Source organism: Ascaphus truei, unplaced genomic scaffold, assembly GCF_040206685.1.
Source record: "Ascaphus truei isolate aAscTru1 unplaced genomic scaffold, aAscTru1.hap1 HAP1_SCAFFOLD_765, whole genome shotgun sequence".
NCBI lineage: Eukaryota > Metazoa > Chordata > Amphibia > Anura > Ascaphidae > Ascaphus > Ascaphus truei.
In genome coordinates, this window is record NW_027457100.1 from 79416 (window position 1) to 151504 (window position 72089).

Sequence of the window (72089 nt, forward strand, 5' to 3'; positions counted from 1 at the left end):
AGCTGGGTGACAGTTAGAAGGGGAAGCAGGGGCAATAGGGAGAGGCAGGTCGTTTCTGAGCTGACACATCCCAATAGATTTGCTGTGTTGAGTGAAGATATTGGGAATGTTGGGGCAGAAATGGCAAGGCTGGGGGAGACTAATTCCTCTAGCAGCCAGGGGAATAGTTCCTCCAGCACAGTGGGGACTCAGGATGCTCAGATGCAAAGAAAGATTGTGGTAGTAGGGGACTCCATTATTAGGAAGGTAGATAGGGCAATCTGTTGCCGGGACCGCATGAACCGAACAGTTTGTTGTCTCCCGGGTGCTCGGGTTCGGCACATTGCGGATCGGGTAGACAGATTGTTGGGGGAGCTGGGATTGACCCGGCGGTCTTGGTACATGTTTGCACCAATGACAAAGTTAGAGAAAGATGGAGGGTCCTAAAAAATGATTACAAGGATCTAGGCCAAAAGCTTAAGGCAAGGACCTCCAAGGTAGTATTTTCTGAAATACTACCAGTGCCATGCGCTACCGCAGGGAGACAGTCAGAGGTCAGGGAGGTTAATGCATGGCTAAGTAAGTGGTGTAGGAAGGAGGGGTTTGGGTTTTTAGAGCACTGGGACTCCTTTTCTGAGAGGTGCCATCTATATTCTAGGGACGGATTGCACCTCAATGAAGAGGGATCTTCTGTGCTAGGGGGGAGAATGCTAAAAAGGTTGGAGGAGATTTTAAACTAGGATGGAGGGGGGAGGGGAATGAAACAAATAATGAACTAAATGGAATAGATGAGGATACAAGGTGGTATGGAGGTAGAATGGGGCAGGTGCAAATTTGACAAGCAGTGAGATACCCATAATAAATAGAGATAATACTAGAAAACTTCTAAAGACTAAACCAAGTGGGAGCAGAAAGGAAGGAGCAGATAAGATAATAGTACAGGCTGAAAAAAACCTGAAATGCATGCTTGCTAATGCAAGAAGCCTGACAGATAAAATGGGGGAGCTTGAATTAATAGCTACAAGGGAGCAGTATGATATCATAGGCATTACTGAAACATGGTGGGATGAAACTCATGACTGGACAGTTAATTTAGAGGGGTATTCTCTTTTTCGGAAGGACCGAACAAATAGAAGGGGAGGTGGAGTATGTCTATATGTTAAACCAGATCTAAAACCTATTATAAGGGATGATGTCTATGAAGGGAATGATGAAAATGTAGAGACCTTGTGGATAGAAATTAGCAGTGGAGGTAAAAGTATAAAGAAAATGTTTGTGGAAATATGCTATAAACCACCAAATATCTGTGAGATTGAGGAAGCTAAAATACATTTGCAAATGGAGAAGGCATCAAAACTGAGTCATGTTTGCATAATGGGGGATTTTAATTATCCAGACATAGACTGGGGCAATGAGATTAGCGTTACAACAAAAGGAAACAGGTTTTTGGGGGTGCTTAAAGATAATTATATGACCCAAATTATTGAGGAACCAACCAGGAGAGGGGCAGTTCTGGATTTGGTCATATCAAACAATGTAGAAGTAATAACAAATATTCAAGTCCTGGAACATTTGGGCAACAGTGATCATAACATGGTCTCATTTGAAATAAATTATCAAAAAACAGATTACTTGGGTTCAACAAAGACTTTAAACTTTAGAAAGACAGATTTTAATAAACTGAGGTCTAATCTAGTAGTAATACAATGGGATGATGTTTTTGCAGGGAAAAATGTAGAAGATAAATGGGCAGTCTTTAAAACATTGTTAGAAAAGCACACTTATCAGTGTACTGTATACCCTTGGGTAATAAGTATAAAAGAATTAAGTCAAAACCAATGTGGCTAAATAAACAGGTAGGGGAGGAAATGGACAAGAAGAGGAAGGCGTTTAGATTCTTTAAGTCAGAAGGGACAGAGACATCGTATCAGAATTATAAGGAATGTAACAAAAATTGCAAAAGGGCAATCAAATTAGCAAAAATGGATAATGAAAAAAGGATTGCAATAGAAAGTAAGGTCAACCCTAAAAAGTTCTTTAAGTACCTTAATAACAAAAACATGAGAAAAGAAAATATAGGATCCTTTCAGTGTGAGATGGGTAGGCAGATTATTGGAGATAAGGAAAAAGCAGAGGTATTAAACAAATTCTTTGCCTCTGTGTTTACCAGGGAAGAATCAGGTTCAATAGTAGTGCCACAGGAGGAAGCCACAACCTCCATATTAATGACCAATTGGTTAACTGAGGAAGAAGTTCATAAGCGACTTGAAAAAATTAAAGTAAATAAGGCACCTGGCCCCGATGGCATACATCCAAGAGTTCTCAATGAGTTAAGCTCAGTAATAGCAAAACCATTATATTTAATATTCAAGGACTCCATTTCCACAGGCTCAGTACCACAAGATTGGCGTAAAGCAGATGTGGTGCCTATATTTAAAAAGGGAGCTAGATCACACCCAGGGAATTACAGACCTGTAAGCCTGACTTCAATAGTAGGGAAACTACTTGAAGGTTAAATACGGGATAATATTCAGGAATACCTAATGGAAAACAAAATTATTAGTAATCGTCAGCATGGATTTATGAAGGATAGATCTTGCCAAACTAACCTTATTTGTTTCTTTGAGGAGGTAAGTAGGAATTTAGACCAGGGTAATGCAGTTGATGTGGTCTACTTAGATTTTGCAAAGGCTTTTGATACGGTTTCACACAAGAGGTTGGTGTACAAAATAAAGAAAATTGGACTCAGTAATAATATATGCACCTGGATTGAAAACTGGTTAAAGGACAGACAACAGAGGGTTGTCATAAATGGAACTTTTTCAGGTTGGGCTAAAGTCGTGAGTGGAGTACCTCAAGGATCGGTACTGGGACCCCTGCTTTTTAACTTGTTTATTAATGACCTTGAGGTTGGGATCGAGAGCAAAGTCTCCATCTTTGCTGATGATACTAAATTGTGTAAGGTAATAGAATCAGAGCAGGATGAAATTTCCCTTCAGAAGGACTTGGAGAGACTGGAAACGTGGGCAGGTAAATGGCAAATGAGGTTTAATACAGATAAATGTAAGGTTATGCATTTGGGATGCAAGAATAAAAAGGCGACTTACAAATTAAATGGAGATATATTGGGGGAATCCTTGATGGAGAAGGATTTAGGAGTGCTTGTAGACAGCAGGCTTAGCAATAGTGCCCAATGTCATGCAGTAGCTGCAAAGGCAAACAAGATCTTATCTTGCATCAAACGGGCAATGGATGGAAGGGAAGTAAATATAATTATGCCCCTTTACAAAGCATTAGTAAGACCACACCTTGAATATGGAGTACAATTTTGGGCACCAATCTTAAGAAAAGACATTATGGAACTAAAGAGAGTGCAGAGAAGAGCCACAAAATTAATAAAGGGGGTGGAAATTCTAACTTATGAGGAGAGGCTAGCTAAATTAGATTTATTTACATTAGAAAAGAGGCATCTAAGAGGGGATATGATAACTATATACAAATATATTCAGGGACAATACAAGGAGCTTTCAAAAGAACTATTCCTCCCACGGGCAGTACAAAGGACTCGGGCCATCCCTTAAGGTTGGAGGAAAGGAAATTTCACCAGCAACAAAGGAAAGAGTTCTTTACAGTAAGGGCAGTTAAAATGTGTAATTCATTACCCATGGAGACTGTGATGGCAGATACAATAGATTTGTTCAAAAAAAGGTTGGACATCTTTTTAGATGGGAAAGGTATACAGGGATATACCAAATAAGTATACATGGGAAGGATGTTGATCCAGGGATTAATCCGATTGCCAATTCTTGGAGTCAGGAAGGAATTAATTTTTCCCCTTAATGGGGTTTTTTGTTTGCCTTCCTCTGGATCAATAAGTAAGTCTAGATATAGAATAAAGTATCTGTTGTCTGAATTTAGCATAGGTTGAACTTGATGGACGTACGTCTTTTTTTAACCTCATCTACTATGTAACTACAGCTGTATGTAACTATGTAAGTGGAATCAGACCCACATTAAATATTATTTAGGGGTTCAAATAACAAAAGACTACTCATCCCTATACAAAATAAACTTTAAACCTTTATTTGACCAAGTTGCAAAGGACTTGTCCACCTGGAATCCATTCATCATATTTTGGTTCAGAAGGATCGCCACTATTAAAATGAACATCTTACCTAGAATACTGTACCTCTTCCAAACTCTCCCAGTAAAGATTTGTCAGAAGGACCTAAACAATATTCCAAATAAAATTCTGAAATTTGTATGGCAAAATAGACGTCCTAGAGTCCGCAAAGATATCCTTTATAAATCTATAGAGCGGCACAACTAGGGCAACTAGTTAGTTGGCATTCAAACCCAACCGAAAAAAGATGGGTCGAACTAGAAGAATCGATCTGCTCCCCATGCGAAATTAAGACTCTCCTCTGGCTTAATAGAAAATCCAGACCAGCTGAGGTTTACACAAACCTGGTGTTATCTTTTGCATGTAATCTTTGGGACTCCCTTAAAGTTAGGTTCCAACTGACTGGTACCCCATCCCTCATGCAACCCCTGTTTTCAGATCCCTCCCTCCCTTTTTACACTAATAACCAACAATCCAACCTTTGGGTCCAAAAAGGACTCCTAAGAGTTAATGATATTCTCATCAAAGGTAAATACCCTCCGTTCACCTCGTTACAAACGAGCCACGACATTCCCTCTTCTGAATTTTTCAGATTTCTCCAAGTTAGGCACTATATTCAATACATTTACAAGCCAAACCAACCACATGTGTTAACGCTATATGAAGACTGGTGTGTACATCAGCCTGTTATGAAGGGCATTACTTCCAGGCTATACCATAGTTTGACTCCCGTCAAAAATAGCCATACTCCTGATAAATATATGGTGTCCTGGGAGGAGGAGTTGAATATCAATTTGGACCTTGATGTTTGGAAGGATGTCTGGGAAGCCGCCTCCAAAAATTCTTCCTGTGTGGTGATTAAGGAGAATATTTACAAGCTAATATTTAGATGGTACATGACTCCCACCAGGTTGAACTCCTTTCTCCCGGGTGTCTCTCCTTTATGTTGGCGTGGTTGTGGCGAAAGGGGGAATATACTGCACATATCCTGGTCGTGTCCAAAAATTCAGCAAACATGGAGGGAAGTGTTTGCTTTAATACACAGGGTTCTGGGAATCACTGTCCCACAGGACCTAATATATATAGTATTGGGAAAACCAATGGCCAATCGTAACAAAAAAGAAATTAAATTTATCTCCCAAATCCTAAATGCTACTAGATGCACCATCGGCAAAAACTGGAAACAACCGACTCCCCCATCCTTAAACCAAATCAATAACAAAATCTGGCACATAGACTACATGGAAAAACTCACTGCCTACATAACTGGTTCCACTTCACAATTCTCAGAGACATGGGCCCCTTGGTTTAGACACGCAGGTATATCCCCATATTTAGACTAGATTATTCTGAACAGAGTGATTTAAGATTTATGATCTATGTTGTACCTCACCTGTTATTTAATATGTTACATGGTTTCAAATGCTGTCCCCTTCCCCCCTTCCCATAATCTCCCCCCTTCCTAATGTGTAATCAGACTATTTGCAATATTATACCGTTGTATGGTTCTCCCCCTTTTTTTTCTGTTTGTAACCCTCTTACTTTTGGAAAAATGATTAATAAAAAACTTAAGTAATAAAAAAAAGAAAAGAGGCGTCTAAGAGGGGATATGATAACTATATACAAATATATTCAGGGACAATACAAGGAGCTTTCAAAAGAACTATTCATCCCACGGGTAGTACAAAGGACTCGGGCCATCCCTTAAGGTTGGAGGAAAGGAAATTTCACCAGCAACAAAGGAAAGGGTTCTTTACAGTAAGGGCAGTTACACTGTGGGATTCATTACCCATGGAGACTGTGATGGCAGATACAATAGATTTGTTCTGAAAAAGGTTGGACATCTTTTTAGATGGGAAAGGTATACAGGGATATACCAAATAAGTATACATGGGAAGGATGCTGAGCCATGGAGTAATCCGATTGCCAATTCTTGGAGTCGGGAAGGAATTTATTTTCCCCTTATGAGATATAATTGGATGATGTGACTCTGGGGTTTTTTGTTTGCCTTCCTCTGGATCAATAAGTAAGTAGAGATATAGGATAAAGTATCTGTTGTCTAAATTTAACATAGGTTGAACTTGATGGACCTACGTATTTTTTCAACCTCATCTACTATGTAACTGTAACCCATATCCCCCGCCCCCCCCCTAGACTCATCTGCTGTATCTAGGGTGCGTGAGGGCGGATCACATGCGTGTCGGTGGTGCATACCTGTGAGGAACAGGAGAGCCTGAGCTCCCCGCGATGTTATTGGGGAGACAGGACCAGGCTTCTGGGTTAGTAGCCTCCATTCTTTTAGTGGTGGTGCAGTGTCTCCATCTTCTATAACTCCCAGGGATATGGGAGAGGACCCGTACAGAAGAACAACCCTGGTCCCAGGGTGGATGCTCCCGAAAGACACAATAGTCTTTGGTAAAATGCAACGTCTCTCTTTATTGCGGATATTATACACCAGCGGCTTTCCAGCATGCAGCTGCAACAACAACAGCAGCAGTAGGGATAGCACAGCCCACAGAATCCCCCAAGGTGTACAGTGTAAGAAATCCAATTTAGCAATAATTATATTGTAATGAATGAATCTGTTATCAAAGGCAGAATGTTAAAGTATACAGTATAATAGTATGGACTTTCCTTCATATCTATATATTATCTGATTGTGTGTTCAGTTATTGTTACATACAGTATGCAGTATTCTAAGTAAAAGGTCAGATCTATTCTGACAGACAGAATTGACCCTAAAGGTCAATTCGTGGCCTCAAGTTGTTGAACAGCTGCAAGTCCTAACTGGGAAAAATGCTGCATAAGACTTTCCCATTCAGCAAGTTTGAAACTACTTATATGTTCAGAAGTAGTTCATACGACATCAGTAATGTAGGTGAATACCATGTTGGGATATAACATTTTAAAGGTTAAAATGGCTGACTGGGTGGGTCTTTATGGATAAATACAGCAGTGAGCTTAGTGAGTTTAGGAGAAGATAGGCCAGAGGAAGAAAGACCAGGCCAGAGTGATGATATCATGAAGAGGAGAAAGAAGGTTACTATGTGCAACTATTCTTAAGAATATCAATCTATTTGAAACATCATCGTCATTCTTACTATTTTTGTATGTAAGTAATTATTTTCAAAATAAATGTTTTGTTTTTGTGTGCAAACGACAAGAATGCTGAATTCTGTTATACTGACGTAAATCTACAGAAACAGCGAATTTAAGGACATTTAACATACAGTCTCTCTCCTCTCCTCTCCTTTCCTCCAAGCACGTTCTCCTCAGGATGGTCTGAGAGGGGCCTCAATACCCCGATGCCCACCGCAGAGGACGCCCTCTGGGTGGGAGTAGACTTTCCCTCTCACCCCTGCATAAGGGTGAGGGGCATTGTTCCACTGGAGCCTCAGCTCTTCAGGCTCTAACCGCATTGGCCAGGCGCTGACTATACCTCCTCCGCTCCTCATACAATCAAGCCTGAGCTCCTCCAGCCTCAAACTGTCCACTCCAACTCCCAGGACAGACCAGAAAGAAGACTCGTCACTTACAGGAGTTGGCTGCTAAAATAGAGTCAGCCCCACCTCTCATGACGTCAGCAGAACCTCCCCTCTGACTCATGCCTGCAGCAGAGTCCTGGGCCTGTCTCCACCAGTCAAGGTAGGGCTTGAAGGGGGAATATCCCATGATTACTACTGGAGCCTGCCCTTAACAGGACTTACAACAGTAGGAGAAAGATTTTATAGCCCGTGCTGTTTACAGGGGGCTACATAACTATGTCACTTTATTATATTATATATTTTACATTTATTATTATTATAGGACACTATTCACTAAAGTAAGCGCCGTTACAATTAATTGTTTTGAATAGTGTGAGATCTGGATGCTGCTGACATGACTTGCTCCTCTATAGGGATTCTGGGAGGAGGATTTGTCACGGGAGGCCAGGTTTATGAATACCTTTTTATACCGGGATCATTGATTGAGCAAAGCAAGGAGGTACAATAAATTGTAATTTATTTCAGGAAAAGACATACACACACAATGTAACACAATTTACAGGGTTAACACACTTACTGCAAACGGGGTTAACGAATAAATCAATCCTTAGAACCAAGTTCTCAAAAATGACCTCTGTAGGAGCCCTCTCCAATGACCGGGAGGTACTCACAAAAGTCCTGGAACTGATTTCGGAGTGCAATGCCAGGCGCGACCGTTACGTCCTCAAAAAGCGTGACTTAGAAAATGTTCCATCCAGCAGAAGAAAGGCAGTAACCATGGAAATGCGGCCGGACTTTCACGCCAGGACAGTCCCAGTGAGCCAAAACCTCAAGAAGTGTCGGCCAGTTAAACCGCCGGACAAGGCGGTCGTAACTGCACCTGCATCTTAATAGGGGAGGTGGGGTTACCCCTGATCCGTGTGTTGAGATTCTAGAGTGTCAGCTCTGGGACCTAGATGTCAGAAATACATTACTGTGACTGTGTGCAAATTATGCGACATTAAAGATTTTTCTGTGTTTTGCCTTTCCCGGGGTGCTGGGACCGGGAGATTTCTAGGCTGTAAGTTTCAGGGTGGGTTTGCAGGAGAAAGTCTTCACAGAATGTGGCTATGTATCGGGGTTCCGGAGTTCTGGGATACCCCAAAAGTTGGATCCGGGAATCGAGTGAGATTCTCGAATGCAGCCAAGTACATTGCTCCGGGCAAACTCTGACCCTGAAAACGTACCTGCAACCATACAGGGGGTCCCTAGTATAAGGAGGGGTACCCAGGTGCATGCCCAGGTACCCTGAACCTAGTTTAGGGGTTCAGGGGGTGCTCCAGCGAAGTGATAAAGCTGAGAGTGATTGATTGTAAAAAGTTTAAAAGTTATTTGTAGAGTGTGCCAAGAATGAGGCGAGTGAGTGTAGGCAGTTATACCCTCACTCCCTCCCTGACACTAGGACGGGACTTACACATTTTATCACACAAGATACAGGACACGGTATATTTTATTAAAGGGTTATGTTTAATAGGCATATGCACTGATACACAAAAATACAAAAAACACAGCGCACAACGCTCATAGTGCATTAAATGATATCTTTAGTAACCAAAATAAGGAGGTAAGTATTGTGCGTACATTTAAATAAAATAAACAAGCATTTCAGGGTTATTGTTACCCAAACACCAACGGACGCCCGTGATAGTCTCGTGGCTCTCTCCTTCTCACTCCAACAGCCTCGGTGTAGGGTCTGGATAATCTCCACTCCAATCGCTGGTATTTCAGCCTCTCGCCTTGGGGTAAGGCTAGTACAGTCTCACGTTAGGTGAACAGCAGTCCAGAATGACCTCCGCTTGTGTGCGCAATGCCCGTCACTGCACAGGTCTCGTTTGCAACGGAGCAGCGGAGCACACGCTGTTTGGAGTCATGGTCGAGCACTTCCGGGTCTGTGATGTCATTAAACCGCGAAAGTTCGTCGCAAGTCTACAGAACACCGGACCGGTTCTCTGGGAGTGCTGGGATATAGAGGGTTCGCAAAGTTCTTAGTCCAACGCGTTTCGAAACCACATGGGTCTCTTCATCAGGGAATAAAGACTGGCATCTATTGGCATTTAAATACCCCTCGTGCGTCACTGATTGGTCCCTCCATTAAGGGGTTTGAGCCAATCGCACCGCAGCGGGGAGGAGTCAAAGAGCTCCTATGGCAACTGAGAATGCATCCTAACAAAACAAACTAAAATCAACTTTATTTATACACAAATTGACAAACAAATCATATACGATGACTCTAGAATAAAGAAAAAAGAATTAGTACACACTTATATGAACAGATGCATTTGAACATGGGTAGTGATTTACACATCACCAATATAATTTAATTTAATTTATTTGAAAAAGAAGCACGAGCTAAAAAATCAATGGATAGGTTAAAACCATAAAATTTATAGAAAAATTAAAAGATTTAAAAATGAATGTATTATAAAAGAGTGCCAGCTCAAAATATAGATACACATAAACCTAGCTACATCACCAGTAAGAGGTGGTCAGTACAGGGACCATATATCTATATCCTCATTGAGGCCTCCCGGATATAATGTGCCCAATTTATATATCCAGAAGGTCTCTTGAAAGGATAAATCCTTTACCCTATCCCCACCCCTTCTGCTCTTAGGGACATGTTTAATACCTTTGAAGTGCAGGGACATGGGGTCTTTATTATGATGTAAGGCATAATGCTTGGAGAGGCTATGGGTTAACAGACCATTCTTTATGTTTCGTATATGTTCTTGTATACGTGTTTTTAATTGGTGCTTAGTGCGCCCTACATAGAACAAGCCACAGGGGCATTCAATTAAATATACAATATGATCCGAATTACAATTAATAAAATCTGATATTTCATAAATTTCCTCAGTTTTAGGACAGACAAAAGTTTTTCTGTTAGAGTGTAAGTGTTTACACACCGAACATTTTCCACATTTGAAGTTTCCACAAGGTTTTTTAGTATTTAACCATCTTTTGTCTCCCACAGGTGCAGTTTTGATGTTAATGTCACTAGGGGACAAAGCATTTTTTAGATTTTTTGCTCTTCTATATATGAACCTTGGGAACTTAGAAATGTGTGTCCCCAAAATTGGGTCATTTGACAGGATTGACCAGTGCTTCTTTACAATCTTCTCTATATATGAAGTCATCGAATTAAAATTTGTAATAAAGGCAACATTACATTTTTCCTCACTTATAATTTGTTTCTTTTGTTGATTGATTTTTGGAACTAGCATTTGTTTTCTATCTATTTTTCTTACCCTATCAAGATCATCAGTAAGTTTTTTGAGGGTATAACCTCTTTCTAGGAATCTTGAGGTTAGATCACCAGCCTGTTTTTCAAAGTCTGAGTCCAAACTACAGTTTTTTCTCAACCTGTAAAATTGGCCCCCAGGTATGTTCTGAATCCAAGATTTTTTATGGTTACTTGAGGCCATCAGGAGGTTATTTGAATCCACATCCTTGAAATGGGTTTTGCTTATAAGGTCCCCCTCATCAGACACCATCAAGTTCAAATCCAAGAAGTTAATCTCCTTGACACTTTCCACATGAGTGAAGGTCAAGTTTCTATTGTTATTATTTATGTACTTCAAAAAAAGACTTACAGAATATTGGTCCCCATCCCACAGACATATAATGTCGTCTATAAAGCGACGCCAAATAATGATATTTTCTCTGAAGGGATTATTATTTAAAATGCACTTTTCCTCCCATTCTCCCATGTACAGGTTTGCGAAACTGGGGGCAAATCTAGTGCCCATTGCAGTTCCGCAAACCTGCAGGAAGAATTCCTCCAGAAACATAAAATAATTATGCTTCAAAATAAAATGGATGGAATCCAGAATAAAGTTTTTATTCAAATCATGTAATTTAACATCGCCAGATAGAAAAAAAATCCACAGATGCTAGGCCCTGTTGGTGTGGTATATTAGTATATAGGGCCTGCACGTCACATGTTAACCACCTGTAAGAATCCTTCCACTCTATATCTTGTAACAGGTTGAGCAGTGACGTGGAATCCCTTAGATGGGAAGGGAGTTTTTCAACATAGGGCTGCAAAAAGTGGTCAACATACTGTGACAAGTTGGCTGTTAGACTATTTATTCCCGAGATTATCGGTCTGCCTGGGGGATTTGTTATTGATTTGTGGGTTTTTGGGAGGTGATAAAATATCGGGATCTTGGGGGAGCTAGTGAACAAAAATTCATACTCAATCTTGGTGATAACACCAGAGGTTAATGCTTGATCTAATAAAGTTTTGAGTAAATTTAGAAAGTCCAAGGTTGGATCTTTTTTAAGCCTAGAGTATAAAGTGGTGTCATTCAGGAGTCGCAAAGCTTCTCCTTCATAGTCCTTTCGGTTCTGTAGAACGACACCACCTCCCTTATCCGCCTGTCTAATTATCAGGTTATTATTCTCCTTTAAGAATTTTAATGCTAGCGTTTCTTTTTTAGTGAGATTATGCTTTATGTCACTCGACTTCATGGTGTTACTCAATAGAGTGAAGTCATTGTTAACCATGTTGAAAAAGGTCTCAACATGATGACCTTTAGAGTGAGAGGGATAACATTTTGATTTCCCCTTAAAATGAGTATGCCTCAAGCTTTGTATGGGTATACGTACCTGGTCTCCCGTGACAGTAAGATGCTTTGGCCCCTGTCTCAGTAAGATGCTTTGGCCCCTGTCTCAGTGAGATGCTGTGGCCCCTGTCTCAGTGAGATGCTGCGGCTCCTGTCTCAGTGAGATGCTGTGGCCCCTGTCTCAGTGAGATGCTGCGGCCCCTGTCTCAGTGAGATGCTGCAGCCCCTGTCTCAGTGAGATGCTGCGGCCCCTGTCTCAGTGAGATGCTGTGGCCCCTGTCTCAGTAAGATGCTGCGGCCCCTGTCTCAGTGAGATGCTGTGGCCCCTGTCTCAGTAAGATGCTGTGGCCCCTGTCTCAGTGAGATGCTGTGGCCCCTGTCTCAGTGAGATGATGTGGCCCCTGTCTCAGTGAGATGATGTGGCCCCTGTCTCAGTGAGATGCTGCGGCCCCTGTCTCAGTCAGATGCTGTGGCCCCTGTCTCAGTGAGATGCTGTGGCCCCTGTCTCAGTGAGATGCTGTGGCCCCTGTCTCAGTGAGATGCTGTGGCCCCTGTCTCAGTAAGATGCTTTGGCCCCTGTCTCAGTGAGATGCTGCGGCCCCTGTCTCAGTGAGATGCTGTGGCCCCTGTCTCAGTGAGATGCTGCGCCCCCTGACTCAGTGAGATGCTGTGGCCCCTGTCTCAGTGAGATGCTGTGGCCCCTGTCTCAGTGAGATGCTGTTGCCCCTGTCTCAGTGAGATGCTGTGGCCCCTGTCTCAGTGAGATGCTGTGGCCCCTGTCTCAGTGAGATGCTGTTGCCCCTGTCTCAGTGAGATGCTGTGGCCCCTGTCTCACTGAGATGCTGCAGCCCCTGTCTCAGTGAGATGCGGCGGCCCCTGTCTCAGTGAGATGCTGTGGCCCCTGTCTCAGTGAGATGCTGTTGCCCCTGTCTCAGTGAGATGCTGTGGCCCCTGTCTCAGTCAGATGCTGTGGCCCCTGTCTCAGTGAGATGCTGTGGCCCCTGTCTCAGTAAGATGCTCTGGCCCCTGTCTCAGTGAGATGCTGTGGCCCCTGTCTCAGTGAGATGCTGCGGCCCCTGTCTCAGTGAGATGCTGTGGCCCCTGTCTCAGTGAGATGCTGTGGCCCCTGTCTCAGTAAGATCCTGCGGCCCCTGTCTCAGTGAGATGCTGTGGCCCCTGTCTCAGTGAGATGCTGTGGCACCTGTCTCAGTGAGATGCTGTGGCCCCTGTCTCAGTGACATGCTGTGGCCCCTGTCTCAGTGACATGCTGTGGCCCCTGTCTCAGTAAGATGCTGTGGCCCCTGTCTCAGTGACATGCTGTGGCCCCTGTCTCAGTAAGATGCTGTGGCCCCTGTCTCAGTGACATGCTGTGGCCCCTGTCTCAGTGAGATGCTGTGGCCCCTGTCTCAGTGAGATGCTGTGGCCCCTGTCTCAGTGAGATGCTGTGGCCCCTGTCTCAGTGAGATGCTGTTACCGCACACAGAACTCTCATGATGTTCCCCACCAGGGTGTTACCGGGCACACTCCCCGTCCGATATAGGAGCTGTCCCTTACTCTTCCCTTACTCCTTTGTGGAGCATGAGAAATACCTCTCCCCTCTCCTCTAAGGGAGGGCCGTCAGCGTACCAGAGCCCTGGCAGCTTGCTGAGATCCAGCCATCCTCTCTCAACGTCCCTCGGAACCCAGGACTTGGAAATCCCACAGTTCATTCACAGGTTATCAGTGCATAAGCCTATTAAATGTAGCCCTTTTTCTGAACCCTCCCAAAGGAACTACTGGTCACTGTACAACACCTGCGGCTCCAGGAGATATGAGCCTCCGCTAGCTGGGAGCCTGGGGTAACACCCATACATTTACTTAGCGCAGCGCCTCCTCTTACCCAGGATCCCCGTGATGTGAGATTCCCCTGGGCAAGAAACATATACACACACTTATGAATGTAACTGATTTTACTGTATTAACGATAATGCAGGGTAACCTTATCACTCTATAATGCAACAGGTAACCTTAGTGGCCCAGCCACTCTCATCAGGAGTAACGTGTCCGTCACCTCACCGCGTGCCCCACACACCGTGCCCATGTATGATACTATATGGCAGGCTCAGTTCTTTAACCACTCGCTCAGTGTTCCTAAAGAGTTTAGCCTAGGGCGGGATCAGCGCCTGTTGACCGGTGTTGGTGCACTTGATGTTATAGTACCTTCCGGTCACGGCGGTGACCGGTACCTCTTCGCAAAGGGTTAGATGAATCAGCGGTCTGCCTCCTGGGTCACTAATGTATACCCTGCCAGGGGTAGTGTGAGTGTGTGTTACACAGATATAGTATTGTCAAGGATTGAACTTCGGCTGAAGTGGATCCCAGTGGCAGGAACAGCAGGGAGCGAAGTAGGGGTCACAAGCAGAGATCCAAGGCAGGCGGCAGGTAGCGAAGTCCGGTAACAAGCAGGGGTCCGAGGCAGGCGGCAGGTAGCGAAGTCAGGAAACAAGCAGAGGTCGGTAACGAGGAAACTGGAACAGGATGATAGCAAAAGCTAACACAGCAGTAAACACAAGAACCTTGCAGGTGCTAAGGAACCAGTATAAACAGGCAAGGAGGAACAGGAAAGGGAGGTTTATATAGGCAGGCTGAGAGGTGGAGCACAGGTGCAGAGGTGTCAGGTAACAGGTTCTGGAATGTTCCTAGTTTAGCAGCAGCAATCCCGGTGGACAAGTTTAGGTACTGCAGGCTATAACAAGACATTAGAGTGACAGCAGTCCCGGTGGCAAAGCATAGGTACAGCAGGCTAGAGAATATGACATTACTCCCCCCTCCCAAGAGCGTTCTCCGGACGATCCTTGCTAGGCTTGTCTGGATATCGTCGGTGGAAAGCTTTGACTAGTCGCGGAGCATGTACAAAATCTTTGGGTTCCCAAGACCTCTCCTCTGGGCCATAGCCCCCCCAGTGAACCAGGTACTGTAGTTTCCCTCGGTGTAACCTGGAATCCAAAATTCTTTCCACAATGAATTCCTCTTCGTTATCCACGAGGATGGGTTCAGGGGGAGGAAGTCTCCGTCCAGGAAATGGGTTCTCATGGAAAGGTTTCAGCAGAGAAGAGTGAAACACAGGGTGTATTTTGATGGTCTCAGGAAGCTCTAATCTGAAGGACACTGGATTTATTAGTGCTGAGATGCGAAAAGGCCCGATGTATTTTTGGCCCAATTTAATGGTTGGAACCTTTAGACGTAGATTTTTTGTAGAAAGCCAGACTTTATCCCCGACTTGAAATTCTGGGGAGGGTCTGCGGTGTTGGTCTGCTGCTCTTTTGTACTTTACTTGAGTCTCACGAAGCGTCTCTTTGAGGGTCTCCTGGATGTCTCGCAGAGTCTCCAGTTTCTCTGTAACTGCCGGAATGGGGCCCGAAGATGGAAAACGAGGAATAAAGGTTGGATGAAATCCATAATTTGAGAAAAAGGGGCTCTTCTGAGTCGATGAATGATGTGAGTTGTTGTATGAAAACTCAGCTAATGGTAGGAAATCAATCCAGTCATCCTGGAGATGACAAACAAAACATCGTAAGTATTGTTCCAAAGTCTGATTGGTCCTTTCTGTTTGGCCATTGGATTGTGGATGATAGCCAGACGATAAATTTAAACGAATTCCTAGAGAGGAACAGAAAGTCCTCCAAAATTTTGAAGTGAATTGTACCCCTCTATCGGATATGATCTCATCAGGAGCCCCGTGAAGCCGAAACACCTCTTTCACAATCAAGTTGGCTGTCTGGTCTGCAGAAGGAAGATTCTGTGCTGCAATGAAGTGAGCCATCTTTGTAAGTCGATCCACCACTACCACGATGGTATTATGTCCATTTGATCGTGGCAGGTCAACAATAAAATCCATTGATATGGACCCCCAAGGACGAGTTGGAACCGGAAGAGGCTGCAGTAAACCCACGGGTGATGCTCGAGGGGTCTTGGTCCTAGCACAAGTTTCACAGGAGAGGACATAGTCTTTAACATCTTGTGCTAATTTAGGCCACCAAAAAGAGCGAGACAACAGTTCCTGTGTCTTGAGGACACCTGGGTGACCCGCGGGTCGGGAGTCGTGCATTAATTGGAGCACCTCTAATCTTACCTCCTTAGGAACGAACAGACGATCATTACAGTTCCAGAGACCATCACATAGAAATAGTTCTGCTTCCGGAGGAGGGTTTTTAAGAAAAGTGTCATTTGAGTAGGCTCCCTTAATTCGTGTGAGGAGATCGGCAGAGAATGTGACGCCCAAAAAATTTCTTTTTGGAAGAATAGTTTCTTCTTGCTCTTTGTCTGAACTAGGATTAGGAAAGGACCGTGACAAGGCGTCGGCTTTCCCATTCTTGGAGCCAGGGCGGTATGAAATGTGGAACTGAAATCTTGCAAAGAAGAGAGCCCATCTGGCTTGTCGCGCAGACAGTCTCTTTGCGGATCGAATGAATTCTAAGTTCCTATGATCCGTAAAGACCGTAATTGGATGATTGGCCCCCTTCAGTAGATGTCTCCACTCAGAGAATGCAGCTTTTATAGCCAAGAGTTCTTTGTTTCCGATGTCATAATTTCGTTCAGCTGTTGACATTTGGTATGAATAAAAAGCACATGGATGAAGGAGCATCTTGGGTCCAATTCTTTGTGACAGAATGGCACCAACAGCGGAGTCGGATGCATCCACTTCCAAGATGAATGGTAATTCTGGATTTGGATGGATGAGGATAGGGGCAGATGTGAAGAGTGACTTCAATTGTTCGAATGCCACATCTGCTTTAGGAGACCATTTGAAGGGGAATTCCTTCCGTGTGAGTTGGGTGATTGGGGCAATAATGCCAGAGAAATTTTTAATAAAACGTCTATAGAAATTGGCAAAACCCACAAATCTCTGAATGTCCTTTTCATTCCGAGGGATTGGCCATTCCACCACGGCTTGAATCTTGCCTGGGTCCATACTCAAACCTTCGGGAGAGATGATGTAACCGAGAAATTGCATGCTGGTCTTTTCGAATTCGCATTTTTCTAACTTGATGTATAAATTGTACTTACGGAGACGCTCAAGGACAATTCGGACATGTCTCTGGTGATCCATGATGTTATCTGAGAAGACTAGGATGTCATCCAGGTATGCCACTACGAATTGGTCCAATAACTCTCGGAGGACATCATTGATTAAATGCTGGAAGGTAGCAGGGGCATTACAGAGTCCGAAAGGCATCACCAGATATTCATAGTGCCCATAACGGGTTCGGAAGGCTGTTTTCCATTCGTCACCGGGTCGAATGCGGACCAAATTATACGCTCCTCTGAGATCTAATTTGGTAAAGATCTTGGCTGACCGAATTCTTTCCAATAGTTCAGGAATCAGAGGTAATGGGTACCTGTTCTTCACCGTTATCTTATTTAGTTCCCGATAGTCAATGCAGGGGCGTAGAGAACCGTCTTTTTTTCCCACAAAGAAGAGCGCAGCGCCTGCTGGAGAAGTAGAGGGTCGGATAAAACCCTTTGATAGGTTCTCCTGTAGGTAGTCATTGAGGACCTTCAATTCCGGTTCTGAGAGGGAATAAATTCTTCCAAACGGAATAGCAGCACCCGGTAATAATTCAATGGGACAGTCATAAGAGCGATGTGGGGGAAGCGTATCCGCGTTCTTCTTGTCACACACATCTAAAAACTCAGAATAAGGAGCCGGCAGAAGATTTTCTTGAGACGAGGAAATCTTATGTATTCCTACACACTCTGGTATAGGAGTTTTAGGTAGACAGGCTAGCTGACAGTGCTCCGAGGGAAACGTGAGTGTCTTGGTCTTCCAGTCGATTAGTGGGTTATGGATCATGAGCCATGGAATTCCCAGAATCACTGGAAACAAAGGTGATGGAATGAGACCAAATGAAATCTTCTCCTGGTGATTGGGCTCCATGATTAGTGTTAAGTTGCTGGTTTCATGGGTAACAGGTCCAGAGCTCAAGGGAGAACCGTCAACGACTTCCATCCTTTCTGGCGATTCCTTGGCTACAAATGATACCGAATTGTTCTTGGCGAATTCTATGTCCATAAAATTCCCTGCCGCCCCTGAGTCGACCATTACTGTGGTTGAAAAACGATGTGTTCCTTCCTCGATGATAATAGGAACCAGGAGGTGAGGGTGTAGCGAAGGAGGGTTATCTTTCCTTTGAGAAGCAGAGAGAACAGTTTTTGAAATAGCGTGCAGCTGATTTCTTCTAGGGCTCTGGAAAGAAGACCGCCTGGACTTGTTTGGGCAATCAGCGAGATAGTGCCCATCGTTTCCGCAATATAAACAGAGATCTTCTGTTCGGCGTCTATTCCTTTCCCCGGTTGTGATGGGTCCCCGCAGTGTATTTACTTGCATCGGCTCCTCCTCCGTCTCCCTGGAACGTCTTGGGGTACTGACATCTCTAAACCCGGGGGTGCTTGGCATGAACCCCTGTCTCTCCAATCGTCTTTCCGTAAGCCTACGATCAATTTGGATGCATAAACGGACAAAGTCCTGAAATCTCTCTGGGGTCTCCACCCGGGCTAGTTCGTCTTTAACTTGCTCTGAGAGACCCTGCCGAAAATGATATTTCTGCGCGGCCTCATTCCACTCAGTATCGTTAACCCATCTGCGGAATTCAGCGGCGTACTCAGCTGCCGAGCGTCTTCCTTGACGAAGATTGTTCAGAGTTGTCTCAGCGGTTGCACTACGATTTGGGTCATCAAAAATAAGACTCATGGCATCGATAAACTCCTCCAGGTCCCTTAGTAGTGGGCTATCCTGTTCTAACATAGGGGAGACCCAAGCAAGGGCCTCATCCTTGAGCAGGGTTATGATCAGTCCAACCCGGGCTTCGTTGGTATTATAGATGGTAGGCTGAAGCTTGAACACATGTCTGCATTGATTAAGGAAATCCCGAAAAGATTGTCTTTTTCCTCCAAATTTTTCCGGAAGGGTTACACGGGGTGCGGTTTGCACAGTCACAGTGTTTTGACCAGACAAGGTGATTAAGGCTGCACGTAGTTCACGATTCTCAGCTTCCGCAGTGGCGGCTTTTTCTTCTAAGCGGCCAAGACGATTAAACACGTGTCTTTGTTGTTCCTGGTAACCAACCATGATATGTTGCAAGTCATGGAGTGTCTGAGCCTGAGTCGGGTCTGTTCCAGCGGAATCCATGGTAGGGCCTGTTTATTCTGTCAAGGATTGAACTTCGGCTGAAGTGGATCCCAGTGGCAGGAACAGCAGGGAGCGAAGTAGGGGTCACAAGCAGAGATCCAAGGCAGGCGGCAGGTAGCGAAGTCCGGTAACAAGCAGGGGTCCGAGGCAGGCGGCAGGTAGCGAAGTCAGGAAACAAGCAGAGGTCGGTAACGAGGAAACTGGAACAGGATGATAGCAAAAGCTAACACAGCAGTAAACACAAGAACCTTGCAGGTGCTAAGGAACCAGTATAAACAGGCAAGGAGGAACAGGAAAGGGAGGTTTATATAGGCAGGCTGAGAGGTGGAGCACAGGTGCAGAGGTGTCAGGTAACAGGTTCTGGAATGTTCCTAGTTTAGCAGCAGCAATCCCGGTGGACAAGTTTAGGTACTGCAGGCTATAACAAGACATTAGAGTGACAGCAGTCCCGGTGGCAAAGCATAGGTACAGCAGGCTAGAGAATATGACAAGTATATGGCTCGGCAACTCAATCCCACCTTAGCAAACTTGACACCCTCTACAATTCAATTTGTCGTTTTGTTCTCCAATGCAACTACAACACACATCACTGCGAAATGCTCAAAGAACGAGATTGGTCATCACTTTAAATTCTTTATGGGCAAGCTACCCAGCTACCTGAACAAGCTCCTCACCCCTACCACATACAGCACTTATCATCTGAGATCTGACTCCAAAAGACTGTTCATGGTCCCAAGGCTCAACAAAGTATCCGGCCGTTCCTCCTTCTCTTACCGTGCACCCCAAAACTGGAACAACCTTCCCGGAGACTCTCACATCCACCACCAGTTTAAGTTCTTTCAAATCTAAGGCTGTCTCACATTTTAATCTGGTCTGTAACTGTTACATACGCCCATAATATATATTATCTGTAACTGTTACATACGCCCATAATATATATTTTCTTTAACTGTGCACGCAATGTCTTGTATATAATGTATACCTGTTCATTTATGTAACTGTATTTGTAACCACGTATTATTTGTCTTATCTCTGTGCCCAGGACATACTTGAAAACGAGAGGTAACTCTCACTGTATTACTTCCTGGTAACACATTTTATAAATAAATACACTGCACACACACACTGTGCCTACTTGTCAGCGCTCACAGCACTGCCAGCCGTGACACTGACAAGACTACACACTTCACACACTGCTAAGGGCAGGGTCCCTAACCTAGGGGCCGTCCCTCAGTACCTACCCACTACCCTGGTGGGGATTGGGGCCTGCCTGGGATCTGGGGATCTACCTTACCTGTTGCAGGAGCCACTTGCTCCCTACACCCTTCCTCCCCCTTCCCGCTCCCAGCTCCAACTGCCTGCTCCAAAGCCCGCGAAATGTATCTATCTCCCAGGGAATCATGGCCTCTCATTGGCCACTTGGGGACACCTGGGGTGCTTGGCCCTAGGCCTCATGGGAGTTGTAGTCCCGCAGAGGCCTCTATAGCATTGGGGCAGCGTGCGCGCTTCTCCTGCGCATGCGCGACTCCCTAATGGCCACCGCAACTCCTGCGTCCTATCTGAGCATGCGCGATCATGCGCACACTCGCGCAACCTGTCATGGCGGCCCCCGCTAGCCGGGTGCGCCGCCGAGACTCCGGGTAATGGGAGCGCTCCCTGCTCCGGCCCCCACCTTTGTGCCGTGCCGGCGTGTCCGTCGCTGCTTCCGGCGGCGCCCGCGACCGCTCGGCACTTCGTAAGGGGGGTCTCTGGGGCTGAAATAAGACCGGGGCTACATAAACATAACCCTTTAATAAAATATACCGTGTCCTGTATCTTGTGTGATAAAATGTGTAAGTCCCGTTCTGGTGTCAGGGGTGCAGTGAGGGTATAACTGCCTACACTCACTCGCCTCATTCTTGGCACACTCAAGAAATAACTTTTAAACTTTTTACACACAATCAATCACTCTCAGCTTTATGACAGAGCTGGAGCATCCCCTGAACCCCTATACTAGGTTCAGGGTACCTGGGCATGCACCTGGGTACCCCTCCTTATACTAGGGACCCCCTGTATGGTTGCAGGTACGTTTTCAGGGTCAGAGTTTGCCCGGAGCAATGTACTTGGCTGCATTCCAGAATCTCACTCGATTCCCGGATCCAACTTTTGGGGTATCCCAGAACTCCGGAACCCCGATACATAGACACATTCTGTGAAGACTTTCTCATGCAAACCCACCCTGAAACTTACAGCCTAGAAATCTCCCGGTCCCAGCACCCCAGGAAAGGCAAATCCCAGAACATCTTTAATGTCGCATAATTTGCACACAGTCACAGTTATATATTTCTGACATCTAGGTCCAAGAGCTGACACTCTAGAACCTCAACACATGGATCAGGGGTAACCCCACCTCCCCTATTAAGATGCAGGTGCAGTTACGACCTCCTTGTCCGGCGGTTTAACTGGCCTGACACTTCTTGAGGTTTTGGCTCACTGGGACTGTCCTGGCGTGAAAGTCCGGCCGCATTTCCATGGTTACTGCCTTTCTTCTGCTGGATGGAACATTTTCTAAGTCACGCTTTTTGAGGACGTAGCGGTCGCGCCTGGCATTGCGTTACTTTCGTGAGTACCTCCCGGTCATTGGAGAGGGCTCCTACAGAGGTCACTTTTGCGAACTTGGTTCTAAGGATAGATTTATTCGTTAACCCCGTTCGCAGTAAGTGTGTTAACCCTGTAAATTGTGTTACATTGTGTGTGTATGTCTTTTCCTGAAATAAATTACAATTTATTGTACCTCCTTGCTTTGCTCAATCAATGATCCCGGTATAAAAAGGTATTAATAAACCTGGTTTCCCGTGACAAAACCTCCTCCCAGAATCCCTATAGAGGAGCGAGTCATGTCAGCAGCATCCAGATCTCACACTATTCAAAACAATTAATTGTAACGGCGCTTACTTTAGTGAATAGTGTCCTATAATAATAATAAATGTATAATATATAATATAATAAAGTGACATAAAAATATGTAACAGGTTTTCCACCCCACCCGATCGCATATACATATATATGAATGTAAGGGGGAACCTATATGTTACCAGGTGTTACCTCCGCCAGTGAGAGCCTGGGGTGAATCCTCTGGTCTTTCTTGATTTCAGCGCCTCCACCTGTGTAGGGTTCTAGGGATATATAGAAGGAAGTCTATACAGGACCCGCATATACAATAACCACGTACTCAGGAATATATATAACCAGTTTACTGTAACACAGAATAAATATGCAGGCAATACCATACTCTTATAACATACACTAATAACACTCCCCCGTTAGGGGTTGTCTCCACCAGTTAACTCAGTCCTCTCAGTGTCTCTTACTCCACTAGGAGTATACTCGCCCACCACCGTGTATCCCCACACCGTGTCCACAGCCTATCCCTTGGTTCCCCGTGGTCAGCGCTGCCACTATGTGAATAGATAATGTTAGGATGGTATAGGTTGGTGCACTTATGAGATACCTGCCGAGCGCTCCTGCACTCGGGCAAGCAAACAACTTCGCAAAGGATCAGTCGCTTGGTGATGCTTCCTGATCCCGGGTCTCACCGCACGGGGTCCGCCAGGGGCGATCCCACCCTGGATATAATCTCTGTCTCTGTAGCGTAGGCCTGAGCCCAAGCCTCCGTTCCAGGAGCGCAGCGTCCGCTGTGTCCCTATCTACCACTAACACTAAAGGGATAGATACTAACTTAGGGCCAGTCCCTAAGCACCACAAGCTCGGCGAGTTCAGGACCTATCTGGGGCCTAGGGGGTGTTCTGGCCTATTGCAGTGGGTCACTGACCCCTGCACTCACCTCCTTCCCCTAGCTCTCCTGGTCCAGAACTGCCGTGCTCCTCGCGCGCGTCACATGGGGTCCCCTAAGGCTCATGGGATCTGTAGTCCCTGGCTATTACCTTCCCTGGTAGGCTAGGGTTTCGCGCGCTTATCCTGCGCATGCGCGAACTCTGCCGGGCCGCCGGGACTTACTGCGCATGCGCGATATATAACACAATGGCGACGCCCTGCTCGGGAGCCGCCGGAACGCTAACCCGCTCCCTGCACTGGCCCCCACCCTCCTGAAATGCCGGCGGGTCTATCGTGTGATCCCCGGCAGCGGAGAAAACGAGGGGGAAGGTCGCGGGGCAGCAACACGCAGAGGGGACCTGGCTACAAATATAATATTGTGAACTGTGATCAATTAATGAATATATTGTGATTAATTAAATCCACCACCCAGTGTGAGGTGCTAATTGAAAAGCTGCTCAAACCCCTTTTCAGAGACTGTTCTCTTAGTCTGTTGGATCCCAAAATTCTTCAGAAGTTCAGGGGAGCACCAGCGTTCCCGTCACTGCCATGAAAGGAAATAACAGAGACAGCATGGTGAGATCGTACCACAAACTGGCAATATGTACTGAATGTGAGGGCACATCTATACGCTTTTATTGTTATTGTAATACAATTTGAGATATACTGCGCAATTAGTATTTTGTATTGTATTGTATGTCTTTATTTATATAGCGCCAAAAGTGTACTCAGCGCTTCACAAAGAATACAGTACAGGGAATTATAATGTAACGGGTTTCCCCCCCCCCCCCAATCGCAGATTATACTGTGTGGGTGCAGGAACATATAATGTTACGCGGTATTTGGTGCTATACCTGTTGGCTCACAGGAGGGCTGAGCTTCCGCCACGGGGAACCTGGGGCAATTACACTAGGGATAATACTTACAATGATGCAGCGCCTCCACCTGCGATGGCTCCCACCAAAGGGGGAGTGGTTCCTCGCAGGACAATCAATAAACACATACACAGTGATTTATATTAACTAATACCTTTACTACATGCATAGAGAATATCATCACATCAATCATAACCTGTGTCCCTCTCACGAGGAGACACTAACCGTGACGTCTCGCAGGACGCTTCCCCAACACCAGGTGATCCCATCCAGTGTCCAAAGAACCCCACCCAATGTCCCGCACTCTTGCAGAGAGTCAATGGGTGACTGCGCAGTCACTATTTAAGCTAAGGGCCCGGTGGTGCACGTATGATTGTATAATACCTGCCGAGCACTCCGGTGCTTGGGTCAGCAATACTTCGCAAAGGATCAGTCGGGCGATGCCTCCTTCCGATCCTCCAACCGAACTCCTGGCACGTGGACCGCCAGGGCGGTCCCACTCCAGAATAGTCTCTGCGGACCCCAACGTGGGTCCGAACCGCTTCAACAGGAACAGCAGCAGCCGCTGTGTCCCTATCTAGTCTAAGTGGCACGCGCTACACTATAGGCCGTCCCTGTAGTACAGCAACCTGTAGTGGCTTTGGGGAAACTCCTAGGGGCCTACAGGGGTGATGACCTGTCCCACTCCCCTAACTAACCAAGTCCCCTAAGCCTCGCTAATCCCAGTGCCTGCAGCAACAAGCTGTGACCCACTGGATGTTGGCAGCCAACGTGCTGCGCAACAAGGTGCCTGCCTGTCAGACCCCACAGCACTGACCGCTGTGACTCTGACAAGGCAGCACTCTAAACTAAGGGCAGCGTCCCTATCTTGGGCCTCCCTCAGCACTTACCCACTACCCTAGTGGGGGGTTGGGGCCTACCTGGGGTGTGGGTACCTATAGGGCCGCAGGAGCTGCACGCGCTCCCCGCACCCTTCCTTCCCTCACCGCTCCCCTGCTCCAACGGGTTAACCTGAGTGGCAGGGTCCCTCTCTCTAGAGCAGTCCCTGGCAACACTCTCTCTCTCAGAGTAACTAACTACCTCAGACTCTGGGGGTGCTGGCCTAGTACAGCGAGTCCTGGACTCCTGTAACCTACCTCCTTCCTTGGGCTGCTCCGGTCTCTGACTGCTACCTAACGTGCTCCAAGCCCGCCAAATGTATCTCTTCTGCAGGGGCTCCCTAAGCCCTATTGGCTCCCTGGTGTCACGTGGGGCATACAGAGGCTCATGGGATCTGTAGTCCCAGCTCAGAGCCTTCCCTGGTAGGCTAGGGCTTCGCGGGCTTTTCCCTACCTCTCCTGCGCCTGCGCAAGCTGTCCTGGGCTGCCTCGATCTTCCCTGAGCTCTCCCTACTCTCGCGCCACTTCTCTGGGGGCCTTCCACGCTATCATGTCCCTGTGCATGCGCAACCCGCAGCGCAATGGCGGCGCCCTGCTTCACCGGCCGCCGGGACCTTAGAGACGCGATCGCGGCCTTAGCAACGGCCCGATCGCGTCCCATGCAACCGGCCGCATGTGGGGAAAGCTGCGCTGCTCCCTGCTCCAGCCCCCACCCTTGGAAGCAGCCGTCGGGTCTGTCGGCACCCGCGACCGCGCTGCACCAAGGGAGGGGGGTCTCCAGGAGCCACGGGAGCTCCAGGCTACAATAATAATACAAATAAGTGCAGCAAAAAATCAGACAATAGGAAAGGAAATCCCTGCCCCGAAGAGCTTACAATCTAAGAGGTTTGTGGGGAAACATACAGAGACAGCAGGTGAGGGAATAAGTGCTGTAGATGGCTGTTCTTGGCCACAATGGGTGGTACAAGTGACTGTGGCACAGTAGCCATGAGTGCAGGCTTTTGGGATGCTGGATTTGTGGGGCGAGTTTTAAGGTTAGTCAGTGTTAACCATTTCATTTAACACCATTTACAGGGGAAGAGATGGCAGGGAGGCGTGGGTGAGAAAAGATGGCAGGGAGGTGTGGGTGAGAAAAGATGGCAGGGAGGCGTGGGTGAGAGGAGATGGCAGGGAGGCGTGGGTGAGAAGTGATGGCAAGGAGGCGTGGGTGAGAAGAGATGGCAGGGAGGCGTGGGTGAGAAGAGATGGCAGGGAGGCGTGGGTGAGAAGAGGTGGCAGGGAGGCGTGGGTGAGAAGACATGGCAGGGAGGTGTGGGTGAGAAGAGGTGGCAGGGAGGCGTGGGTGAGAAGAGATGGCAGGGAGGCGTGGGTGAGAAGAGATGGCAGGGAGGCGTGGGTGAGAAGAGATGGCAGGGAGGCGTGGGTGAGAAGAGATGGCAGGGAGGCGTGGGTGAGAAGAGATGGCAGGGAGGCGTGGGTGAGAGGAGGTGGCAGGGAGGCGTGGGTGAGAAGAGATGGCAGGGAGGCGTGGGTGAGAGGAGATGGCAGGGAGGCGTGGGTGAGAAGAGATGGCAGGGAGGCGTGGGTGAGAAGAGATGGCAGGGAGGCGTGGGTGAGACGAGGTGGCAGGGAGGCGTGGGTGAGAAGAGATGGCAGGGAGGCGTGGGTGAGAAGAGATGGCAGGGAGGCGTGGGTGAGAAGAGATGGCAGGGAGGCGTGGGTGAGAGGAGATGGCAGGGAGGCGTGGGTGAGAAGAGATGGCAGGGAGGCGTGGGTGAGAAGAGGTGGCAGGGAGGCGTGGGTGAGAGCAGGTGTGTATGTCTGGCTTCAGGCTTAGGGGAGATCCCCAGCAGCAGGGAGGAGGAGATAGAGGGTGTGAATAGAGGATTTGTGGGGGTGTTTTTTTATTTAGGGGTAAAGAAGTTGTTGGGAGAGAGGCGTATAAATAATGGTGCAGTGGGGAAGATGGAGAGAACATAAATGTTCACAAAGGAGTGAGGAAACAGTAAACAGAAAATGCAATATGGAGGGCATAGTGATATGCAGGAGGAGAGACAGGACAGGTATTGGAGGATAGGAAGAGTACAAATAATCACAAAGCTCTCACAGTTGTAAAGATGTTGTGTAGAGTTCAGATCCTCCTCAATCTTCACCTCCAATTTCAACTACACACTTAAATGTTACACTTTGAAGTTACACAGCCATAATTATTCATTATTTCCTGGGTACACCAACCCCGGATGGAAAGAAAAGATTAGCAAAGGGGTTTATACACGTGGAGTTCCTGATCCATTGCTGCATTCAGAGAGAGGAGTGTCTTTGTGCTGCCTTAGGCTAAGGCCCCGCTCCCAGAGTCAGCGCGCCCGCACGGCAGACAGGCGGGGCGCTGACATACACAGACCGCGATATGCGGTCTGTAGGGAGCGGGAGCCGGAGCGGGAGGTTTGGCAGGGAGGGACCCGCTACTCTCCCCACCCTCCCTCCACGGACTCGGGCTGGAGCTGCTGAGGGTAAGTATTAAACAAACACACACGCAGGCACTCATACATACATACACACACACACACACACACAGGCAGGCAGGCACTCACGCACTCATACACACACACACACGCGCACACACAGGCAGGCACTCAAGCACTCATACACACACACACACACACACACACACACACACACACACACACACACACACACACACACACACACACACACAGACAGAAGCAGGTACTCACGTACTCATACACACACACGCGCACACACAGGCAGGCACTCACGCACTCATACACACACACACACACACACACACACACAGACAGAAGCAGGTACTCACGCACTCATACACACACACACACACACAGACAGAGGCAGGCACTCACGCACTCAGGCACACACATACACACACACAGACAGGCACGCACGCACTCAGACACACACACAGACAGGCACTCACGCTTTCACTCCACACTCCTCCCCGCTCCCCGAAGCCTCTCCTCCTCCCGAAGCCTCCCCTCCCCATTGGCTCACAGCCACACATCGTGACGCGTCAACGCTAGGGATCACCATTTTCTTGTGTCCCCTAGCGGCTGACGCGCCACAGCGTGTAGTGCTCTGTGCCGCCAGGGGGGACTGGGACCGGCTCGCGAGGATTCCCCTGCTGGTGGGGAACTCGCGACATGGCCGCCCGCGCCAACGAGCGCAGCGGGACCGAGGCCTTAATGAGAAGGAGGAAAGTGTGAGTGGAATATCTTTCACTTATATAGTATCCATTCGGGCTGAAATTGTACTACACCGTGCTGTCTCTGTTATTTTCTTTCATGGCGGTGACGGGAACGCTGGCGCTCCCCTGAACTTCTGAAGAATTTTGGGACTCAGACTATTCATAAACTTGTTCCCCAAGCCCTGTGTCATACATCTCCCTGCTGCACACACACACCTGTGTCATACGTCTCCCTGCTGCACACACACACCTGTGTCATACGTCTCACTGCTGCACACACAAACATACCTGTGCCATACGTCTCCCTGCTGCACACACACACCTTTGTCATACGTCTCACTGCTGCACACACACACCTGTGTCATACGTCTCCCTGCTGCACACACACACCTTTGTCATACGTCTCACTGCTGCACACACACACCTTTGTCATACGTCTCACTGCTGCACACACACACCTGTGTCATACGTCTCACTGCTGCACACACAAACATACCTGTGCCATACGTCTCCCTGCTGCACACACACCTGTGTCATACGTCTCACTGCTGCACACACAAACATACCTGTGTCATACGTCTCCCTGCTGCACACACACACCTGTGTCATACGTCTCCCTGCTGCACACACACACCTGTGTCATACGTCTCACTGCTGCACACACAAACATTCCTGTGCCATACGTCTCCCTGCTGCACACACACACCTGTGTCATACGTCTCACTGCTGCACACACAAACATACCTGTGTCATACGTCTCCCTGCTGCACACACACACCTGTGTCATACGTCTCCCTGCTGCACATACACACCTGTGTCATACGTCTCCCTGCTGCACACACACACCTGTGTCATACGTCTCCCTGCTGCACACACACACCTGTGTCATACGTCTCCCTGCTGCACACACACACCTGTGTCATACGTCTCCCTCCTGCACAAACACACCTGTGTCATACGTCTCCCTGCTGCACACACACCTGTGTCATACTTCTCCCTGCTGCACATACACACCTGTGTCATACGTTTCCTTGCTGCACACACACACCTGTGTCTTTCGTCTCCCTGCTGCACACACACCTGTGTCATACGTCTCCCTGCTGCACATACACACCTGTGTCATACGTCTCCCTGCTGCACACACACACCTGTGTCATACGTCTCCCTGCTGCACACACATACCTGTGTCATACGTCTCCCTGCTGCACACACACACCTGTGTCATACGTCTCCCTGCTGCACACACACCTGTGTCATACTTCTCCCTGCTGCACACACACCTGTGTCATGCGTCTCCCTGCTGCACACACACACCTGTGTCATACGTCTCCGTGCTGCACACACACCTGTGTCATACATCTCCCTGGTACACACACACACACCTGTGTCATACGTCTCCCTGCTGCACATAAACACCTGTGTCATACATCTCCCTGCTGCACACACACCTGTGTCATATATCTCCCTGCTGCACACACACACCTGTGTCATACGTCTCCCTGCTGCACACACACACCTGTGTCATACGTCTCCCTGCTGCACACACACACCTGTGTCATACGTCTCCCTGCTGCACACACACCTGTGTCATACGTCTCCCTGCTGCACACACACCTGTGTTATACGTCTCCCTGCTGCACACACACACCTGTGTCATACGTCTCCCTGCTGCACATACACACCTGTGTCATACGTCTCCCTGCTGCACATACACGCCTGGGGGTTATTTGGGGTGAAAAAGATTTAACACACAATTTGCGGTAAACAGAAGTTAGATTTTCCACCTTCTTCACCACATGAGGCAGTCAGTAAACTCTGCTATTTGTTTGTTTCCAACAACGTGACATGAAATGTTCTGCCCGAGAGAAGAAATATTTACCCATAAAATAATGTGATTTCTTTCTCACACAGAGTCTGCTGATTCTATAGTGACACATTCCCATCAAAATCTGTATATAACACTCACCTCACCCTCCATAGTAACACAGACCCGGTGATATTCACAGGTTACTCATCTCAGCCCCATCTCCATCCAACTGTAAGTACAATTATTTCTAATGTTTTATATTAACTGTAATTTTTACTACGTTGATCTTTTTATATGTAATGTCTATAAATATTCTCTGCAATACAAACCCCACTAATACTCCTCACGTGTAATAACTAGATACTATACTGTAAGTAACACTGTATCCCCGGGGTGCAGCCCCCCCAGATATGTCTGATCTGTCCCGTGCTGAGCGTATTATTACACCTCTGATAACCTGTAACATTCTCTAACAGATCTGTAAAGATGCTTCTCTCCCAGAGACCTCTGCTGCTCGCGCTTCTCCTGGGGATAATCTCCATCGTCACATTGGTGGAATCGGCCAAATATGAGACGTAAGAAATGGAGTTTGTGGGACAGAGAGAGGAATAGAGATTTATTGGTGCTGTGTGTAGGGTTGTAGCTGGGGATCCTTCATGTGATGCGTACCTGATATTAACCCTCCTGTGCCTGTTCCATACGCAGCCTGTCTAACGTGTTATTATATCTCTCTGCATGTTATTATATCTCTGTGTTATTATATCTCTCTCTGTGTTATTATATCTCTGTGTGTTATTATATCTCTCTGTGTGTTATTATATCTCTCTGCGTGTTATTATATCTCTCTGCGTGCTATTATATCTCTGTGTTATTATATCTGTCTGTGTGTTATTATATCTCTCTGCGTGTTATAATATCTCTATGCGTATTATTATATTTCGCTGCGTGTTATTATATCTCTATGCGTATTATTATATTTCGCTGCGTGTTATATCTCTCTGCGTGTTATCATATCTCTCTGTGTGTTATTATAACTCTCTGCATGTTATTATATCTCTTTGCGTGTTAATATGTCGCTCTGTGTGTTATTATATCTCTCTGCATGTTATTATATCTCTCTGAGTGTTATTATATATCTCTGTATGTTATTATATCTCTCTGCGTGTTATTATATCTCTCTGTGTGTTATTATATCTCTGTGCTTGTTATTATCTCTCTGTGTGTTATTATATCTCTGTGCGTTATTATATCTCTCTATGTGTTATTATATCTCTGTGTGTTATTATATCTCTCTGCGTGTTATTATATCTCTGCGTGTTATATTTCTATGCATGTTATTATCTCTGTGTGTTATTATATCTCTCTGAGTGTTATTATATATCTCTGTATGTTATTATATCTCTCTGCGTGTTATTATATCTCTCTGTGTGTTATTATATCTCTGTGCTTGTTATTATCTCTCTGTGTGTTATTATATATCTCTGTGGGTTATTATATCTCTCTGCGAGTTATTATATCTCTCTGCGTGTTATTATATCGCTGCGTGTTATTATATCTCTCTGCGTGTTATTATATCTCTCTGCGTGTTATTATATCTCTGCATGTTATTATATCTCTCTGTGTGTTATTATATCTCTCTGTGTGTTACTATCATGCTCTGTAATTCTTTACTTGCCCCTGTGGCAGTGAATGGGTAAAATCTGTGGGAAATATTTGCCCCCTGACTCCCCGGGGACATTTCCTGACATCAGTTTGTTGTCTTCTTCTCTAGTGAAGAAGATCAGATGTTGGAGACAAAGAGAGAGGAGAATGAGCAGGGAAATCGCATGGAGAGACTGGCAGGTCTCCTGGAAGAAGTGCGATCTCTTCTCACACGGGAGATACTGTACATGAACATCATATAAAGGCCAGAGATAATATAGAGAGCAGAGAGTCAGGTGTCCTAGAAATAAAATAGGAATACTTTCTAAAGAACAATTCGAGAAGTTTTGGAATGCAAGAAACGGAAAACGTGACAGTGATTTAGAGAGCAGAGATATTCCTTTACTTGATAATCTTCTTGGGGGGTTGGGCCCGGGGCGTTAATAAATTCTGCGCATTACACGTGAGCTTTGCATTGTCCTGTAACACTGTGCTCTCTGTATAAGGACAATGTCCTGTAACACTGCGCTCTCTGTATAAGGACAATGCCCTGTAACACTGCGCTCTCTGTATAAGGACAATGCCCTGTAACACTGCGCTCTCTGTATAAGGATAATGCCCTGTAACACTGCGCTCTCTGTATAAGGACAATGTCCTGTAACACTGCACTCTCTGTATAAGGACAATGTCCTGTAACACTGCGCTCTCTGTATAAGGACAATGTCCTGTAACACTGCGCTCTCTGTATAAGGACAATGTCCTGTAACACTGTGCTCTCTGTATAAGGACAATGCCCTGTAACACTGCGCTCTCTGTATAAGGACAATGCCCTGTAACACTGCGCTCTCTGTATAAGGACAATGTCCTGTAACACTGCACTCTCTGTATAAGGACAATGTCCTGTAACACTGCGCTCTCTGTATAAGGACAATGTCCTGTAACATTGCGCTCTCTGTATAAGGACAATGCCCTGTAACACTGCGCTCTCTGTATAAGGACAATGTCCTGTAACACTGCGCTCTCTGTATAAGGACAATCTCCTGTAACACTGCGCTCTCTGTATAAGGACAATGCCCTGTAACACTGCGCTCTCTGTATAAGGACAATGCCCTGTAACACTGCGCTCTCTGTATAAGGACAATGTCCTGTAACACTGCACTCTCTGTATAAGGACAATGTCCTGTAACACTGCGCTCTCTGTATAAGGACAATGTCCTGTAACATTGCGCTCTCTGTATAAGGACAATGCCCTGTAACACTGCGCTCTCTGTATAAGGACAATGTCCTGTAACACTGCGCTCTCTGTATAAGGACAATCTCCTGTAACACTGCGCTCTCTGTATAAGGACAATGCCCTGTAACACTGCGCTCTCTGTATAAGGACAATGCCCTGTAACACTGCGCTCTCTGTATAAGGACAATGTCCTGTAACACTGCACTCTCTGTATAAGGACAATGTCCTGTAACACTGCACTCTCTGTATAAGGACAATGTCCTGTAACACTGCGCTCTCTGTATAAAGACAATGTCCTGTAACAGTACGCTCTCTGTATAAGGACAATGCCCTGTAACACTGCGTTCTCTGTATAAGGACAATGCCCTGTAACACTGCGCTCTCTGTATAAGGACAATGCCCTGTAACACTGCGCTCTCTGTATAAGGACAATGTCCTGTAACACTGCGCTCTCTGTATAAGGACAATGCCCTGTAACACTGCGTTCTCTGTATAAGGACAATGCCCTGTAACACTGCGCTCTCTGTATAAGGACAATGCCCTGTAACTCTGCGCTCTCTGTATAAGGACAATGTCCTGTAACACTGCGCTCTCTGTATAAGGACAATGTCCTGAAACACTGCGCTCTCTGTATTAGGACAGTGTCCTGTAACACTGCGCTCTCTGTATAAGGACAATGTACATGTCACGCTGCTTTTATGGGGTTTCCTAAATCTCCCGATTTCCTGCTTTCTCCATGAAATAATAATGACAGAAATGAGAGATCACTGTTACAATGAGACAGACTGTAACATGAAGATAAAAGGGTCTCCCTCACTAATCCACGCCAGAGATTTAGCACACGCTAGTGTCACTGACGTGACTAGTACTAACATGCACTAATGTGAGTGTGTGCTTTAGTGAGTGAGACTCAGCATGTGTCACACACACACATGAGAAGAACATGCTACTAATAACCGTGCGTGTGCTGACAGTATACCTAATATCTGTGTCTGTGTCACACTGTCAGTGCTGAGAAGGGTTTCTTCCTCTGTCTGTAACCGTATAATCACAAAGATCATTTGTACGCTGCTTTTCCCTTTTACTTTGCAATAAAACAGCAATCAGCCTGAGTTTGTGTATTCTCCTACCTCAGTAAAAGTACACACACACACACACACACACACACACACACACACACACACACACACACACACACACACACACACACACACACACACACACACACACACACGCAAACACAAGCACACACCAAGTACACTGGTACCCCCACATTCATACACACACACACGCACACTCTCATACAGACACACACACACATACACACACAAGACAAGTATACTGGTACCCCCACATTCACACACACAACGCACACTCAGACTCTCTCTCACTGGAATCATACACATACATATTAGTATTATATTTCTATTGCACCAACAATGTCCCCACCACTACATGACCCAGTGACCCTGCTCAGCACCGCTACATGACCCAGTGACCCTGCTCAGCACCACTACATGACCCAGTGACCCTGCTCAGCACCGCTACATGACCCAGTGACCCTGCTCAGCGCCGCTACATGACCCAGTGACCCTGCTCAGCACCGCTACATGACCCAGTGACCCTGCTCAGCACCGCTACATGACACAGTGACCCTGCTCAGCACCGCTACATGTCCCAGTGACCCTGCTCAGCACCGCTACATGACCCAGTGACCCTGCTCAGCACCGCTACATGACCCAGTGACCCTGCTCAGCGCCACTACATGACCCAGTCACCCTGCTCAGCACCGCTACATGACCCAGTGACCCTGCTCAGCGCCGCTACATGACCCAGTGACCCTGCTCAGCACCGCTACATGACCCAGTGACCCTGCTCAGCACCGCTACATGACCCAGTGACCCTGCTCAGCGCCGCTACATGACCCAGTGACCCTGCTCAGCGCCGCTACATGACCCAGTGACCCTGCTCAGCACCGCTACATGTCCCAGTGACCCTGCTCAGCGCCGCTACATGACCCAGTGACCCTGCTCAGCGCCACTACATGACCCAGTGACCCTGCTCAGCGCCGCTACATGACCCAGTGACCCTGCTCAGCGCCACTACATGACCCAGTGACCCTGCTCAGCGCCGCTACATGACCCAGTGACCCTGCTCAGCGCCACTACATGACCCAGTGACCCTGCTCAGCACCGCTACATGACCCAGTGACCCTGCTCAGCACCGCTACATGACCCAGTGACCCTGCTCAGCACCGCTACATGACCCAGTGACCCTGCTCAGCACCGCTACATGACCCAGTGACCCTGCTCAGCACCGCTACATGTCCCAGTGACCCAGTGACCCAGTGACCCTGCTCAGCACCGCTACATGACCCAGTGACCCTGCTCAGCGCCGCTACATGACCCAGTGACCCTGCTCAGCACCGCTACATGACCCAGTGACCCTGCTCAGCGCCGCTACATAACCCAGTGACCCTGCTCAGCGCCGCTACATGACCCAGTGACCCTGCTCAGCGCCGCTACATGACCCAGTGACCCTGCTCAGCACCGCTACATGACCCAGTGACCCTGACACTGCTCAGCACCGCTACATGACCCAGTGACCCTGCTCAGCACCGCTACATGACACAGTGACCCTGCTCAGCACCGCTACATGACCCAGTGACCCTGCTCAGCGCCGCTACATAACCCAGTGACCCTGCTCAGCACCGCTACATGACCCAGTGACCCTGCTCAGCACCGCTACATGACCCAGTGACCCTGCTCAGCGCCACTACATGACCCAGTGACCCTGCTCAGCACCGCTACATGACCCAGTGACCCTGCTCAGCACCGCTACATGACCCAGTGACCCTGCTCAGCGCCGCTACATGACCCAGTGACCCTGCTCAGCGCCGCTACATGACCCAGTGACCCTGCTCAGCGCCGCTACATGACCCAGTGACCTTGCTCAGCACCGCTACATGACCCAGTGACCCTGCTCAGCACCGCTACATGACCCAGTGACCCTGCTCAGCACCGCTACATGACCCAGTGACCCTGCTCAGCACCGCTACATGACCCAGTGACCCTGCTCAGTACCGCTACATGACCCAGTGACCCTGCTCAGCGCCGCTACATGTCCCAGTGACCCTGCTCAGCACCGCTACATGACCCAGTGACCCTGCTCAGCGCTGCTACATGACCCAGTGACCCTGCTCAGCGCCGCTACATGACTCAGTGACCCTGCTCAGCGCCGCTACATGTCCCAGTGACCCTGCTCAGCGCCGCTACATGACCCAGTGACCCTGACCCAGCTCAGCGCCGCTACATGACCCAGTGATCCTGCTCAGCACCGCTACATAACCCAGTGACCCTGCTCAGCGCCGCTACATGACCCAGTCACCCTGCTCAGCGCCGCTACATGACCCAGTGACCCTGCTCAGCACCGCTACATGACCCAGTGACCCTGCTCAGCGCCGCTACATGACACAGTGACCCTGTTCAGCGCCGCTACATGACCCAGTGACCCTGCTCAGCACCGCTACATGACCCAGTGACCCTGCTCAGCGCCGATACATAACCCAGTGACCCTGCTCAGCGCCGCTACATGACCCAGTGACCCTGCTCAGCACCGCTACATGACCCAGTGACCCTGCTCAGCACCGCTACATGTCCCAGTGACCCTGCTCAGCACCGCTACATGACCCAGTGACCCTGCTCAGCACCGCTACATGACCCAGTGACCCTGCTCAGCACCGCTACATGACCCAGTGACCCTGCTCAGCGCCGATACATAACCCAGTGACCCTGCTCAGCGCCGCTACATGACCCAGTGACCCTGCTCAGCACCGCTACATGACCCAGTGACCCTGCTCAGCACCGCTACATGACACAGTGACCCTGCTCAGCACCGCTACATGACCCAGTGACCCTGCTCAGCACCGCTACATGTCCCAGTGACCCTGCTCAGCACCGCTACATGTCCCAGTGACCCTGCTCAGCACCGCTACATGACACAGTGACCCTGCTCAGCACCGCTACATGACCCAGTGACCCTGCTCAGCACCGCTACATGTCCCAGTGACCCTGCTCAGCACCGCTACATGACCCAGTGACCCTGCTCAGCACCGCTACATGACCCAGTGACCCTGCTCAGCACCGCTACATGACCCAGTGACCCTGCTCAGCACCGCTACATGACCCAGTGACCCTGCTCAGCGCCGCTACATGACACAGTGACCCTGCTCAGCACCGCTACATGACCCAGTGACCCTGCTCAGCACCGCTACATGACCCAGTGACCCTGCTCAGCGCCGCTACATGACCCAGTGACCCTGCTCAGCGCCGCTACATGACCCAGTGACCCTGCTCAGCACCGCTACATGTCCCAGTGACCCTGCTCAGCGCCGCTACATGACCCCGTGACCCTTCTCAGCACTGCTACATGACCCAGTGACCCTGCTCAGCACCGCTACATGTCCCAGTGACCCTGCTCAGCACCGCTACATGACCCAGTGACCCTGCTCAGCACCGCTACATGACCTAGTGACCCTGCTCTGCACCGCTACATGACACAGTGACCCTGCTCAGCGCCGCTACATGACACAGTGACCCTGCTCAGCACCGCTACATGACCCAGTGACCCTGCTCAGCGCCGCTACATGACCCAGTGACCCTGCTCAGCGCCGCTACATGACCCCGTGACCCTTCTCAGCACTGCTACATGACCCAGTGACCCTGCTCAGCACCGCTACATGTCCCAGTGACCCTGCTCAGCACCGCTACATGACCCAGTGACCCTGCTCAGCACCGCTACATGACCCAGTGACCCTGCTCAGCACCGCTACATGACCCAGTGACCCTGCTCAGCGCCGTTACATGACCCAGTGACCCTGCTCAGCACCGCTACATGACCCAGTGACCCTGCTCAGCACCGCTACATGACCCAGTGACCCTGCTCAGCACTGCTACATGACCCAGTGACCCTGCTCAGCACCGCTACATGACCCAGTGACCCTGCTCAGCACCGCTACATGACCCAGTGACCCTGACCCTGCTCAGCACCGCTACATGACCCAGTGACCCTGCTCAGCGCCGCTACATGACCCAGTGACCCTGCTCAGCACCGCTACATGACCCAGTGACCCTGCTCAGCACCGCTACATGACCCAGTGACCCTGCTCAGCACTGCTACATGACCCAGTGATCCTGCTCAGCACCGCTACATGACCCAGTGACCCTGCTCAGCACTGCTACATGACCCAGTGATCCTGCTCAGCACCGCTACATGACCCAGTGACCCTGCTCAGCACTGCTACATGACCCAGTGATCCTGCTCAGCACCGCTACATAACCCAGTGACCCTGCTCAGCACCGCTACATGACCCAGTGACCCTGCTCAGCACCGCTACATGACCCAGTGACCCTGCTCAGCACCGCTACATGACCCAGTGACCCTGCTCAGCACTGCTACATGACCCAGTGATCCTGCTCAGCACCGCTACATAACCCAGTGACCCTGCTCAGCACCGCTACATAACCCAGTGACCCTGCTCAGCGCCGCTACATGACACAGTGACCCTGCTCAGCACCGCTACATGACCCAGTGACCCTGCTCAGCACCGCTACATGACCCAGTCACCCTGCTCAGCGCCGCTACATGACCCAGTGACCCTGCTCAGCGCCACTACATGACCCAGTGACCCTGCTCAGCACCGCTACATGACCCAGTGACCCTGCTCAGCACCGCTACATGACACAGTGACCCTGCTCAGCGCCGCTACATGACACAGTGACCCTGCTCAGCACCGCTACATGACACAGTGACCCTGCTCAGCGCTGCTACATGACACAGTGACCCTGCTCAGTACCGCTACATGACCCAGTGACCCTGCTCAGCACCGCTACATGACACAGTGACCCTGCTCAGCGCTGCTACATGACACAGTGACCCTGCTCAGCACCGCTACATGACCCAGTCACCCTGCTCAGTACCGCTACATGTCCCAGTGACCTTGCTCAGCACCGCTACATGACCCAGTGACCCTGCTCAGCACCGCTACATGACACAGTGACCCTGCTCAGCGCTGCTACATGACACAGTGACCCTGCTCAGTACCGCTACATGACACAGTGACCCTGCTCAGCGCTGCTACATGACCCAGTGACCCTGCTCAGCGCCACTACATGACCCAGTGACCCTGCTCAGCACCGCTACATGACACAGTGACCCTGCTCAGCACCGCTACATGACCCAGTGACCCTGCTCAGCACCGCTACATGACCCAGTCACCCTGCTCAGCGCCGCTACATGACCCAGTGACCCTGCTCAGCGCCACTACATGACCCAGTGACCCTGCTCAGCACCGCTACATGACCCAGTGACCCTGCTCAGCACCGCTACATGACACAGTGACCCTGCTCAGCGCCGCTACATGACACAGTGACCCTGCTCAGCACCGCTACATGACACAGTGACCCTGCTCAGCGCTGCTACATGACACAGTGACCCTGCTCAGTACCGCTACATGACCCAGTGACCCTGCTCAGCACCGCTACATGACACAGTGACCCTGCTCAGCGCTGCTACATGACACAGTGACCCTGCTCAGCACCGCTACATGACCCAGTCACCCTGCTCAGTACCGCTACATGTCCCAGTGACCTTGCTCAGCACCGCTACATGACCCAGTGACCCTGCTCAGCACCGCTACATGACCCAGTGACCCTGCTCAGCACCGCTACATGACACAGTGACCCTGCTCAGCGCCGCTACATGACACAGTGACCCTGCTCAGTACCGCTACATGACCCAGTGACCCTGCTCAGCACCGCTACATGACCCAGTGACCCTGCTCAGCGCCGCTACATGACCCAGTGACCCTGCTCAGCGCCGCTACATGACCCAGTGACCCTGCTCAGCACCGCTACATGACCCAGTGACCCTGCTCAGCACCGCTACATGACCCAGTGACCCTGCTCAGCACCGCTACATGACCCAGTGACCCTGCTCAGTACCGCTACATGACCCAGTGACCCTGCTCAGCACCGCTACATGACCCAGTGACCCTGACCCTGCTCAGCACCGCTACATGACCCAGTGACCCTGCTCAGCGCCGCTACATGACCCAGTGACCCTGCTCAGCACCGCTACATGACCCAGTGACCCTGCTCAGCACCGCTACATGACCCAGTGACCCTGCTCAGTACCGCTACATGACCCAGTGACCCTGCTCAGCACCGCTACATGACCCAGTGACCCTGCTCAGCGCCGCTACATGACCCAGTGACCCTGACCCTGCTCAGCACCGCTACATGACACAGTGACCCTGCTCAGCACCGCTACATGACCCAGTGACCCTGCTCAGCACCGCTACATGTCCCAGTGACCCAGTGACCCAGTGACCCTGCTCAGCACCGCTACATGTCCCAGTGACCCTGCTCAGCACCGCTACATAACCCAGTGACCCTGCTCAGCGCCGCTACATGACCCAGTGACCCTGCTCAGCGCCGCTACATGACCCAGTGACCCTGCTCAGCACCGCTACATGACCCAGTGACCCTGACACTGCTCAGCACCGCTACATGACCCAGTGACCCTGCTCAGCACCGCTACATGACCCAGTCACCCTGCTCAGCGCCGCTACATGACCCAGTGACCCTGCTCAGCGCCACTACATGACCCAGTGACCCTGCTCAGCACCGCTACATGACCCAGTGACCCTGCTCAGCGCCACTACATGACCCAGTGACCCTGCTCAGCACCGCTACATGACCCAGTGACCCTGCTCAGCACCGCTACATGACCCAGTGACCCTGCTCAGCGCCGCTACATGACCCAGTGACCCTGCTCAGCGCCGCTACATGACCCAGTGACCCTGCTCAGCGCCGCTACATGACCCAGTGACCCTGCTCAGCACCGCTACATGACCCAGTGACCCTGCTCAGCACCGCTACATGACCCAGTGACCCTGCTCAGCACCGCTACATGACCCAGTGACCCTGCTCAGTACCGCTACATGACCCAGTGACCCTGCTCAGCGCCGCTACATGTCCCAGTGACCCTGCTCAGCACCGCTACATGACCCAGTGACCCTGCTCAGCGCCGCTACATGTCCCAGTGACCCTGCTCAGCGCCGCTACATGACCCAGTGACCCTGACCCAGCTCAGCGCCGCTACATGACACAGTGACCCTGCTCAGCGCCGCTACATGTCCCAGTGACCCTGACCCAGCTCAGCGCCGCTACATGACCCAGTGACCCTGACCCTGCTCAGCACCGCTACATGACCCAGTGACCCTGCTCAGCGCCGCTACATGACCCAGTGACCCTGCTCAGCACCGCTACATGACCCAGTGACCCTGCTCAGCACCGCTACATAACCCAGTGACCCTGCTCAGCACCGCTACATGACCCAGTCACCCTGCTCAGCGCCGCTACATGACCCAGTGACCCTGCTCAGCACCGCTACATGACCCAGTGACCCTGCTCAGCACCTCTACATGACCCAGTCACCCTGCTCAGCGCCGCTACATGACACAGTGACCCTGTTCAGCGCCGCTACATGACCCAGTGACCCTGCTCAGCACCGCTACATGTCCCAGTGACCCTGCTCAGCACCGCTACATAACCCAGTGACCCTGCTCAGCACCGCTACATGACCCAGTCACCCTGCTCAGCGCTGCTACATGACCCAGTGACCCTGCTCAGCGCCGCTACATGACCCAGTGACCCTGCTCAGCACCGCTACATGACCCAGTGACCCTGCTCAGCACCGCTACATGTCCCAGTGACCCTGCTCAGCACCGCTACATGACCCAGTGACCCTGCTCAGCACCGCTACATGACCCAGTGACCCTGCTCAGCGCCGCTACATGACACAGTGACCCTGCTCAGCGCCGCTACATGACACAGTGACCCTGCTCAGCACCGCTACATGACCCAGTGACCCTGCTCAGCACCGCTACATGACCCAGTGACCCTGCTCAGCACCGCTACATGACCCAGTGACCCTGCTCAGCGCCGCTACATGACCCAGTGACCCTGCTCAGCGCCGCTACATGACCCAGTGACCCTGCTCAGCGCCGCTACATGACCCAGTGACCCTGCTCAGCACCGCTACATGACCCAGTGACCCTGCTCAGCACCGCTACATGACCCAGTGACCCTGCTCAGCGCCGTTACATGACCCAGTGACCCTGCTCAGCGCTGCTACATGACCCAGTGACCCTGCTCAGCGCTGCTACATGACCCAGTGACCCTTCTCAGCACCGCTACATGACCCAGTGACCCTGCTCAGCACTGCTACATGACCCAGTGACCCTGCTCAGCGCCGCTACATGACCCAGTGACCCTGCTCAGCACCGCTACATGACCCAGTGACCCTGCTCAGCACTGCTACATGACCCAGTGACCCTGCTCAGCACCGCTACATGACCCAGTGACCCTGCTCAGCACCGCTACATGACCCAGTGACCCTGACCCTGCTCAGCACCGCTACATGACCCAGTGACCCTGCTCAGCGCCGCTACATGACCCAGTGACCCTGCTCAGCACCGCTACATGACCCAGTGACCCTGCTCAGCACCGCTACATGACCCAGTGACCCTGCTCAGCACTGCTACATGACCCAGTGATCCTGCTCAGCACCGCTACATAACCCAGTGACCCTGCTCAGCACCGCTACATGACCCAGTGACCCTGCTCAGCACCGCTACATAACCCAGTGACCCTGCTCAGCGCCGCTACATGACCCAGTGACCCTGCTCAGCGCCGCTACATGACACAGTGACCCTGCTCAGCACCGCTACATGACCTAGTCACCCTGCTCAGCGCCGCTACATGACCCAGTGACCCTGCTCAGCACCGCTACATGACCCAGTCACCCTGCTCAGCGCCGCTACATGACCCAGTGACCCTGCTCAGCGCCACTACATGACCCAGTGACCCTGCTCAGCACCGCTACATGACCCAGTGACCCTGCTCAGCACCGCTACATGACCCAGTGACCCTGCTCAGCACCGCTACATGACCCAGTGACCCTGCTCAGCGCCGCTACATGACACAGTGACCCTGCTCAGTACCGCTACATGACCCAGTGACCCTGCTCAGCACCGCTACATGACCCAGTGACCCTGCTCAGCACCGCTACATGACCCAGTGACCCTGCTCAGCACCGCTACATGACCCAGTGACCCTGCTCAGCGCTGCTACATGACCCAGTGACCCTGCTCAGCACCGTTACATGACCCAGTGACCCTGCTCAGCGCTGCTACATGACCCAGTGACCCTGCTCAGCGCCGTTACATGACCCAGTGACCCTGCTCAGCGCTGCTACATGACCCAGTGACCCTGCTCAGCGCCGTTACATGACCCAGTGACCCTGCTCAGCGCTGCTACATGACCCAGTGACCCTGCTCAGCGCCGTTACATGACCCAGTGACCCTGCTCAGCGCTGCTACATGACCCAGTGACCCTGCTCAGCGCCGTTACATGACCCAGTGACCCTGCTCAGCGCCGCTACATGACCCAGTGACCCTGCTCAGCGCTGCTACATGACCCAGTGACCCTGCTCAGCGCCGCTACATGACCCAGTGACCCTGCTCAGCGCTGCTACATGACCCAGTGACCCTGCTCAGCGCCGTTACATGACCCAGTGACCCTGCTCAGCGCTGCTACATGACCCAGTGACCCTGCTCAGCGCTGCTACATGACCCAGTGACCCTGCTCAGCGCTGCTACATGACCCAGTGACCCTGCTCAGCGCTGCTACATGACCCAGTGACCCTGCTCAGCGCCGTTACATGACCCAGTGACCCTGCTCAGCGCTGCTACATGACCCAGTGACCCTGCTCAGCGCTGCTACATGACCCAGTGACCCTGCTCAGCAAAAATTCAAAAATTTGAAAGCAAAAAAAGCAAAAATTCTGTACACACAGGCCTGAAGCCAAAATCCATTTTTTACCCGTATGAGTCAAAAGGACCATATATAGAACTGTTTAGTAAATTAGTGGAACAAGACATCCGCAATTTATGTAACAACAACAGGTATCATATGGTCCATGATAACCTTACACACATAGAGAGAGAAGCGATTAAAAGTTTAAACACAAACGGGGAACTTATAATACGACAAGCAGACAAGGGAGGGGGTACTACAGAATCGTGAGGACTATATAGGTGAAGCAAATAGATTACTTGGGGATGTTATTTCATATGGTAAATTGAGGTCGGATCCAACACAAAAATTTCTGATACTATTAGAGAGTTTTTTAATGGATGCCAGACAACAAGGCATCCTAAATGCACAGGAATTCAAATTTATATTTACCTCACATCCACGAGTACCGATTATGTACCATATCCCCAAAATTCACAAAACTTTGAATAATCCTCCGGGGAGACCAATTATATCCGGTATAGATTCACTTACGGCGAATTTGTCAAAGTATGTGGATACTTTCCTAGCCCCTTTGACTGCGGCTCTCCCATCATATATTAAAGATAGTACCCATGTGCTTAACTCCTTGGATGAAATTGTTTGGGAAAACCATTTTATTTGGGCCACATTAGATGTCAGCTCCCTGTACACATGTATTCAACACAGTTTGGGGATTAATGCGGCTGCCCATTTTTTGTATAAGAAAAATACATTGTCAATAACGCAGCAAGAATTTATTTTAGATAGTATTTTATTCATTTTACAACACAATTATTTTATGTTCGAGGGTGACTTTTATATCCAGACCACTGGCACAGCAATGGGCACACGATTCGCTCCCAATTATGCAGGACTTTTTATGGGACTATGGGAAGAGGACTATGTATGGTCCAACAATACATATCGTGAACATTTGGTTTATTACGGTAGATACATAGATGATATTCTACTGATTTGGTCTGGATCGAAAGTAGCCCTAGAGGAATTCATTATATACCTCAATAATAATGATCGTAATATAATCCTGAGTGGGGACACCAACACAACAGAAATCAACTTTTTAGATTTACATTTAAAAGTAATAGATAATAAAATAACTACAAAAACATTTTTTAAAAAGGTGGACGCCAATTCCTATTTAGATTATACGAGCAATCATTCTGTGAATTGGCTTAACAATATCCCCTATGGACAATTTTTAAGGATACGCAGGAATTGTTCTGAACAAAAGGACTGTGATGATCAAACAAATATTCTAACACAGAGGTTTTTAGACAAGGGATACAATAAAGAGATTATACAAAACTCTTTAATGAAAAGTAGAACCAGACCAAGATCTAATTTATTGATCCCCCAAAAAAAGATACCAGAAGTCCAAGAAAATTCCACACCATTTTTTATAACTGATTTTATTAAACAAGAATCTAAGCTAAGGACATTAATTAATAAACATTGGAATATTCTATTAATGGACCCTGTTTTTAATAATAAATTAGCCGACAAACCAAAAGTAGTTTTTAGGAGGGCCAAAAACCTCAAAAGTATTTTAGCACCAAGCCTTTTAAAAGAATTAAAGAATAAATCTGTTGTAAAAGAAAGTTTTTTAAGTAAACCGATAGGTAACTACAAATGTGGCAATTGTGTGATGTGTCAATACATGTCCCAAGAGAAAGTTTTTAAAGATTACCAGACAGGACTAGAATACAAAATAAATCAGTTTATCACATGTCAAACAAGCCATTTGGTTTATATAATTGATTGTCCGTGTAAAAAATACTATATAGGTAAAACTATTCGCCCACTAAAAGTACGGATTGGAGAACATATTAATGGTATAAAAAATGCAAAAAGAAATATCGAAATAGGGAGAAAGGTACACAATTTGGCTATGCATTTTTTAGAGCAGCACAATGGAGACACAAAGGGTTTACATTTTAGAGGGTTGGAGGTTATAAAAAGAGATATTAGGAAAGGCAATAGGGAACTAAAATTACTTCAAAGAGAACAATATTGGATTTATACTTTGAAAAGCAAAATCCCAGGTGGCCTTAACGAGATGATAGAATTAAATCCTTTCCTTAAATAAACATATAAAAAATGAAATATAGATGTTCCGGTTTATCTTTGATGTATATTGATTTTAACATTAATTTTTTAGGGAATTTTAGGTATAGATAATTTTAAATAGGGATATTATATTGCGGTCATTTTATTTTAATCTAATAATGACTCTAAGGATTAGGAATTATATGTTTTTTAAGGTTCAATTATAATAGCATGTAAATTGTATATTAGCGATAAAAAATGGGCAGCTATCTATTTAAATCATAATTTAAGTACTAACCATTAATTCAATCATTGTTAAAAGTGTAGATGGATATGTATTATTATTAGAGATAATTTTAGCTAATATTGTATTATTATGTATATGGAATATGTTTTTATGTCCTTTTATGTATATGTGTGTTCATTGTTAGTCACATTCACCTTTGGGAAGTATTTGTATTATGTTTTACACATGGTTTTTGTGTTGGGCAATTAGGTGGTGACCTATATAGGACCACCTCCTGTAGTGCCTAATTACCTCCTGACGAAGCGCTATACTGCGTGAAACGCGTTGAGGGTTGCTTAATACCTTTATGTTGCACTCCTGGGTAGGAGTGCATTTTTAGTACGGTAGAATTTTCCCTAATTCAGCAGTGCTGATATCCCCCTGTCATTTCACGAGCGGCTGTTGCTATTGCCATAGCCTTTGCCTGAGCTCGAGAGCCCGCCTATCACCCTTGGTTGGTAACACTTCCGGTTCCGGGTCAGGGACCCTGTGAGACTTGGAAGCAGTGTGTTACAGTCGGGACAGGGGGTGCCAAACAGATGTATACAGTATACAGACCTCTGTGGGAACTTCTACTTGTATGCTGTTTTAAACTAATTGTAAGTAATACTGTGCATTGTTGTTCAAATAAATTGACCCATATCTTACCTTGGCATTTTCTTTCTCTGCGCTCCATCTCCTCTTTTGTTTTTTACTTGGACTGTCTGTGGCCGGCTGATCACCGGAGGGAGAAGGAGCAGCGGGAAGAGAGGCATCTCAGAAGAATCCCCTTGAAGTTTACAGACGAGCGCGGTCTCCATTTTCTGGAACTGTGGTATTTTCTTGAGTGTGCCAAGAATGAGGCGAGTGAGTGTAGGCAGTTATACCCTCACTCCATCCCTGACACCAGAACGGGACTTACACATTTTCTCACATAAGATACAGGACACGGTATATTTTATTAAAGGTTATGTTTAATAGGTGTATATATATATGCTGATAACCTGTGAATGAACTGTGGGATTTCCAAGTCCTGGGTTCCGAGGGACATTGAGAGAGGATGGCTGGATCTCAGCAAGCTGCCAGGGCTCTGGTACGCTGACGGCCCTCCCTTAGGGGAGAGGGGAGAGGTATTTCTCTTGCTCCACAAAGGAGTAAGGGAAGAGTAAGGGACAGCTCCTATATCGGACGGGGAGTGTGTCCGGTAACATCCTGGTGGTGAACACCTTTGAGAGTGCTGTGTGCGGTAACATAGACTGCTGCTAACAAGGACAATAAAGAGACATTCTGCTTTTATCTCCTGCCTGAGAGTGCTGTGTGCTGCAACATAGACTGCTGCTAACAAGGACAATATGGAACCATTCTGCTTTTATCTCCTGAGATCCTGGAGTATATTGGGAGGAGAGGGAGACACAACTCTTTTGCAGATACTCCATCCCGCACAGCTGGGGGCTGCACAAGATGGAGGCGCTATACCATTGAGAAAGATTCGGGCACAGCCCCAGAAGCCTGTCCTGTTATCCCCCATGTCATCGTGGGAGACCCAGGCCCTCCTGTTACCAGCAGGTATGCACCAACAATCCCTGTAACCCGAGAGAGAGTTCCCTGAGGAGGCCCGATATGAGATTGGGTGGGGGAAGACCCGTTACATACATATATATATGTAGCCAGGTTCCCCCCCTTCTCGCATTACAGCTGTTGCCGGGAACGCAGGCAGGCCGTTGCTAGGGCCGCAATGGGGTTGTTAAGGTCGGGATGGCTCAGAGTGCCGGGCACAGTGAATATTGCTCGGCAGAGTTGCGCATGCGCAGGAGACGCGCGCAAGGAGCTGGCCTCACTGGGAGGGACATATTTCCCATGAGTAGCCGGGGCACCCCATGTGACACCATGTGGACCAATGGGGTTGGAGCATCTCCCTGCAAGGGATAGACGTATGCGTGTGATTGCATACGCAGTTCAGTTGGTGTCGGGAGCTGCAAGCGAAGGAGGTAGCGTGCAGGAGTCAGTGACTCTCTGCACTAGGCTAGCCGCGCCTGAGGCCCCACCTAGCCCTAAGTCACGACAGCGAAGTATTGTAGGGACCGGCCCCAGTTAGGGACATTACCCTTACTTTATAGCAAGTTCTTAATAGACCCAGCCAACGCTGCGTGTACTGCCAGCGAGTTGGACCTAGACTGTCGCTATCATGGCCAAGGCCTTTCAGGTGGAATCTTCCAAGATTGTGGTTGCGGTGTTTGTCCGACCGCCGATCCTTTATGAAGTTCGATTGCAGGTCCGAGCACTGGAGTGCTCGGCAGGTAACCTCGTTAAGCAAGTTCACCAACTTTACTGTTTGATACTGTTACAGGACTAGTGACTGCGCAGTCATATGTGTTTTCTCCCTCAAAGGGTGTGGACCGATTGTGTAGGGGTTTATGGACACGGGGTGAAATCACCCGGTGTAAGGGGGAAGTCGAATTGCTAACCACCAGGTGTAGTGTCCCCCTCCTGGGAGGGACACCTGTTATTGTTGATAACCAGTTATATGCAGTAAAGTCAGTTCTGTTTTGCCACTGTTCGGTTAATGTGATTATTTCCCGTGAGGGCCTTCTCCCACTCTGCTGGGATCCCTCCCAGGTGGAGGCGCTGCACTACGGGATAGCGATATATGTCTGGGCCCCCAGGCTCCACAATGGAGACTTAGGTTCCTGAGCGCCACACAGGTTACACAGCACGGCAGTAGCGCTAGTATTCACCAGGAATACCCGTTACATTTGGAGGCGCTGCTGAGATAGATACCTGGGGTGCCTAGTAACTTTGTGTATAACTACCCCAAATCGTTCATTATGTTTTCCCCGTCCAGCCCGGAAGTCCATCCGTGGGCCCTAAAGTTCAGAGAACCCTCTAGTCATGTAGTAGCTGTAGGGAACATTCCGATTACAGCATCAGCAAGTAAAATACGGGCCTTACTAGAGATATTGTTGGGGGTTCACCCTTTGGAGTGAGTAGGGTCACGAGAATATGACCCCACCTGTGACTGGTGTGCTATATTATTTACGGCTGGGCGTGAGATAAATCGGGACCATGTGCCAACAACTTTACAAGGCCCCGAGGCCCCGCCCGGAGGCTATTCAATTGTATTTGCCGTTCTACCTGAAATAAGAGAGATATTCACCGCTGACCGCTATTCCCCTACTGACATGGTTGCAGAAGACCCTCGTAGTAGCATATGGGAGACGATAGTTCCTATCCCGAGTAGTACACCTGCCCATGTTTCTCGCTCCTCTCAAGTGACATTTTCCCCAAGTGCTATTGAAGGAGCCCCTATTTGGCTCCGAGACAATCACCGTCGTCTCCTATCCTGAATGCATACTCAACAAATGCTCAAGCCCTTCCCACTGTTAATGTAGGGGCTGACCTTGGTCCCCTCTCTGGGGGAATTCCCCCGGAGCTATCTGCGTCTCAATTTATGGAAACTATAACTCTCGCTTCTCAATCACAGCATTGCAGGAAATTAAAGCTCTTTTCTGGGACTCTGCCGACACCTGCCGGAGAAGAAGGATTTGAAACCTGGAAGGATCATGCTGTCCAAATATTAGCTGAATGGTCGTGTACCGAGGCTATAAAACGGCAACGGCTAGTGGAGAGTCTACGACCCCCAGCTGCGCTATTGGTCCGGACACAGCGGGAAGTGGAAGGAGAGGTGATGGACTTAGATGTGGTAGAGATGCTCACGCAATCCTATGTGTGAAGACGACGAAGATGAGTTGATGGCGAAATTCAAAGCTCTTCGCCAAAAGGAAGGAGAAGACTTATCTGAGTTCGCTCGCAAGCTCCAGCTGTCTGTAGGAACTCTGCTGTCTAAAAAGATTGTGATGGCCAAGGAAGTGGACAGTCATAGATACAAGCAGTTACTCAAGGGTTCGCTCCCGTTGGACTCTACAGCCATGTTAATGCGGGGTGCCCCCGATTCTGTCACCCCACCTAACTATGTGGATTTAATGCGGTATATCCGGAAGCATGAGGTTCAGCTGCATTTTCACACCCATAAGAAAGGCAAGGATAGTCGCAAGGAGGATACCAAAGAAACCACTATACCTAAAGATCGGGGGACCAAGAAAGACGTAGAGGTTCCTGATATGTATCGATCGCCTCCGCGGTTCTCCGGCCAAGCAAGATCTCCTCAGGGCATGCCCTGTTACAACTGTGGAGAAAATGGACATATCTCCAGATTTTGCCCTAATCCTCAGAAACCCTATACCGTTGGTCAAACCTACATGGTACGGGCGAAGCAAGCTCTCTCTTCTTCCTCGGCCTTACCCAAGTGGGCCGCAGAAGACTCCAAAGAGACTGTTGTAACTAACAAATTGCCATCAGGCGGTTATTGCCGAGTAGGACCCACTGCCCTAATCAGGATTATTGTGGAAGGGATCTATTCCTCAGCCTTGATGGACACAGGATCTCAAGTGACCATAATATATCGGCCATTTTATGATCAACATCTTAGCCACCTGCCCCTGCAGTCCGCCGAAAAGATGACTTTGTGGGGACTAAGCAAAGACGATTACCCTATTGATGGAATAGTGGCGGTCAAGTTAGACATCCTTCAGTTGAACAAGTCGCATCCTATGTTGGTGGAAGCTCTGGTTTGCCCTGAAGCACGAGAACACCCCAGAGCACCCATCATACTGGGCACCAATGCAGACATAGTACGGTCAGTAATTCACTCCTTCCTAAAAGAAGCCGGAGAACTACCGTTGGACTCCTTGAACATAGCTCCTGGTTTACGGGAAGAATGTTATCGTGTGGCATATGAGGAAGAGTACGGCGATATTTCTAATTTAGAACCAGGGATACTGAAGATTCCGCCAGGAGGAGTACAGTGTGTGTGGGCTCTGATTGCGTACCCCCAACGGTATAAGCAGGATCGATATTTCTCGCTAAAGTCCCTTCCGGAAGCGGAACTTCATTGGAGATAGCGTATGGTACCAGAAGTACGGGAGTGGTCATCTAGAATTCCTAGGAAGATTGAAGTGACCATACAGAACATGTCACTTCATACGGTGTCCTTAGAACGAGGGCAACAATTGGGTAGAGTGTACCCAGTGGATCCTGTAGTCGCTACCGCAACTGTCTATACCAATGGAATAAAGGAGGAGACTGAAGATTTACCTTTTGATTTTGGAGAGTCTCCCCTGGACGAGAAATGGAAAAAAAGGCTGTGTGATCAATTAAGAGAGAGACGAGGAGTGTTTTCTACAAACGATATGGATGTGGGATGTAGCAGAAGTGCTCAGCACACCATCCGCCTAAATGATGAGACTCCGTTCCGAGAAAGGTCTCGCCGTATAGCACCTCGGGATGTAGACGATGTGCGAGGTGTCCTGCACGAAATGGAAGCCTTCGGTATAGTGATCGACTCTCGAAGCCCTTATGCCTCGCCAATTGTGGTAGTCCGAAAGAAGAATGGGTCTGTACGGTTGTGTGTGGACTATAGAACTCTGAATAAACGTACCGTGCCGGACCAATACACTTTACCCCGCATAGAAGAGATCCTCAGTGCCTTGTCCGGGAGTCAATGGTTTAGCGTGCTGGATCTTCGGTATGGGTATTACCAAGTACCTATGAGCCCAGCTGATCAGGAGAAGACGGCGTTTGTTTGCCCGTTGGGGTTCTATCAGTTTACCCGAATGCCCCAAGGTATCTGTGGTGCCCCCGCTACTTTTCAACGACTTATGGAAAAGACGATTGGTGATATGTGTCCTGAAGAATGTCTGGTATACTTGGACGACATAATTGTGTTTGGGGCCACCCTTGAAGAACACGAGACAGGGTTGATGAAGGTATTGGATCGATTGAGTCAAGAAGGATTGAAACTCTCTCTAGACAAGTGTCGGTTCTGTCGAACTTTGGTCATGTATGTGGGCCATATTGTATCGGCAGATGGAGTGGCCACTGACCCAGCCAAAGTAGAAGCAGTGGTGAATTGGCCAAGACCCGAAAATGTAATGGAACTAAGGTCCTTTCTAGGGTTTTGTGGATACTATCGGCGATTTGTAGAGGGATATTCAAAGCAAGCGGTCATGTTAAACTACTTGCTGAAAGTATATCTAGAAAAACCCAGCCAGAAGAGAAATACTCCGAGAACACCTTTTGGGGACAGGTGGACAATAGCCTGTGAAGAAGCATTTACCGGACTTAAAAAGAGCTTGACGGAAGCTCCAGTACTGGCTTATGCTGATCCTGAGAAGCCTTACATCCTACATGTAGATGCCAGTTTTAATGGACTGGGAGCGGTACTACATCAGAAGTATCCCAATGGATTGCGACCTGTGGCCTATGCCAGTAGAAGTTTGACCCCCAGTGAAAAGAATTATCCTGTTCATAAATTGGAGTTTCTGGCTCTTAAATGGGCTATATCTGAAAAGTTACATGACTATCTCTACGGAGTTACCTTCGAGGTCCGAACAGATAACAACTCAATGACCTATGTACAGACAACCGCTAAATTAGATGCGGCCGGTCATAGATGGCTGGCCACCCTAGCTACGTACCAGTTTTCTCTACGATATAAACCAGGACCCCTCAATATAGGGGCCTATGCACTCTAGAAGACCGGGGTTAGATGAGATTTCAGAGGATGGGCCTTGGGAAGAAATCCCACGACCAGGTATGCGAGCCATGTGCTCTACGGCAGCTATCGTAAATAATAGAGTAGCCTTCCCTGAGTTAAGGGTCGTAGATTCATTAGGGTGTCAACCACAAGGCCTTCCAAAAGCTTACTGTCACCCTGATGGCATGGGCATAACTCAAAACAGTATCCTCACTTGGCAGGAGTTGGTACAAGCACAGACACGTGATCCAACGATTGCGGCTGTTCGACAAGCACTACGGTACAATAATTCATCCTTAATAAAACGAACTCCTTCCCCTGATGTAGGCCTGCTTATGCGAGAATGGGACAAATTTGAAATTAATGACGGGCTCCTTTATCGAGTTGTGCCGTTTCATAATCATCCGGATCGTCGGCAACTCTTCCTACCCCGGCGACTGTGAGGTTTAGTTCTACGATCATTACATGACGATCATGGACATTTGGGGGTGGATAAGACTCTGGGTTTAGTACGAGACAGGTTCTTCTGGCCCAGAATGAGGGAGTCCATTGAACAGCATTGCCGAAATTGTTTAAGATGCATTCACCGAAAGACTTTGCCCACTCGTGCTGCCCCAATGGGGCATCTCCAAAGCTCTGGCCCTATGGATGTGGTCTGTATGGACTTTCTGTGTATCGAGCCAGATTCAAAGGGTATAGGGAATGTACTAGTAGTAACCGATCATTACACGCGGTACGCGCAAGCTTTTCCCACCAAAGATCAGAAAGCTACCACAGTGGCTAAAGTGCTGTGGGAGAAGTATTTCGTGCATTATGGCATGCCCAACCGAATGCATTCGGATCAAGGACGAGACTTTGAGAGCAAATTGATCAAAGAGTTATTGGCTCTGTTGAATATTCAGAAATCAAGGACTACCCCTTATAATCCTGAGGGAGATGCTCTCCCGGAACGGTTCAATCGGATACTGCTAGATATGCTTGGCACACTGAATGATTCTCAAAAGGGAGAGTGGAGCAAACATGTGGAAGCTTTGGCCCATGCCTACAATTGCACTCGGCATGAATCCACAGGTTATACACCATACTTTATGATGTTTGGGAGAGAGGCCAGATTGCCAATTGATATTCGTATGCGGGTATCTACCGATGGGGTACCCAATATGGCGCATTATAAGTACGTACAAAGACTGCAGGACAGTCTACATCAAGCTTATCAGTTAGCAGAAAAAGCTACGGCCCGATTGAACGCAAATAACAAAAGAAGATATGATCATAAAGTACGTTACCAAGAACTTCAAACGGGAGATGCCGTTCTGTTGCGAAATTTAGGGATTCCTGGCAAGCACAAATTAGCCGATCGCTGGAGAGAGGGACCCTTCCATGTGGAATCTCAAATGCCGGGTCTCCCTGTATATCGCATACGAGATGCGAATGGCAGAACTAAAGTCTGGCACCGAAATCATCTGTTACCTATACCGCAACTAGAAGAAGTGGAGCCAGAAACAATAGAGGATAATAACGACAGGAAAGAATCTAATGAAGATTCAGAGATCATAGAGGAATTAATTCAAGACCCTTTGGAGGGAACCTCCAACCAAAATTGGTGGGCACCTCCTGAAGAAAGCACGAGTAATGGGCCTACGGTTCAACCGCCATCTGCGGAGACATTATCACCTAATAACTCGTCAAATCCTAGCTCCCCGAGTTTTGTGTCACAAAAAGACAATGATCAAGTACAGCAAGACAGTGTTCAAGTTCAAAGAGACTTTTCTCAAGTTGATCCACCTGCTACCAAAGAGTTTAGGCCTCAAGCCTCCAATGATATCTCTCAAGATGATGATATGGAGGTAGAGACTCGCAAAAGCCAGCGGGTGAGACGTCCTCCCATTCGAGTAGCGTATGATTCATTAGGGGCACCTCATTATGAATCTCAGCAGCAAGCTAAAGCCAAGCTAACCTCCGTTATAAATATGTTCACCTAGTTGAGCAATTTGATCTAAGAGAATAAGCAATATCATCCTTGGTTATTGAATTTTTATTATATAACTATGTTGTGCTATTTTCATTATATAACTCTTGTACATGGTTATCTGAAGTTGTGTCCCAAGCGAGGACTTTGGAGTTTTCGCCAGGGGGAGGATGTAGCCAGGTTCCCCCCCTTCTCGCATTACAGCTGTTGCCGGGAACGCAGGCAGGCCGTTGCTAGGGCCGCAATGGGGTTGTTAAGGTCGGGATGGCTCAGAGGGCCGGGCACAGTGAATATTGCTCGGCAGAGTTGCGCATGCGCAGGAGACGCGCGCAAGGAGCTGACCTCACTGGGAGGGACATATTTCCCATGAGTAGCCGGGGCGCCTCATGTGACGCCATGTGGACCAATGGGGTTGGAGCATCTCCCCGCAAGGGATAGACGTATGCGTGTGATTGCATACGCAGTTCAGTTGGTGTCGGGAGTTGCAAGCGAAGGAGGTAGCGTGCAGGAGTCACTGACTCTCTGCACTAGGCTTGCAGCCCCTTAGGCCCCACATAGCCCTAAGTCACTACAGCGGAGTATTGTAGGGACCGGCCCCAGTTAGGGACATTACCCTTACTTTATAGCAAGTTCTTAATAGACCCAGCCAACGTTGCGCGTGCTGCCAGCGAGTTGGGCCTAGACTGTCGCTATCGTGGCCAAGGCCTTTCGTCCGTCCGCCGATCCTTTGTGAAGTTCGATTGCAGGCCCGAGCACTGGAGTGCTCGGCAGGTAACTCTGTTCAACAAGTGCACCAACTTTACTGTTTGATAATGTTACAGGACTAGTGACTGCGCAGTCATATATGTTTTCTCCCTCAAAGGGTGTGGACCGAAGGTGTAGGGGTTATGGACACGGGGTGGAATCACCCGGTGTAAGGGGAAGTCGAATTGCTAACCACCATGTGTAGTGTCCCCCTCCTGGGAGGGACACCTGTTTTTGTTGATAACCAATTACATGCAGTAAAGCCAGTTCTGTTTTGCCACTGTTCGGTTAATGTGATTATTTCCTGTGAGGGCCTTCTCCCACTCCGTTGGGAGCCCTCCCAGGTGGAGGCGCTGCACCACGGGATAGTGATATATGTCTGGGCCCCCAGGCTCCACAGTGGAGACTTAGGTTCCTGAGCGCCACACAGGTTACACAGCACGGCAGTAGCGCTAGTATTCACCAGGAATACCCGTTACATATATATTTATTTAATTATTTATTGTGGGGCTGTAGTGTGTAGTTTTTTTATTGTGGGTAGCGGGGGTGGCTGAAGGGGGTATTAACCCCAACGGTGGGTTTTTAGACCTTGCGGGTGGGTAGCGGGAGGGGTTAACCCCTTCATTACTGTAGCGGTATTAACCGCTAAGGTAAAGAAAGGGTTAAGTCCATCAGCAACCCCCCCGCAACCCCCAGCAAGGCCTAAACACCCACCAAGGGCCAATTACCCCCTTCACCCACCCCCGTTAGTCACAATAAGCCTGGCACAGGCGGTTAACCCCTTCATTGCCTTAGCGGTTAGCCGCTAAAGTAATGAAGTGGGCTGTAAATGCATGTTTCCTGCCTCGGGTGCATGCCGGGGGGCTCCGGTGCGGGTATCAGCTCCGCAGACCCCCGGCATCAGTCCAAGGCAGGAAAAAGGCCAAAATATTTTCTAAGTGCCGCCCGCCGCCCGTGTGATGCTTCTCCCCAGCAACTTGCCAACGTTAGTTGGTGGGACGGATAGGCGGGAACATCTCTAGAGCGGCGATCAGCAGCGAAAAGCTGATCGGGGCTACTAGAATTGAGCCGTTTTCAAAAAGTGGCGATGAGTGCCGAAAAGTGGCTTATGGGGCTTATCGCCATGCGGCGGCCGATAACTTATTTTGGCAAAAAAAAAGCCGATATTTTTTTGGTGTGTGTATTCGGCAGCTTATCGGCGCTTATTGAATCAGAGAGGCATTTTTGGCGAAAAAAATGGGGAAAACAGCTTTTTGGCGCTTACTGCAGGAGTCCCTAAGAGAATTTTCTTCTGCCTATTGTAATCCAATGTGTGTTTGCTGTTTCTACGGAATAAATCACAATGTATTTTACTTATTGGCTTTGCTCAGGGATATGATCCCGGAATAAATGTGAAAATACCTGGTCTCCCGTCTCAGTGAGATGCTGTGGCTCCTGTCTCAGTGAGATGCTGTGGCCCCTGTCTCAGTAAGATGCTGCGGCCCCTGTCTCAGTGAGATGCTGTGGCCCCTGTCTCAGTGAGATGCTGTGGCCCCTGTCTCAGTGAGATGCTGTGGCCCCTGTCTCAGTGTGATGCTGTGGCCCCTGTCTCAGTGAGATGCTGCGGCCCCTGTCTCAGTGAGATGCTGTGACCCCTGTCTCAGTAAGATGCGGCCCCTGTCTCAGAAAGATGCTGGGCCCCTGTCTCAGTGAGATGCTGTGGCCCCTGTCTCAGTGAGATGCTGTGGCCCCTGTCTCAGTGAGATGCTGTGGACCCTGTCTCAGTGAGATGCTGTGGCCCCTGTCTCAGTGAGATGCTGTGGCCCCTGTCTCAGTGAGATGCTGCGGCCCCTGTCTCAGTGAGATGCTGTGGCCCCTGTCTCAGTAAGATGCTGTGGCCCCTGTCTCAGTGAGATGCTGTGGCACCTCTCTCAGTGAGATGCTGTGGCCCCTGTCTTAGTGAGATGCTGCGGCCCTTGTCTCATTAAGATGCTGCGGCCCCTGTCTCAGTGAGATGCTGTGGCCCCTGTCTCAGTAAGATGCTGCGGCCCCTGTCTCAGTGAGATGCTGTGGCCCCTGTCTCAGTAAGATGCTTTGGCCCCTGTCTCAGTGAGATGCTGTGGCCCCTGTCTCAGTGAGATGCTGTGGCCCCTGTCTCAGTGAGATGCTGTGGCCCCTGTCTCAGTGAGATGCTGTGGCCCCTGTCTCAGTGAGATGCTGTGGCCAATGTGTAAGTGAGATGCTGTGGCCCCTGTCTCAGTGAGATGCTGTGGCCCCTGTCTCAGTGAGATGCTGTGGCCCCTGTCTCAGTGAGATGCTGTGGCCCCTGTCTCAGTGAGATGCTGGGCCCCTGTCTCAGTGAGATGCTGTCGCCCCTTTCTCAGTAAGATGCTGTGGCCCCTGTCTCAGTAAGATGCTGTGGCCCCTGTCTCAGTGAGATGCTGTGGCCCCTGTCTCAGTAAGATGCTGCGGCCCCTGTCTCAGTGAGATGCTGCGGCCCCTGTCTCAGTGAGATGCTGTGGCCCCTGTCTCAGTGAGATGCTGTGGCCCCTGTCTCAGTGACATGCTGTGGCCCCTGTCTCAGTGAGATGCTGCGGCCCCTCTCTCAGTGAGATGCTGTGGCCCCTGTCTCAGTGAGATGCTGTGGCCCCTGTCTCAGTGACATGCTGTGGCCCCTGTCTCAGTGAGATGCTGTGGCCCCTGTCTCAGTGAGATGCTGTGGCCCCTGTCTCAGTGAGATGCTGCGGCCCCTGTCTCAGTGAGATGCTGTGGCCCCTGTCTCAGTGAGATGCTGTGGCCCCTGTCTCAGTGAGATGCTGTGGCCCCTGTCTCAGTAAGATGCTGTGGCCCCTGTCTCAGTGAGATGCTGTGGCCCCTGTCTCAGTGAGATGCTGCGGCCCCTGTCTCAGTGAGATGCTGTGGCCCCTGTCTCAGTGAGATGCTGTGGCCCCTGTCTCAGTGAGATGCTGTGGCCCCTGTCTCAGTGAGATGCTGTGGCCCCTGTCTCAGTGAGATGCTGCGGCCCCTGTCTCAGTGAGATGCGGTGGCCCCTGTCTCAGTGAGATGCTGTGGCCCCTGTCTCAGTGAGATGCTGTGGCCCCTGTCTCAGTGAGATGCTGTGGCCCCTGTCTCAGTGAGATGCTGTGGCCCGTCTCAGTGAGATGCTGTGGCCCCTGTCTCAGTGAGATGCTGCGGCCCCTGTCTCAGTGAGATGCTGCGGCCCCTGTCTCAGTAAGATGCTGTGGCCCCTGTCTCAGTGAGATGCTGCGGCCCCTGTCTCAGTGAGATGCTGTGGCCCCTGTCTCAGTGAGATGCTGTGGCCCCTGTCTCAGTGACATGCTGTGGCCCCTGTCTCAGTGAGATGCTGCGGCCCCTCTCTCAGTGAGATGCTGTGGCCCCTGTCTCAGTGAGATGCTGTGGCCCCTGTCTCAGTGACATGCTGTGGCCCCTGTCTCAGTGAGATGCTGTGGCCCCTGTCTCAGTGAGATGCTGTGGCCCCTGTCTCAGTGAGATGCTGCGGCCCCTGTCTCAGTGAGATGCTGCGGCCCCTGTCTCAGTGAGATGCTGTGGCCCCTGTCTCAGTGAGATGCTGTGGCCCCTGTCTCAGTGAGATGCTGCGGCCCCTGTCTCAGTGAGATGCTGTGGCCCCTGTCTCAGTAAGATGCTGCGGCCCCTGTCTCAGTGAGATGCTGTGGCCCCTGTCTCAGTGAGATACTGCGGCCCCTGTCTCAGTGAGATGCTGCGGCCCCTGTATCAGTGAGATGCTGCGGCCCCTGTATCAGTGAGATGCTGTGGCCCCTGTCTCAGTGAGATGCTGCGGCCCCTGTCTCAGTGAGATGCTGCGGCCCCTGTCTCAGTGTGATGCTGTGGCCCCTGTCTCAGTGAGATGCTGCGGCCCCTGTCTCAGTGAGATGCTCTGGCCCCTGTCTCAGTGAGATGCTGTGGCCCCTGTCTCAGTGAGATGCTGTGGCCCCTGTCTCAGTGAGATGCTGCGGCCCCTGTCTCAGTGAGATGCTGCGGCCCCTGTCTCAGTGAGATGCTGTGGCCCCTGTCTCAGTGAGATGCTGCGGCCCCTGTCTCAGTGAGATGCTGCGGCCCCTGTCTCAGTGAGATGCTCTGGCCCCTGTATCAGTGAGATGCTGCGGCCCCTGTCTCAGTAAGATCCTGTGGCCCCTGTCTCAGTGAGATGCTGTGGCCCCTGTCTCAGTGAGATGCTGCGGCCCCTGTCTCAGTGAGATGCTCTGGCCCCTGTATCAGTGAGATGCTGCGGCCCCTGTCTCAGTAAGATGCGGCCCCTGTCTCAGTGAGATGCTGTGGCCCCTGTCTCAGTGAGATGCTGCGGCCCCTGTCTCAGTGAGATGCTCTGGCCCCTGTCTCAGTGACATGCTGTGGCCCCTGTCTCAGTGAGATGCTGCGGCCCCTGTCTCAGTGTGATGCTGTGGCCCCTGTCTCAGTGAGATGCTGCGGCCCCTGTCTCAGTGAGATGCTGTGGCCCCTGTCTCAGTGAGATGCTGTGGCCCCTGTCTCAGTGAGATGCTCTGGCCCCTGTCTCAGTGAGGTGCTGCGGCCCCTGTCTCAGTGAGATGCTGCGGCCCCTGTCTCAGTGAGATGCTGCGGCCCCTGTCTCAGTGAGATGCTGTGGCCCCTGTCTCTGTGAGATGCTGTGGCCCCTGTCTCAGTGAGATGCTGCGGCCCCTGTCTCAGTGAGATGCTGTGGCCCCTGTCTCAGTGAGATGCTGTGGCCCCTGTCTCATTAAGATGCTGCGGCCCCTGTCTCAGTGAGATGCTGTGGCCCCTGTGTCAGTGAGATGCTGTGGCCCCTGTCTCAGTGAGATGCTGCGGCCCCTGTCTCAGTGAGATGCTGTGGCCCCTGTCTCAGTGAGATGCTGCGGCCCCTGTCTCAGTGAGATGCTGGGCCCCTGTCTCAGTGAGATGCTGCGGCCCCTGTCTCAGTAAGATGCTGTGGCCCCTGTCTCAGTGAGGTGCTGTGGCCCCTGTCTCAGTAAGATGCTGCGGCCCCTGTGTCAGTAAGATGCTGTGGCCCCTGTCTCAGTGAGGTGCTGTGGCCCCTGTCTCAGTAAGATGCTGCGGCCCCTGTGTCAGTAAGATGCTGTGGCCCCTGTCTCTGTGAGATGCTGTGGCCCCTGTCTCAGTGAGATGCTGTGGCCCCTGTCTCAGTGAGATGCTGTGGCCCCTGTCTCAGTGAGATGCTCTGGCCCCTGTCTCAGTAAGATGCTGCGGCCCCTGTCTCAGTGAGATGCTCTGGCCCCTGTCTCAGTGAGATGCTGTGGCCCCTGTCTCAGTGAGATGCTGTGGCACCTGTCTCAGTAAGATGCTGCGGCCCCTGTCTCAGTGAGATGCTGCGGCCCCTGTCTCAGTGAGATGCTGTGGCCCCTGTCTCAGTGAGGTGCTGTGGCCCCTGTCTCAGTGAGATGCTGTGGCCCCTGTCTCAGTGAGGTGCTGCGGCCCCTGTCTCAGTGAGATGCTGTGGCCCCTGTCTCAGTGAGATGCTGTGGCCCCTGTCTCAGTGAGATGCTCTGGCCCCTGTCTCAGTGACATGCTGTGGCCCCTGTCTCAGTGAGATGCTGCGGCCCCTGTCTCAGTGAGATGCTGTGGCCCCTGTCTCAGTGAGATGCTGTGGCCCCTGTCTCAGTGAGATGCTGCGGCCCCTGTCTCAGTGAGATGCTGCGGCCCCTGTCTCAGTGAGATGCTGTGGCCCCTGTCTCAGTGAGATGCTGTGGCCCCTGTCTCAGTGAGATGCTGTGGCCCCTGTCTCAGTGAGATGCTGTGGCCCCTGTCTCAGTGAGATGCTGCGGCCCCTGTCTCAGTGAGATGCTGTGGCCCCTGTCTCAGTGAGATGCTGCGGCCCCTGTCTCAGTGAGATGCTGCGGCCCCTGTCTCAGTGAGATGCTGCGGCCCCTGTCTCAGTGAGATGCTGTGGCCCCTGTCTCAGTGAGATGCTGTGGCCCCTGTCTCAGTGGGATGCTCTGGCCCCTGTCTCAGTGACATGCTGTGGCCCCTGTCTCAGTGAGATGCTGCGGCCCCTGTCTCAGTGAGATGCTGTGGCCCCTGTCTCAGTGGGATGCTCTGGCCCCTGTCTCAGTAAGATGCTGCGGCCCCTGTGTCAGTAAGATGCTGTGGCCCCTGTCTCAGTGAGGTGCTGTGGCCCCTGTCTCAGTAAGATGCTGCGGCCCCTGTGTCAGTAAGATGCTGTGGCCCCTGTCTCTGTGAGATGCTGTGGCCCCTGTCTCAGTGAGATGCTGTGGCCCCTGTCTCAGTGAGATGCTGTGGCCCCTGTCTCAGTGAGATGCTGCGGCCCCTGTCTCAGTGAGATGCTGTGGCCCCTGTCTCAGTGGGATGCTCTGGCCCCTGTCTCAGTGACATGCTGTGGCCCCTGTCTCAGTGAGATGCTGCGGCCCCTGTCTCAGTGAGATGCTGTGGCCCCTGTCTCAGTGAGATGCTGTGGCCCCTGTCTCAGTGAGATGCTGTGGCCCCTGTCTCAGTGAGATGCTGTGGCCCCTGTCTCAGTGAGATGCTGCGGCCCCTGTCTCAGTGAGATGCTGTGGCCCCTGTCTCAGTGAGATGCTGCGGCCCCTGTCTCAGTGAGATGCTGCGGCCCCTGTCTCAGTGAGATGCTGCGGCCCCTGTCTCAGTGAGATGCTGCGGCCCCTGTCTCAGTGAGATGCTGTGGCCCCTGTCTCAGTGGGATGCTCTGGCCCCTGTCTCAGTGACATGCTGTGGCCCCTGTCTCAGTGAGATGCTCTGGCCCCTGTCTCAGTAAGATGCTGTGGCCCCTGTCTCAGTGAGATGCTGCGGCCCCTGTCTCAGTGAGATGCTGTGGCCCCTGTCTCAGTGAGATGCTGCGGCCCCTGTCTCAGTGAGATGCTGTGGCCCCTGTCTCAGTGAGGTGCTGTGGCCCCTGTCTCAGTGAGATGCTGTGGCCCCTGTCTCAGTGAGGTGCTGCGGCCCCTGTCTCAGTGAGATGCTGTGGCCCCTGTCTCAGTGAGATGCTGTGGCCCCTGTCTCAGTGAGATGCTCTGGCCCCTGTCTCAGTGACATGCTGTGGCCCCTGTCTCAGTGAGATGCTGCGGCCCCTGTCTCAGTGAGATGCTGCGGCCCCTGTCTCAGTGAGATGCTGTGGCCCCTGTCTCAGTGAGATGCTGTGGCCCCTGTCTCAGTGAGATGCTGCGGCCCCTGTCTCAGTGAGATGCTGCGGCCCCTGTCTCAGTGAGATGCTGCGGCCCCTGTCTCAGTGAGATGCTGTGGCCCCTGTCTCAGTGTGATGCTGTGGCCCCTGTATCAGTGAGATGCTGTGGCCCCTGTCTCAGTGAGATGCTGTGGCCCCTGTCTCAGTGGGATGCTCTGGCCCCTGTCTCAGTGACATGCTGTGGCCCCTGTCTCAGTGAGATGCTGCGGCCCCTGTCTCAGTGAGATACTGCGGCCCCTGTCTCAGTGAGATGCTGTGGCCCCTGTCTCAGTGAGATGCTGCGGCCCCTGTCTCAGTGAGATGCTGCGGCCCCTGTCTCAGTGAGATGCTGCGGCCCCTGTCTCAGTGAGATGCTGTGGCCCCTGTCTCAGTGAGATGCTGTGGCCCCTGTCTCAGTGAGGTGCTGCGGCCCCTGTCTCAGTGAGATGCTGTGGCCCCTGTCTCAGTGAGATGCTGTGGCCCCTGTCTCAGTGAGATGCTGTGGCCCCTGTCTCAGTGAGATGCTGTGGCCCCTGTCTCAGTAAGATGCTGTGGCCCCTGTCTCAGTGACATGCTGGGCCCTTGTCTCAGTGAGATGCTGTGGCCCCTGTCTCAGTAAGATGCTGTGGCCCCTGTCTCAGTGAGATGCTGCGGCCCCTGTCTCAGTGAGATGCTGTGGCCCCTGTCTCAGTGAGATGCTCTGGCCCCTGTCTCAGTAAGATGCTTCGGCCCCTGTCTCAGTGAGATGCTGTGGCCCCTGTCTCAGTGAGGTGCTGTGGCCCCTGTCTCAGTGAGATGCTGTGGCCCCTGTCTCAGTGAGATGCTGTGGCCCCTGTCTCAGTGAGATGCTGTGGCCCCTGTCTCAGTGAGATGCTGTGGCCCCTGTCTCAGTGAGATGCTGTGGCCCCTGTCTCAGTGAGATGCTGCGGCCCCTGTCTCAGTGAGATGCTGCGGCCCCTGTCTCAGTAAGATGCTGTGGCCCCTGTCTCAGTGAGATGCTCTCGCCCCTGTCTCAGTGTGATGCTGTGGCCCCTGTCTCAGTGAGATGCTGCGGCTCCTGTCTCAGTAAGATGCTGTGGCCCCTGTCTCAGTGAGATACTGTGGCCCCTGTCTCAGTGAGATGCTGCGGCCCCTGTCTCAGTGAGATGCTGCGGCCCCTGTCTCAGTGAGATGCTGTGGCCCCTGTCTCAGTGAGATGCTGTGGCCCCTGTCTCAGTGAGATGCTGCGGCCCCTGTCTCAGTGAGATGCTGTGGCCCCTGTCTCAGTGAGATGCTGTGGCCCCTGTCTCAGTGAGATGCTGCGGCCCCTGTCTCAGTGAGATGCTGCGGCCCCTGTCTCAGTGAGATGCTGTGGCCCCTGTCTCAGTGAGATGCTGTGGCCCCTGTCTCAGTGAGATGCTGTGGCCCCTGTCTCAGTGAGATGCTGTGGCCCCTGTCTCAGTGAGATGCTGTGGCCCCTGTATCAGTGAGATGCTGCGGCCCCTGTCTCAGTGAGATGCTGTGGCCCCTGTCTCAGTGAGATGCTGCGGCCCCTGTCTCAGTAAGATGCTGTGGCCCCTGTCTCAGTGAGATGCTGCGGCCCCTGTCTCAGTGAGATGCTGCGGCCCCTGTCTCAGTAAGATGCTGTGGCCCCTGTCTCAGTGAGATGCTGTGGCCCCTGTCTCAGTGAGATGCTGTGGCCCCTGTCTCAGTGTGATGCTGTGGCCCCTGTCTCAGTGAGATGCTGTGGCCCCTGTCTCAGTAAGATGCTGTGGCCCCTGTCTCAGTGAGATACTGCGGCCCCTGTCTCAGTGAGATGCTGTGGCCCCTGTCTCAGTGAGATGCTGCGGCCCCTGTCTCAGTGAGATGCTGTGGCCCCTGTCTCAGTGAGATGCTGTGGCCCCTGTCTCAGTGAGATGCTGTGGCCCCTGTCTCAGTAAGATGCTGTGGCCCCTGTCTCAGTGAGATGCTGCGGCCCCTGTCTCAGTAAGATGCTGCGGCCCCTGTCTCAGTGAGATGCTGCGGCCCCTGTCTCAGTGAGATGCTGCGGCCCCTGTCTCAGTAAGATGCTGTGGCCCCTGTATCAGTGAGATGCTGCGGCCCCTGTCTCAGTGAGATACTGCGGCCCCTGTCTCAGTAAGATGCTGTGGCCCCTGTCTCAGTGAGATGCTGTGGCCCCTGTCTCAGTGTGATGCTGTGGCCCCTGTCTCAGTGAGATGCTGTGGCCCCTGTCTCAGTAAGATGCTGTGGCCCCTGTCTCAGTGAGATACTGCGGCCCCTGTCTCAGTAAGATGCTGTGGCCCCTGTCTCAGTGAGATGCTGCGGCCCCTGTCTCAGTGAGATGCTGTGGCCCCTGTCTCAGTGAGATGCTGCGGCCCCTGTCTCAGTGAGATGCTGTGGCCCCTGTCTCAGTGAGATGCTGTGGCCCCTGTCTCAGTGAGATGCTGCGGCCCCTGTCTCAGTGAGATGCTGTGGCCCCTGTCTCAGTGAGATACTGCGGCCCCTGTCTCAGTAAGATGCTGTGGCCCCTGTCTCAGTGAGATGCTGCGGCCCCTGTCTCAGTGAGATGCTGCGGCCCCTGTCTCAGTGAGATGCTGTCGCCCCTGTCTCAGTGAGATGCTGCGGCCCCTGTCTCAGTGAGATGCTGTCGCCCCTGTCTCAGTGAGATGCTGCGGCCCCTGTCTCAGTGAGATGCTGTGGCCCCTGTGTCAGTGAGATGCTGTGGCCCCTGTCTCAGTGAGATGCTGCGGCCCCTGTATCAGTGAGATGCTGTGGCCCCTGTCTCAGTGAGATGCTGCGGCCCCTGTCTCAGTGACATGCTGGGCCCCTGTCTCAGTGAGATGCTGTGGCCCCTGTCTCAGTGAGATGTTGTGGCCCCTGTCTCAGTGAGATGCTGTGGCCCCTGTCTCAGTGAGATGCTGCGGCCCCTGTCTCAGTGAGATGTTGTGGCCCCTGTCTCAGTAAGATGCTGTGGCCCCTGTCTCAGTGAGATGCTGTGGCCCCTGTCTCAGTGTGATGCTGTGGCCCCTGTCTCAGTGAGATGCTGTGGCCCCTGTCTCAGTAAGATGCTGTGGCCCCTGTCTCAGTGAGATACTGCGGCCCCTGTCTCAGTGAGATGCTGTGGCCCCTGTGTCAGTGAGATGCTGTGGCCCCTGTCTCAGTGAGATGCTGCGGCCCCTGTCTCAGTGAGATGCTGTGGCCCCTGTCTCAGTGAGATGCTGCGGCCCCTGTCTCAGTAAGATGCTGTGGCCCCTGTCTCAGTGAGATGCTGTGGCCCCTGTCTCAGTGAGATGCTGTGGCCCCTGTCTCAGTGAGATGCTGTGGCCCCTGTCTCAGTGAGATGCTGCGGCCCCTGTCTCAGTGAGATGCTGCGGCCCCTGTATCAGTGAGATGCTGTGGCCCCTGTCTCAGTGAGATGCTGTGGCCCCTGTCTCAGTGAGATGCTGCGGCCCCTGTCTCAGTGAGATGCTGTGGCCCCTGTCTCAGTGAGATGCTGTGGCCCCTGTCTCAGTGAGATGCTGCGGCCCCTGTCTCAGTGAGATGCTGTGGCCCCTGTCTCAGTGAGATACTGCGGCCCCTGTCTCAGTAAGATGCTGTGGCCCCTGTCTCAGTGAGATGCTGCGGCCCCTGTCTCAGTGAGATGCTGTCGCCCCTGTCTCAGTGAGATGCTGTGGCCCCTGTCTCAGTGAGATGCTGTGGCCCCTGTCTCAGTGAGATGCTGCGGCCCCTGTCTCAGTGAGATGCTGCGGCCCCTGTCTCAGTGAGATGCTGTGGCCCCTGTCTCAGTGAGATGCTGTGGCCCCTGTCTCAGTGAGATGCTGCGGCCCCTGTCTCAGTGAGATGCTGTGGCCCCTGTCTCAGTGAGATACTGCGGCCCCTGTCTCAGTAAGATGCTGTGGCCCCTGTCTCAGTGAGATACTGCGGCCCCTGTCTCAGTAAGATGCTGTGGCCCCTGTCTCAGTGAGATGCTGTGGCCCCTGTCTCAGTGTGATGCTGTGGCCCCTGTCTCAGTGAGATGCTGTGGCCCCTGTCTCAGTAAGATGCTGTGGCCCCTGTCTCAGTGAGATACTGCGGCCCCTGTCTCAGTAAGATGCTGTGGCCCCTGTCTCAGTGAGATGCTGTGGCCCCTGTCTCAGTGAGATGCTGTGGCCCCTGTCTCAGTGAGATGCTGTGGCCCCTGTCTCAGTGAGATGCTGCGGCCCCTGTCTCAGTGAGATGCTGCGGCCCCTGTATCAGTGAGATGCTGTGGCCCCTGTCTCAGTGAGATGCTGTGGCCCCTGTCTCAGTGAGATGCTGCGGCCCCTGTCTCAGTGAGATGCTGTGGCCCCTGTCTCAGTGAGATGCTGTGGCCCCTGTCTCAGTGAGATGCTGCGGCCCCTGTCTCAGTGAGATGCTGTGGCCCCTGTCTCAGTGAGATACTGCGGCCCCTGTCTCAGTAAGATGCTGTGGCCCCTGTCTCAGTGAGATGCTGTGGCCCCTGTCTCAGTGAGATGCTGCGGCCCCTGTCTCAGTGAGATGCTGTGGCCCCTGTGTCAGTGAGATGCTGTGGCCCCTGTCTCAGTGAGATGCTGCGGCCCCTGTATCAGTGAGATGCTGTGGCCCCTGTCTCAGTGAGATGCTGCGGCCCCTGTCTCAGTGACATGCTGGGCCCCTGTCTCAGTGAGATGCTGTGGCCCCTGTCTCAGTGAGATGCTGCGGCCCCTGTCTCAGTGACATGCTGGGCCCCTGTCTCAGTGACATGCTGGGCCCCTGTCTCAGTGAGATGCTGTGGCCCCTGTCTCAGTGAGATGCTGTGGCCCCTGTCTCAGTGAGATGCTGTGGCCCCTGTCTCAGTGAGATGCTGTGGCCCCTGTCTCAGTGAGATGCTGCGGCCCCTGTCTCAGTGAGATGCTGTGGCCCCTGTCTCAGTGAGATGCTGCGGCCCCTGTCTCAGTAAGATGCTGCGGCCCCTGTCTCAGTAAGATGCTGTGGCCCCTGTCTCAGTAAGATGCTGTGGCCCCTGTCTCAGTAAGATGCTGTGGCCCCTGTCTCAGTCAGATGCTGTGGCCCCTGTCTCAGTGTGATGCTGTGGCCCCTGTCTCAGTGAGATGCTGCGGCTCCTGTCTCAGTAAGATGCTGTGGCCCCTGTCTCAGTGAGATACTGTGGCCCCTGTCTCAGTGAGATGCTGCGGCCCCTGTCTCAGTGAGATGCTGCGGCCCCTGTCTCAGTGAGATGCTGTGGCCCCTGTCTCAGTGAGATGCTGTGGCCCCTGTCTCAGTGAGATGCTGCGGCCCCTGTCTCAGTGAGATGCTGTGGCCCCTGTCTCAGTGAGATGCTGTGGCCCCTGTCTCAGTGAGATGCTGCGGCCCCTGTCTCAGTGAGATGCTGTGGCCCCTGTCTCAGTGAGATGCTGTGGCCCCTGTCTCAGTGAGATGCTGCGGCCCCTGTCTCAGTGAGATGCTGTGGCCCCTGTCTCAGTGAGATGCTGTGGCCCCTGTCTCAGTGAGATGCTGTGGCCCCTGTCTCAGTGAGATGCTGCGGCCCCTGTCTCAGTGAGATGCTGTGGCCCCTGTCTCAGTGAGATGCTGCGGCCCCTGTCTCAGTGAGATGCTGCGGCCCCTGTCTCAGTGAGATGCTGTGGCCCCTGTCTCAGTGAGATGCTGCGGCCCCTGTCTCAGTGAGATGCTGTGGCCCCTGTCTCAGTGAGATGCTGTGGCCCCTGTCTCAGTGAGATGCTGCGGCCCCTGTCTCAGTGAGATGCTGTGGCCCCTGTCTCAGTGAGATGCTGCGGCCCCTGTGTCAGTGAGATGCTGCGGCCCCTGTCTCAGTGAGATGCTGCGGCCCCTGTCTCAGTGAGATGCTGCGGCCCCTGTCTCAGTGAGATGCTGTGGCCCCTGTCTCAGTGAGATGCTGTGGCCCCTGTCTCAGTGAGATGCTGTGGCCCCTGTCTCAGTGAGATGCTGCGGCCCCTGTCTCAGTGAGATGCTGCGGCCCCTGTCTCAGTGAGATGCTGTGGCCCCTGTCTCAGTGAGATGCTGTGGCCCCTGTGTCAGTGAGATGCTGTGGCCCCTGTCTCAGTGAGATGCTGCGGCCCCTGTCTCAGTGAGATGCTGCGGCCCCTGTCTCAGTGAGATGCTGCGGCCCCTGTCTCAGTAAGATGCTGTGGCCCCTGTCTCAGTGAGATGCTGCGGCCCCTGTCTCAGTGAGATGCTGTGGCCCCTGTCTCAGTGAGATGCTGCGGCCCCTGTCTCAGTGAGATGCTGCGGCCCCTGTCTCAGTGAGATGCTGCGGCCCCTGTCTCAGTAAGATGCTGTGGCCCCTGTCTCAGTGAGATGCTGTGGCCCCTGTCTCAGTGAGATGCTGTGGCCCCTGTCTCAGTGAGATGCTGTGGCCCCTGTCTCAGTGAGATGCTGCGGCCCCTGTCTCAGTGAGATGCTGCGGCCCCTGTCTCAGTGAGATGCTGTGGCCCCTGTCTCAGTGAGATGCTGTGGCCCCTGTCTCAGTGAGATGCTGCGGCCCCTGTCTCAGTGAGATGCTGCGGCCCCTGTCTCAGTGAGATGCTGCGGCCCCTGTCTCAGTGAGATGCTGTGGCCCCTGTCTCAGTAAGATGCTGTGGCCCCTGTCTCAGTGAGATGCTGTGGCCCCTGTCTCAGTAAGATGCTGCGGCCCCTGTCTCAGTAAGATGCTGTGGCCCCTGTCTCAGTGAGATGCTGTGGCCCCTGTCTCAGTGAGATGCTGTGGCCCCTGTCTCAGTAAGATGCTGCGGCCCCTGTCTGATGAGATGCTGCGGCCCCTGTCTCAGTGAGATGCTGCGGCCCCTGTCTCAGTGAGATGCTGTGGCCCCTGTCTCAGTGAGATGCTGTGGCCCCTGTCTCAGTGAGATGCTGTGGCCCCTGTCTGATGAGATGCTGCGGCCCCTGTCTCAGTGAGATGCTGTGGCCCCTGTCTCAGTGAGATGCTGTGGCCCCTGTCTGATGAGATGCTGTGGCTCCTGTCTCAGTGAGATGCTGCGGCCCCTGTCTCAGTGAGATGCTGTGGCCCCTGTCTGATGAGATGCTGTGGCTCCTGTCTCAGTGAGATGCTGCGGCCCCTGTCTCAGTGAGATGCTGTGGCCCCTGTCTCAGTGAGATGCTGCGGCCCCTGTCTCAGTGAGATGCTGTGGCCCCTGTCTCAGTAAGATGCTGTGGCCCCTGTCTCAGTAAGATGCTGTGGCCCCTGTCTCAGTCAGATGCTGTGGCCCCTGTCTCAGTGAGATGCTGTGGCCCCTGTCTCAGTGAGATGCTGCGGCCCCTGTCTCAGTGAGATGCTGCGGCCCCTGTCTCAGTGAGATGCTGTGGCCCCTGTCTCAGTGAGATGCTGCGGCCCCTGTCTCAGTGAGATGTTGTGGCCCCTGTCTCAGTGAGATGCTGTGGCCCCTGTCTCAGTGAGATGCTGCGGCCCCTGTCTCAGTAAGATGCTGTGGCCCCTGTCTCAGTGAGATGCTGTGGCCCCTGTCTCAGTGAGATGCTGTGGCCCCTGTCTCAGTAACATGCTGTGGCCCCTGTCTCAGTGAGATGCTGTGGCCCCTGTCTCAGTGAGATGCTGTGGCCCCTGTCTCAGTGAGATGCTGCGGCCCCTGTCTCAGTGAGATGCTGCGGCCCCTGTCTCAGTGAGATGCTGTGGCCCCTGTCTCAGTGAGATGCTGCGGCCCCTGTCTCAGTGTGATGCTGTGGCCCCTGTCTCAGTGAGATGCTGCGGCTCCTGTCTCAGTAAGATGCTGTGGCCCCTGTCTCAGTGAGATACTGTGGCCCCTGTCTCAGTGAGATGCTGCGGCCCCTGTCTCAGTGAGATGCTGCGGCCCCTGTCTCAGTGAGATGCTGTGGCCCCTGTCTCAGTGAGATGCTGTGGCCCCTGTCTCAGTGAGATGCTGCGGCCCCTGTCTCAGTGAGATGCTGTGGCCCCTGTCTCAGTGAGATGCTGTGGCCCCTGTCTCAGTGAGATGCTGCGGCCCCTGTCTCAGTGAGATGCTGTGGCCCCTGTCTCAGTGAGATGCTGTGGCCCCTGTCTCAGTGAGATGCTGTGGCCCCTGTCTCAGTGAGATGCTGCGGCCCCTGTCTCAGTGAGATGCTGTGGCCCCTGTCTCAGTGAGATGCTGCGGCCCCTGTCTCAGTGAGATGCTGCGGCCCCTGTCTCAGTGAGATGCTGTGGCCCCTGTCTCAGTGAGATGCTGCGGCCCCTGTCTCAGTGAGATGCTGCGGCCCCTGTCTCAGTGAGATGCTGTGGCCCCTGTCTGATGAGATGCTGTGGCCCCTGTCTCAGTAAGATGCTGTGGCCCCTGTCTCAGTGAGATGCTGTGGCCCCTGTCTCAGTGAGATGCTGCGGCCCCTGTCTCAGTGAGATGCTGTGGCCCCTGTCTCAGTGAGATGCTGCGGCCCCTGTGTCAGTGAGATGCTGCGGCCCCTGTCTCAGTGAGATGCTGTGGCCCCTGTCTCAGTAAGATGCTTCGGCCCCTGTCTCAGTGAGATGCTGTGGCCCCTGTCTCAGTAAGATGCTGTGGCCCCTGTCTCAGTGAGATGCTGTGGCCCCTGTCTCAGTGAGATGCTGTGGCCCCTGTCTCAGTGAGATGCTGTGGCCCCTGTCTCAGTGAGATGCTGTGGCCCCTGTCTCAGTGAGATGCTGTGGCCCCTGTCTCAGTGAGATGCTGCGGCCCCTGTCTCAGTGAGATGCTGCGGCCCCTGTCTCAGTGAGATGCTGTGGCCCCTGTCTCAGTGAGATGCTGTGGCCCCTGTCTCAGTGAGATGCTGCGGCCCCTGTCTCAGTGAGATGCTGTGGCCCCTGTCTCAGTGAGATGCTGTGGCCCCTGTCTCAGTGAGATGCTGCGGCCCCTGTCTCAGTGAGATGCTGTGGCCCCTGTCTCAGTGAGATGCTGCGGCCCCTGTCTCAGTGAGATGCTGTGGCCCCTGTCTCAGTGAGATGCTGCGGCCCCTGTCTCAGTGAGATGCTGTGGCCCCTGTCTCAGTGAGATGCTGTGGCCCCTGTCTCAGTGAGATGCTGTGGCCCCTGTCTCAGTGAGATGCTGCGGCCCCTGTCTCAGTGAGATGCTGCGGCCCCTGTCTCAGTGAGATGCTGTGGCCCCTGTCTCAGTGAGATGCTGCGGCCCCTGTCTCAGTGAGATGCTGCGGCCCCTGTCTCAGTGAGATGCTGCGGCCCCTGTCTCAGTGAGATGCGGTGGCCCCTGTCTCAGTGAGATGCTGTGGCCCCTGTCTCAGTGAGATGCTGCGGCCCCTGTCTCAGTGAGATGCTGCGGCCCCTGTCTCAGTGAGATGCTGTGGCCCCTGTCTCAGTGAGATGCTGTGGCCCCTGTCTCAGTGAGATGCTGCGGCCCCTGTCTCAGTGAGATGCTGTGGCCCCTGTCTCAGTGAGATGCTGTGGCCCCTGTCTCAGTGAGATGCTGTGGCCCCTGTCTCAGTGAGATGCTGCGGCCCCTGTCTCAGTAAGATGCTGTGGCCCCTGTCTCAGTGAGATGCTGCGGCCCCTGTCTCAGTGAGATGCTGTGGCCCCTGTCTCAGTGAGATGCTGTGGCCCCTGTGTCAGTGAGATGCTGTGGCCCCTGTCTCA

At 51.2% G+C, this 72089-nt stretch overlaps 1 long non-coding RNA gene across 1 annotated transcript; it reads left to right on the plus strand.

Moving 5' to 3' along the window:
* The first annotated feature begins 30061 nt into the window (after window positions 1–30061).
* LOC142486176 (uncharacterized) lies at window positions 30062–33925 on the plus strand. Its single transcript, XR_012798838.1, has 3 exons — window positions 30062–30186; window positions 30432–30530; window positions 31727–33925. It is a non-coding gene; the product is annotated as an uncharacterized LOC142486176 (long non-coding RNA).
* The last annotated feature ends 38164 nt before the right edge of the window (window positions 33926–72089 follow it).